The sequence below is a fragment of the Argentina silus genome, assembly GCF_951799395.1.
Source record: "Argentina silus genome assembly, chromosome: X".
Taxonomy (NCBI): Eukaryota; Metazoa; Chordata; class Actinopteri; order Argentiniformes; family Argentinidae; genus Argentina; species Argentina silus.
The window spans coordinates 37,078,636-37,134,169 of record NC_139653.1 but is presented as its reverse complement, the minus strand read 5'-3'; the positions used below and the strand labels follow the sequence as shown (position 1 = coordinate 37,134,169).

Here is a 55,534-nt window from a genome sequence, read left to right as displayed (position 1 = left end):
ACCCTCGACTACTCTCTTCGGATTCTCCACTCGTCCCCATTCCCCTTTTCATTATTATTATTATTATTATTATTATTCTTATTAAAGACGGGCAACATCGATTTTCTCCGCTCCCTGTGTTATTGGTTCCACGTGAACGTCCTCGCGTAACACCGTCATAGCTTTGTTAATACAGTTCAGGGCGCTGCACCAAGAGTGAGGCGAGATGCACTGCCACAAACGTTGATCTGATGACAAAATAGCCTATATCGACAAATAATTTCGGCTACACTTCATAACGGAAGGCTCTATTCTTGAAACCTCAACAACTAATCTGCAATTTAAAAAATAAATATATCTTCAAGCCTAAAATACGATACCAAACCTTTCAATGTGTACAGGGTGATTTGCAGGGTGCAAATCAGGTGACTAACCCTACTTAGATTTAAGATGATTGTGAATATTTGTGATTTTATATTCATAATATGTGCTTATGTCTCTGCATCTATGCCTCTGCAATGCTCTCGCTGCCGAGGAAAATAGACTTGAAATGTAAAACTACGCTGCTTCAAGCGAGTATTGTTTCGCAGACATGCTGCTTTCACGTGTAGTCTAGCATGTCTCATAGATCACCATCAGTTGATAAACTGCGGCTCACGGTACGGAGATGTCGTTAGTACAGTTTGGCCGTAAGAATCTGTCTAGACACACCACACCATATGTCAGTGCGCTCTTTCATGATGAAGATAAATCCCTTGATGTCCTGTTTGTTGCACACTTCTACAAAAATGTCATAATTTTCAATGAAGTTACTTGCGCTCCATATTTGTGTGATTTGCTGGCTTTGATTCCCCCACTGTACTCAACAACAATGAAGTCTACATTTATAGGAGCATGAGAAGATGTTGATGCAATTATTTGTAACTACTACTGTATGATTTCCCACTGTTTTACCGCTGTCCCTATGGAAGAACCCATTTGGAACCCTTTTAAGGTCCATATATGATATAATAGATAAGTGAATGTCGCCAATTCACTGATTTGATTTAGTCATTCTGTTACTGATTTGGTAACATAATGACCAGTTTAATCACTTATTAATTAATAAACTAAATTGAAATAAGTAAAAAAAAACTACAAGTATTTGTTAGTACTTCTATACTTCTTACATTTGTTAACTTTCACTATCCTCGCTTCTCATGAGGCAGAGAAATTAGAAAATATCTTACACTTATGTGGGTTTTTGGTAACAGAGTGATCCGGAGACTGGGCAATGATTCTCAATCTTGCCAAACCATTTCCTATAAACAAAATATAAGTGTTGATATTAGTTGACCGGGGTCTATACTAACATTTATGAGGTTTGCTGTTTTTCTAAACACCATTAAAGACTTTTTCTAGTAGATATTTTCTTCAATGCTTTTCCATATGTTTGACCAGAAGTGAAAGCCTTTGCTTATCCCTATTTTTAGGATGAAAATGGTTGATAAATGTTATGTATTTCTGACTTAATTTCCCCAAAATATAGAGTCTTAGCTTTCATTTGATACCCAATTTGATATGCTCTGATGAATTTCACCTTTTGTCCCCATGGGTCCTTTTACACAAAACTGCCTGTAATTTCTTCCTTTATCTTTATTATCTTCCTTGTCACACACTCACACGCACATTCATACGCACACACAAGAACAAGAACACGCACACAGACACAGACACACACACACACACACACACACACACACAGACACACACTCACACTCACACACACACACACACACGCACACGCACAATGCAAAGAAGCACATCAACACAAAATGCTGGGAGTAGGCTATAGCGCATAGAAAACACAAACAGCACCATTCATCCATCCAACGCTAGCAGACACCCACCACCACTCACCATTACTTTGTGCCCTCCCTCCCTCTCCTCCTTGCCTACAATGGTCCCATCACATCTCATGCTGTGGAAGTCTGTCTGCCTCCAACTCACTCCTTTGGTTCTTTCTCCATCAATCTAGCCATGTGTCATTCATTCTGTATTTCTGTCTACCTATGTCCACTCTTTGCCCTTGTTTTCTCTACCTCCCTCCTTCTATGTCAATCTGTATTCCTGTCTGTCTGACTCCTTATTTCCTCTCCCTGTCTCCCTTCCTCATACACCCTCTATTCCCTGTCTATCTACCTCTATCTATCAGCTCTGTCCTCCTGTTTTACTCTGGATCTATCCACCTGTGAGTTTATGTTTATTATGGTTTATAGTGCATCTCGACAAAATACTACTACTACTACTACTACTACTACTACTACTACTACTAATAATAATAATAATAATAAATACTCATAACTTATATTTTGAAAAAGGAAAATAATAGTTATGAGTAGGACAGGTAAAAAAGTGAGTCTTTAATCGTGTTTTAAAAATGCACACAGTATGAGATTCCCTAACATGGGTTGGCAGGTCATTCCAAAATGACGGTGCTCTGTACGAAAAAGACCATCCACCTGCTGTCCTTTTAGTGATCTCTAGGGATGACTAAATCTCCTACTCCAGTGGATTTTACTCTCTGCCTCTTTGTCACTCCCTATGTTACTGTCTGTCTGTCTGGTTGGCTGGCTGTCTCTTTGTCTCATTGAGCAAACACAAGACATTACATGGATAACCATCACAATGGCAAGATATGTAATGTGTATTCCTGTCATGATTCAGCAGATGACAAAGAAGCTTGTACAAAGTCAAGTTCCCAAACAATACAGAGGATTATATTGTTCACACAAAACTTTGAGGTGGTTTCCCAGACAGTAATCAAGCAAAGTCCTGGACTAAATCACACAATCAATAGACTTTCCATTGAGTATGCTTGCTTGTTTATCTTTGATCAGGAAACTATCCAATACAGGTTAAATGTCACCGTAAGCATAAGTGCCAAGTAAAACATATCAAAACTTCTGCTTGAATAGGTGGACATAAACCTTTTTACAGTAGGTGAACAAAGGTCATCTGGGTATTCAGGTACAGAGGTCACTGCAGTTCTGATAGTATATGTATATGAGGGGAGGCTGGTGGAGGTGGAAATTGGAGGAGAGGCTCATTGTAATGCATGGACTGGCAGATGGTATACCATGGTATACCATGGAATACCGTTCCTTATTCCATGAATTACAATGAGCAATTTCTACCTCCAGTTTCTACCTCCACTGATCTGTATAGTAGTATGTGTTCACTAACGCTCCCCGGGGTCAAGTTCAGTGTGACATCGTTTATTTGAAGAGGACCATCACAATAAAATAGCAATGCAACCCCTACCCCTCGATAATCTCAATCTCCGACCCCAGCCTATCCTGTTTCAGTGCCACTGCCTGCATAGATGTGCAGTGTAAATTACCTGAAATATGAAGGCTGGCTACAGTCTGTTATGTTGGCTACTAATTACTATAAGCAAGGCATTATTAGAACAAAAGTTGTGTAACTAGAGCGCGCGCGCGAGCGCACACACACACACACACACACACACACACACACACACACACACACAACGCAAAGACGCACACGCAGACACAGAAGATGCTGGGATTAGCGCCTTATCTCGTTGACGGGCAAACAGCGCTGATTGCATTCGACTTCTTATCATCGGTCAGAGGAAGCAAATTAGAACATATTCTCTTGAGGCACTTTCTCCACATTAAATTGCTATTATGTAACTTCTCATCAGGCAAAGACCAAAGCAACTGTATTCGATCGACCCGTAGTGTCTAGTCTATAGCCGCACATTTTCGATGTGGTACAATTGGTACTTTTCGATTTGCAACATTGAAGTCTAAGATGCTTATCAGACCACTTTAATTAACTGTATTTAAACAATTTTAAGCCTCTAAAGTAGACTAGGCAACTTGTAACTTACCGTCCGCAGCTTTCTAAGTCCTGACATTGTGCCCTGAAGTAACCTCTATGGACTGTGCAACCTGGGCAAAAGATCCGGCTAATATGTGGCTGCAGAGAGCTATTTGCCAACTTCAATCATAGTCAGGGCTTTTAAAAGCCTTCCAAGACACGTAGCATTCCGCTGGCCCAACCTCCAGTCTTCTCCTCCGGGATCCAGAAATCTGCATATTGCTGTATGGCCAGCCAATGCATTGACATCACGACACCGCGGGGCTGAGCTTCAGTACCGATGATCTTACATAGCAGTGAATGAGGGAATAGTAGGGGGCCAACAGACTATCAACCAGATTTATGCAATGTGTGCAGGCAACGAAGAGCATTAGACCTTAAAGTGGTGTTATTGAATAGAGTATTGATAAATCTGTAAACGTCATTACTTTTTACAAATCAAGCGCCAAATATTTACTACTCCTTCATCCACAAACCAATACTGCACTGACAAAAATTGTCAAAAGAAACCCACATATGAACCTATACATTTATGAGCAGCTGGTGACAACCTAGACTATATAAAACCAGTCAGTGTATTTCAAATAAGACTTTAATAAGCAAAAGTTATAGAGCAAATTCAATACAATGAATCAATTACATGTCAGTTGTCTGCCATCTTTGGTAATAATATAACAACTTCTTTGGATCTAAAGCATAATTATTTATTTATTTTAAATCGGAGAGGAAACTATGATTTGGTCTCTGTCCGGCTTTTCTTCCAACACCACCGGGACAATTTTGATGAAACTTGGGTGATTGATGAGTCTTGCCATACAGACGGGACATTTACAGTTTGTCAACCTGAAGCTACTTTGAAAAATAAATTTGTGTTACAAATGTAAACTGATGTGTGTAAATACTCTGCGGTTGTATGCTAAGACAATTTTATCATAACTTCCGTTCTTATGTAAATACTGTAGTATTTACTTTGAGCTGTGCCAAATATTATCTTACAAGTGTTTATCAACTTGGTTGTCAACCTGAAGCTACTTTGAAAAATAAATTTGTGTTACAAATGTAAACTGATGTGTGTAAATACTCTGTGGTTGTATGCTAAGACAATTTTATCATAACTTCCGTTCTTATGTAAATACTGTAGTATTTACTTTGAGCTGTGCCGAATATTATCTTACAAGTGTTGAGTGGGGGTGGGGGGGGGCCCTTGGTGTTTAAAATGTGAGCTCACCACTAGGGCCCCCCAGACCCCTCAGCGCTTACAATGTGAGGACACCCAGGTGTTTAAAACATGAGCTGACCACTACTGCCCCCCAGACCCCTCGGCGCTTACAATGTGAAGGCCCCCAGACCCCTTCTTGTTTAAAACGTAAGCTGACCACTAGGGCCCCAGGGCCCCTCTGCGCTTACAGTGTGAGGGTCCCTGGGCCCCTCGGTGCTTAAAGCGTGAGCTAACCACTAGGGCCCCCAGGCCCCTCGGTGCATACATCAAGCATAACACCTGGGCCCCTTGGTACATAAAGTGCATGCTTAAAACAAGAGCCTCTTGGAGAGTATAGTGCTTCAGTACAACTGAGCCACTGGTTGGCATGCTAAAAATATGCTGTGACATGATATAATATTCACCAACAAGTCAGTTCATTCTGCATAACAGGACAGTTTAAAGGGTGTCATATTATGGCAAGCCGTTCATTATTTGACTTACCGTAACTAGCTATCCCTTTATTTTATAGAGCTCCCCATTTCCCCTAGCTAGCTGCCCATATGATTCAGCTTGTTAACAGAAATTAGTTAGCTAGCTGCCCTTACAACTAAATTAGCTGCACTAAAAAGCCAGCTAGTTAACTAGCTTTCTGCCTAAAACTCAGCTGTCTAACTAGTTAGGTGGCACACAACGGTGGCATTTGTTCGCGGGTCGTCTGTGTAAAAGGGGTATAAGATAAAAGGGTAGCGAGCTACAGTGGGTTGAATAAATGTTAACATGCCATAGTCATGATGCTTAAATCAAAGCTACTAACTAGCTAACTATTAGTGCTATTAGTTCAAAACTACTATTAGTTCAAAACATGGGATGCTGTGGCCGTGGGAATAAAAATGTCATTGAGAGCTTATTACCTAGCGGTTTTGTTAAACATTAAAAAAATATGCCAAAAGCTATATTTTTTTATAGATGCATATACTGTATAAGAGACCCAATCCATATTTAAAGATTAAGGAAAACCCCATTATTTTTTTCCAGAGACTGTCTGTTTTTAGATCCACAGAAGTAGATAATGCTAACGTTGACATGCATATTGTCGACAGCTCTTACAAGGTCTTTTTTCCCCCTCCCCATCGATGGGGTGTGGCCTATGTGCATAGTCTCCACCAAGTCATTTCACTGACTTATCAGAAACCTTTGTTGGTTGTTCAGCCAATGAAAAAAAAGTTATCTTTTGAATTTCAAGCAACATAATTCTGTCTGTGTCAGGCAGGTATATAAGACTTATATTGGTAGGAAAAGCCACAGCCACATAGTTCTGAAATATGGACCACAAATGCTGGAATAGTGGTGCTTCCAAAAGGAAAGCCAAAAAAGTAAAGGTGGCAAGAGAGGCAGTTTTGCTTTAAAGTGTTCCACTCATTGCCAACTTCTATCAAAAACCCTCTGATAGTAATAATGATGACAGCAGCACTATTGTCAGCTGTGAGGAAGAAACTAGCACTAGTTCAGTTTCCAGTAATGTTGTCACTCCCTCAGAGCCATCCTTTGAAGGCGAACCCTCAACAGCTAATGGTATACAAGACCCATCATTTCCACTTCAGGAGCAGTTGGGCAGTTCACAAGAATCAAATCAGCAACCAAGCCATTCCTGGTGCTATGAGGTCACTGACCCTGCATTATGGCAAAGCACTTCCAGTGACATTGTTAAGTCAGTGCTTATTGAAAGAGGAGCAGTCACCTTCTAAAACTGCAGTGAAAAATACCCAGCTTCAGTCCGAGAGAGCGCTTGGTTTCAACAATGAACTTCTGAACTGTATATTGACAAATGGGCAGAAGGTTTCAAGACAATGGTTACTGTATCAAATCAAATCAAATCAGACTTTATTTATATAGTGCCTTTCGTGCAATATTGCAATACAAGGTGGTTAACAATAAATGAAAATACAACAATACAATGAAAATACAACAATACAGTGAAAATACAACAATACAGTGAAAATAAATGGTAATAAAAGGAAATGATAGTATAGAAAATATAAGACATAGTAGAACAGGGACTACCTAAAATTATTTTACCTAAAATAAGATGGATTAAGAGAATGCTAAGCTAAAAAGGTATGTTTTAAGATTTCTTTTAACAGTGTTTACAGATTGTGACGCCCTCAGCTCCTCTGGCAGGCTATTCCAGAGGCAAGGACCATAGACACTAAATGCCGCCTCCCTATAGTTCTTTGTCCTCACCCAGGGAACAATTGAGTGATCTAGAGGGGGCATACAGTGCCTTCGGAAAGTATTCAGATGCCTCACTTTTCCACATTTTGTTGTGTTATAGACCCAATTTAACATGGATTAAATTAAAATAATTTGCCATCAATCCACACACAATACCCCAGAATGACAAAGCGAACACAGGTTTTTAGAAATGTCAGTACATTTATAAAAATTGAAATACAGAAATACCTCATGTAAATAAGTATTCAGACCCTTTGCTATGACACTTTTAAAATTAGCTAAAATGCAAAAATGTCATTAACAAATCACTCAATAAGTTGAATTGAGTCCATCTTAATGCTAGGATAATAGTAATGTAATTTTGGAATTGATATCTTTGTTTTTATAGGGTCTCTGATTTGCATAGGAATCAATTACACACTGTATGGATCAGGTTGTCATTACAAAGTGAGCAAATGGAAAGGAACAAAACTACTCAGGAATGTGATCCTGAGGCCTGGGGAGACTTACACAAATCTACAAAATTGAATGGTGGAGAGGAAAAAGCACAGTCGATGGGACATCATGTCAGTCACTCTACAAAATTGGTCTATAACCAAGTGGCCAAAAAGAATCCCTTAATAGAAAATAATCTCATATTCATAATTGTGTTTGCAACAATGAATTCAAGTGATACAGCAAAGAAAGTTGCTGGAAATGTGTTTATTTGGTTTTACTACAAAGCATTAAGTTTGGTGCAAATCCAGCACATGCAATGCAGTTTCCACACCATCTCTCGTGTGAAGAATAGTGGTAGCTGCATTAAGTTATGGGTATGTTTGTCACTGGCAGGGACTGGGGAGTTTGTTAGGATCAAGAGAAAATTATAAGATTTTCTGAGTTGGTAGTGACATCCTAATCTACACAGTGTGTAATTGATTCCTATGCAAATCAGAGACCCTATAAAAACTAAGATATTAATTCCAAAATTACATGAACTATTATCCTTGCATTAAGATGGACTCAATTCAACTTATTGAGTGATTTGTCGATGACATTTTTGCATTTTAGCTAATTTTAAGTGTCATAGAAAAGAGTCTGAATACTTATGCACAAGGTATTTCTGTATTTCAATTTTAATATATTTAATGAAATTTCAAAAAACATGTTTTGCACTTTGTCATTCTGAGGTATTGTGTGTGGATTGACACAGGTCCGCGAATATGTCTGATAGCTAAGGATATGAAAATAAGAATTTCCATATTCTGTTATTTAATTGGATATTCTTTTACTTTGCCTGTTTTTTTGGCTGCCGTGGTATCGTTTAAGAATCTAAATTGTGATACGTCAGCTGGTATCGGTATAGAAGTCAAAATGTTGGTATCATAACAACACTGGACAGTAGCTCACTACACTGCTGCATGGAAAAATGGTAGTTACCTACTGAAAACATTACTAAGATTTGAATTTAGTTTAATTACCACCAAGCTACAGCAAAATGTAGTTAAACTAATAGTTGAACTACTTCTAGTGGAACTACTCCCCAACACTGCAAACTGACCTGTCAATCAAATCAAGCCCCAAATGGAAGCAAACTACTGTAGATCAACACATCTTTCAATCATACAGAGATAATGAATTACACCTCTAGATAGGTAACTACCTGCCCTAGCTTGCTCCCTCAGTTGGATGGGAACAGCTGGCATTCCCTCTCAAAGTCGCATCCTTGGAGCAGGTCCCCGTAGTGCTCTCTGACCTCCTGGTAGAGCGGGGCCCAGGCCTCCTGGTGTTGGTTGTCTGTGGCCAGGCCAGCAAATGTCAGGGGCCTCTCATTGAGCAGGGCCTGCAGCCGGAGGCCCTCTTTGCAGTCGTACAGGACCAGGACCAGATTGGCGGCGTAGGGCAGAAAGCGGCTGGTACGGAAGACACGCTGGCTCTGCGTGGCATAATTGGTGGAGGTCAGGGGCTCGCTGTCCTTGAAGAAGCCTAGGAGGGTCAGCAATGGCAGGAGAGTCTCGGCATGGCCAATCTGGATGGTCACGGCCTCAGTCACGTTGTTGCCAGACCTGAGGGCAGAATGGGACATGTTTCAAGGGTGTTACACACACCAGAATTGGAGATTCTGAACTATTGGTTTTGTTGAAATGAAAATATCACTTTTTGGTCCCATTTTGGACATCACCAAAGGAAGAAGGCAAATATCTTGATAAATATTAAAAACCTTTGGTGGATTATTTCTTTACATCAAAAACATGCCATTTCATAATTCAATTATTATGTGCAATTTACAGCACAGCATTGCTTCATGTATTGCACAGGTGTACAGTACATATATACAGTGGGGGAAATAATTATTTGATCCCCTGCTGATTTTGTTAGTTTGCCCGATTACAAAAAAATGAGCGGTCTATCATTTTTATGGTACTTTTATTTTAACAAATAGACACAGAATATCAAAAAAAAAAGTCCAGAAAACCATATTATATAAAGTTATAAATTAATTTGCATTTGATCGAATGAAATAAGTATTTGATCCCCAAGCAAAACATGACTTAGTACTTGGTGGAGAAACCCTTGTTGGCAAGCACAGAAGTCAGACATTTCTTGTAGTTGGTCACCAGGTTTGCACACATCTCAGGAGGGATTTTGGTCCACTCCTCTTTACAGATCCTCTCCAAATCCTGAAGGTTTCAAGGCTTTTGCTTGGCAACTCGAAGCTTCAGCTCCCTCCACAAATTTTCTATAGGATTAAGGTCTGGAGACTAGCTAGGCCTCTCCATGACCTTCGTGTGCTTCTTCTTGAGCCACTCCTTTCTTGTCTTGGCCGTATGTTTTGGGTCATTGTCATGCTGGAAGACCCATCCACGACCCATCCTCAGTGCTCTGGCTGAGGGAAGGAGGTTCTCGTCCAAGATCTTACGGTACATGGCCCCGTCCATTGGCCCCTCAATGCAGTGAAGTCGTCCTGTACCCTTAGCAGAGAAACAACCCCAAAGCATAATGTTTCCACCTCCGTGTTTGACGGTGGGGATGGTGTTCTTGGGATTGTAGCATTCAGCATTTCTCTCCCTCCAAACACGACGAGTCGAATTTATGCCAAAGAGCTCAATTTTGGTCTCATCTGACCACATCACCTTCTCCCAAGCCTTCTCTGAATCATTTAAGTGTTCATTGGCAAACTTCAGATGGGCCTGTACATGTGCCTTCTTGAGCAGGGGGACCTTGCGGGCACTGCAGGATTTCAATCCGTTATGGTGTAGTGTGTTACCAATGGTTTTCTTGGTGACTGTGGTCCCAGCTGCCTTGAGATCATTACCAAGCTCCTCCCGTGTAGTTCTGGGCTGATCCCTCACCCTTCTCATGATCATCCTTACCCCACGAGGCGAGAACTTGCATGGAGCTCCAGGCCGAGGGTGATTGATGGTTATTTCTTCCATTTTCTAATAATTGCACCAACAGTTGTCTCCTTCTCACCAAGCTTCTTGCTGATGGTCTTGTAGCCCATTCCAGCCTTGTGCAGGTCTACAACTCTTACCCTGACGTCATTTGAATGTTCTTTGGTCTTGCCCATGGTGGTGGAGAGGTTGGAATGGAAGAGATTGATTCTATTGACAGGTGTCTTTTATACCCATAACAAGCAGAGATTAGGAGTACTTTCTTAAAGTGACAGGAGTAATCTGTGTGCCTCATGGGCATATAACCGGTCTGTATGAGCCAGAATTCTTGCTGGTTTGTAGGGGATCAAATACTTATTTCCTTCGATCAAATGCAAATGAATTTATAACTTTATATAATAAGTATTTCCCCCACTGTAAGTGTGGCTTGGCTGTTAGAACACTATTTCAACACTTCCCCTGAAATCCACAGGAGATGGAACAGGAATACAGATGAGAACGGGAATACAGAAATATTGGTTAATTATCTATAAGTTCTATAGTTCTTCTTTCATAATAAAACAAACAAACCATGAAGTAAACACTAAACATGAAGTAGGTTATCAAGAAGCTGTGAGTTGAAAACAGCATTGCATATATTTAGATTTGTTTAGATTAGATTCAACTTTATTGTCATTGTGCAGAGTACAAGTACAGAGACAACGAAATGCAGTTAGCGTCTAACCAGAAGTGCAAAAAAGCAGAAAAGTGCAGTGTGAACAATATATACAGGTAGTGCAGTTTATGAGCAGTATAAGTAGTGCAGTATAAGTAGTGCAGTGTTAGCAGTATATGTATTAGCAGTAACATTATAAGCAGAATAAATAGAATGCAGTATGAACAGTATAAGCAGCATATGAGCTGTATAGGCAGTGCAGTATAAACAGTATATATGTATTACAGTAACATTAAAGCAGAGTAAATAAGCAGAATAAATATGGAATGCAGTATGAACAGTATAAACAGATATGTACAGTATGTACAGATATGTGCAGTGTATTAACAGTAGCATTAAAAAAATAAGGATATGTGCATTATGAACAGTATAGACAGATATGTACAGAAGAGCAGTAGTATGTATTTATCTGTTATATTCATTGTATGAAGTATAAAAGTGATTTTGAGAGCAAGGCTTTAGATAGCATGGTATTTGTTTTATCAACTGTACTAGGAGTAGGCTACATTTTTCCACCTTCACCTAAATGTTTAGTGTAGCAAAGGCCATTATGAGGTGTTGCAAATCACTGTGACTTGCAAATTGACATTACTTAAGCATTTCAGTGAGCATGGTTATTAATCAAACATACAGTAAAAGGGTGCGCTCCTCCTTTTGTACACAGTTTATGACTGACTGATAACCTGTGTCGCTTTATTTGACACGTGACATTTAAATTTTTGACATTTAGCAGACGCCTTTATCCAAAGCGACTTACACGTACAGTAAGTGAATCATTTATACATCAGTCATCATAAGAAAACAAATCTATGCTAGGACCAGGGGACATTGGCAGTCACAATGCTAGAAGAAGGAAGGATTATTTATTTTTCATTATTTACAGTAAAACAACTGTACAGGGGGGGTAGTGGGGACACAGTCACAATCATCATATTGAGAGCGATGACAACACCATCATCGTTACATAAGCTACAGTGATGCAAGGGTGTTAACTTACTCAAGAAATGTGGTCATAATTCAGGGCAAAGACAAACGCATACAATTCTCTATTTTATAATAGTTGCAATAGATGAACTGTACCTTTGTGTGTGTGTGTGTGTGTGTGTATTAGAATTAACACTGATGCCAATAAGCTTTCTGTCCTTGTCCAGCTTTTGATTCTGTGGACCATAATATCTTTATTGATTGTGAAGTGGGTTGGCCTCTCTGGTCCTGCTCTTAACTGGTTTAGGACCTATCTAACTGGCTGGGAATATTTTGTTAACACCTCAATTCAACTTTCAAATGTGTCAACTGAGTCCACTTAAAGAACTTACATTCAGATTTTTGATACTATTTAGATTTCTTAAACTATAAGCCTTTTTAAGTTGCATGAATTAACATGGGTTTCTATGAGGACCATTGGGTTCCTATGATGCATTTTAAAATGCATCTCCTCTTTCATCAACTTTAAAATGTGTACTGACCCTACTTAAATAACTTCTATACAGATTTTTTTATAGTATTTAGAATTAATTATTGTGTCTAAATGTGTTTAATTAAACATTAAGCACATTTACACACTCTCTCTCTCTTCTATCTATCTATTCATCTGTCTATCTATTGGACTACAGTATCTATCGTCCAAACCGTCCTTTAACGTTATCAACTACCAAAATAAGACTTTGCAAGCCCACAATGTTTCTTCAGGAAGTTCCTTTTCTAGTTTAGTTTGGAAATGTACATGAAAACTAGCATAGATTAGCCAGTCAGATGAGCCAGTCACATTTCCAATGACATAAAACGGGTGCTTACCCGCAGCTGTGCAAACTTAATAGTGCATATACATTCTTATAAACGTGACTCTAAACCAAAGTAACTAACAGTTTATATCATGTTTTCATACTTTTGTAACATAACAAGTAGCATTTGCATAGACTAGCCTAGCCAAACAATGGGAGGGCTCAGTACACATTGCATGTCTACTCACAAACCCTGCCAATGTCCCAAAATCCCCCAAATCTCCCCAATGACCCAGGTCAGGGTAGGACCTTGGGGCCTTTTGGGCTGTTCGTGGAGATGGAAACCGAAAAGTCAAGACAAGGGTCTTTGGGCCAAGCACCGGTGCCAAAAGTGACAGTGGAAAAGCGCCATTTAATGCATGCTTTTACTACTAGCAGGCTTGATTAGTGTAACGCTCTCCTGTCTGGTCTACAGAAGAAATTGGTATTGGTCGACTGCAAATTATACAGAATGTAGCAGTATGAGTCCTGACCAAGACCAGACGGAGGGCACACATCATACCAGTTTTCAATTCTCTGCACTGGTTCCCTGTTAAACTATTGTAAAACTATTGTCTACTGTAAAACTATTTTAAGATTATTTTATTAGTTTAGAAGGGGGGCTGAAATTGAGTTTTTTTTTTTAAGAGACATATGTTATGGAAAATACATTCATAGAACTATTTTCAGGTTATACACTTTCATATGACTGATACAACTTGTGTAACTACTGTGATTACATTTTATCTTGCCACACCTCTAAAGTTCTATAGCCATTGTTCTGAGAAGCACTGTATGACTTACCATATGAACAGCGGTGATGTCGGAGGGAGTGGTGAGAGAGCGCAGTAATGGGGGAACAGACATATCTTGCCGCTAGGTGTGAAATGTTGAACGCTGATTAATCAGTAAGAAAGCGCTGATTGATCAGTGAGAGAGTCTTCCCATTGTTCATTCTCTCCCACCCTTTCTCACGTAAGCACAAGCCCATCAGCCGATAGCCTTGGCGGCGACTTCCATTATGTTCAAACTGTATAAAAGACAAACCTGATCATTGTCTCTTTCGACTTGCGCTGAACGGAACCCCGGATCTACGCTGGGCTGCTGTTACGCTGTTGTCTCTTGTTTGCAAGCAATAAATACCGGACTCAGATATTGTGGCTACTCAGGACTTGTTTCTTGATTCTTACCTCCGAAGAGCTGAAGTACAGAGTGGTAAATCCTAGACTTCCACCACACATACCTTTTTAACCTTGCTTTTATTTAGGGTGTTTTATAGTCCTTTTTAGTCTTATATTTTATCCTGTTTTTTGTCTTCCTGGTGTTTTAGTCATTTTTTCACTTAGTTATTGGCTCATTCCCTTTATTACATTTGAGGCTTTTGTTTACCATGCATTAGTCTCTACAGTCCTGACATGTTTTTACTGTTTGAACCTCAAACAGGGTGGTGATGGGGTGGTGGTGGGCCAAAGGCCAGACCAGATTACTAAAGGGAATGGGAGGCACTACAAAGTAATTTTAATATTCTCATGTTTCCAGCCCATTGTCTATTAGTTAACATGGTGAAATGACATGTTTCCTGATAATGACCAATCACTGTTATTGATCTCTGTACTGCCTTTGTAATCGGTCCCTTACCTGGCCTCACTGGCTGCCTTGTCCAGACGGCTGAAAACATCATGGAAGAGAATGCAGCTTGACTTGCTGTTAATGTCATGACCATAACCCCTTTTCCAGAACTGCTTCAGGTCGTTTGCATACTCCAAGACCTATTGGTGGGGATAAACACAGTTTCAGAACAATATCATGAGAATGCTGCATGTGGGGTAGGCTTTGTGAGTAAATACTACAGTGAGACGCCCTCAGATGGTTATCTCTCATTGTGTGTGGTTGTTGTAGTGTTACAGGTGGGCCACCTAAGAGCTTGGTCAGATCATAGCACAGGATAGCATACACCCTCTACATGGCCTGAATACTGCCAAGCAGCGCCCCATTGAATTAATCCAAGCCACACTATTCACAGGTTAAGTAGATTGTAAATGAACATATTCATTACCATTGTCAGGTATTTTGTGGTTCTGGCTGAACAATTGCACCATGGTTATTCAATAGACAGTCAAAGCTTTATTTTTGTTGAGGAATGCTTCAGCAAGTCCAACTATTGTTATTGCTCATACTTATTCTTATTAATGGGCTTGCTTCAGAAAGTCCAATTATTGTTTTTGCTCATACTTATGACTGGACGTTTCACCCCAAGGTTAATAACATTTCCAAGCTAAATAGTTAAAGGCAATATTTAGTGTTGACAGAATCAACTGCTGCCTGTCAGCAAACATCATGTGTCAGTGTCTCCAGTTATGTTTACCTCGGCCTACATTCTGTAGTCGCCGTATGGACTTTCATTGCGTATATATGAGCAATGATATAATTGGTGAGCTTGCTTCAGCCAGTCCAACTATTGTTATTGCTCATACCTATTCTTATTAGTGGGCTTGCTTCAGAAAGTCCAATTATTGTTTTTGCTCATATTTATTCTTATTATTAGGTGGGCTTGCTTAAGTAAGTCCAACTATTGTTTTCGACATACTTAATAATAATAATAATAATAATAATAATAATATTATTATTATTCCAATTCTTCCACCTGCTACTCCGACAACTTTTAAGCTATTCACACCAATAAAACTTTAAAACGTTGTTACGTTCCCACTCCTACGTGCGTGTATCCTTGTCGTGTTTTGTGTTTCCTTCTGTTTTTCCCTTACCCTGTCACTCTACATTCAGGTGTCCGTCAGCAATTGGCCATTCGTCCCCATCACTCATCACTGTTCCTGACCAATCAGAGGGCTGTCCGTGTCCTTTAAAAGCTCCGCTGGACTTCCCCTCGGGAGTCGACCCATTTTCACAGTAGTCCTGCGTTTGCTGTCGACTCGAATCTCCGACGTATTAGTTTTGCGATTGCTGTGTTCGAATCTCCGACGTACTAGTTTACATCTAGTTTTCTTTTGTTATATTTACGTCATTGTTTACTTATTGTTTTTCTCATAATTTGTCTGTCTGTTAATTGTACGCCATAGGGGTAAGGTGAATAGGTAAGAGACCCATGGGTTTACATTTCCACCACGTAGGCTCACCTGTTCACCAGGTTCGGAGTGGGTGCCGCCCCATGTATGTTCTAGTCTAGTGTAGCATAGCACTTTAGCATAGCCCTGATAGTATAGACTATTGCACTAGTTTAGGACATCACTTTTGTTTATGATTTCTTTGCTTTGGCACCGCTCGTAGTTACCTTTTCTCCTTGGCGCGTGTCTTGTGTTGTGTTTGCCCCGAGGAAATAAATAACTGTATATAGTTGAAATGCGGCTTGTGGCTGTTTATTTCCTACAATAAGTCCGATGTACTACCTTTTTGTTGCGACTCCTCTACAGCCCCTAGACGTAGACGAGTTTTCATCTGGAGTCGTAACAAACGTGCAGAGCACTATAACTCGCGTTGCTAAGACTTCTGGTTTTGATACCAATACAACCCTAACCCTAACCTTACAAACTTGAAAGTGCACTTTATAAAACATTTTCAATCTTACACCTTTGAAGCTATTAACACCATTCCAACTGTAAAATGTGCCAAAAACTCAGAATGATCATCTCCGATAACAGCTTTTTGATACCTATTAAACTTTTCAAACTATTACGCTTTCAAAATCTCTCATCCGGTTAACATGGTTAAATGTTGATTTAGGGCAACATTCTGTGGGCTCAATTGTTACTGCAACTACTATGGAACTTTCACAACTCTTGAATAAAAACTGTCTTGAGGAGACCTGCAGAACACATTCATAGAATGATTACACAACAATGCACTCTCTTGGCTACCAGTTCTACCCCACTGACACCACTCTCAGCCAACCAACACCACTCTGGATCAGACAGAGGTCATTCTAGAATTATGTGACCTAACTATTAACTATTAAGCATGTAGCACAGCACCATGCAATCTGCCCTTCTCACTGTATCACAGGGAAGGGAGTTTTACCCTTTAGAACTGCTGTCATACATCCCAAGTGTTGACCGGTGTATGTCCACTGGACACATAGTCTGTTATTTCACATAATGCTAGAATGACCTCTGTTTGATCCAGAGTGAAGTTAATTTGTCTCTGCATGGGAACATTGGGAGGTAAATCCCCATGAGGAACAGAGCTCCGTTCTTCCAGCTCAGCTGGCCGCCTGGCACCGCCGCCTCTACAAAGATGTTGCGCTATTCGGTCACAGCTTTCACTGTCCTGGCGCCCTGGTGGTGGAACGAGCTTCCCACTGCTGTCAGGACTGCAGAGTCAATACCTATCTTCCACCGTAGACTGAAGACCCATCTCTTCAGGCTACGTCTTGACAGTCCCTCCTAAAGACCTCTTCACCCCCCACTACAGTTTCTCTACTGTAAATAATAATAATAAAAAAAAAAAAAAAAAAAAAAAGTAATCCTTCCTTCTTCTAGCATTGTGCCTGCCAATGGCCCCTGGTCCTAGCATAGATTTGTTTTCTGATGATGACTGATGTATGGATGATTCACTTACTTTAGACAAATGTACTTTGGATAAAGGTGTCTGATAAATGTCAAAAATCCAAATGTGTCAAATGAAACAACACAGGGATCCTAAGGCTATTAAGCAGTGAATACGTATATACCCTCTTTTGTAAAGGAATTATTGCAAGGTTATGACAGTTTCTTCACTTCAGTGTACTGTAGCTGCAGCATACTGTAATTTAAATGTTATTCATTGGTCATCAGTCAGTCACAAACTGTGTACAAAGGGATGAGGGCACCCTTTTACTGTATGTTTGATTAATAACCATGCCCACTGAAATGCTTAAGTAATCTCAATTTACAAGTCACAGTGACTTACAACACCTCATAATGGCCTTTAAGCTACACTAAACCTTTTTCAATGACTGATGTATAGATGATTCACTTACTTTAGACAAATGTATTTGCTGTAAGTCACTCTGGATAAAGGTGTCTGCTGAATATAAAAAAAAAACTATCTATCTATCTATCTATCTATCTATCTATCTATCTATCTATCTATGACCTTCTAACATACTACATAACTGTATCCTCAACTAAAATAAGACTTTCTTTCAACTACCCAGCAAATCTATCGTCCAAACCATCTTAAAAAAAATGTCTATGACCAAAATAAGACTTTGCAAGCCCACAAAGTTTCCTCTGGAATTTATTTTTCTAGTTGTTTAATGACATCTGATTGAAATGACATCTGTCATGTCTATAATGCACCTCGTCAAATATCAAATAACTAAACATTCACTGAATTCATATTTGTCAAGTTCTAAAAACTCCAATTCACTGATGTTGATGAACTTACAATGGATCACTGCATCATCAATATATACAATCAAGATAGCATTATTGCTGGTCCCCCAAGCAATATGAAGTTATTATTACTCCTGTAAGCCTGCAGCAGTATACAGTAACAGCTCAAGTACCTGTGCATCCACCTCATCAATGAGCTGACACCAGGGGGAGGTGATAGTCTTGATGGCAAACTCATAGGCACACAGGTAGAATGCAGCCTCAGCCATATCTGAAGGGGAAAATCACGGCATTGTGATTACAGGAGAGATAATGGTTCCATCTCAAAATACCTGTGATGACATTTGGACAAAACCATTCAGTTTATGGTGGAATTCAGCGCTGTTGAACAAAAATGAGAAAATAGCTCCATCTAGAGTCCAAATGTTTCAACTGTAAGATATGTTTTGGCCATTTACCAGTTCTAAGGCCTACCACAAAATATGAGTGATATAATGAACTACACACAGCACAAAACAACAGTATAGCTGAAACACATCAGGTTTTACACACTACAGGGCCGACTCGAACCGTACTGTGCTGACTGTATTTTCTTTTCACATTATCCTTTCCTGCACTGTTACAGCCACTATGGTGAATGTGTAACCAGACCAGCACCGTACAGCTCAGATGGGCTTGGCTCAGCTCAGTTCAAGTCTGTAATGTAATTAGGTTAATTGACCTGCTGTAATGTTATTGTAGGGGACACTGAGACGGCCTGCAATCTTCTCCTGAACCCTCATCATCTCTGGACTGGACTTGAACCTGTCCAGCTCAGCCAAAGACTGGTTCTTCTCAACGCCTTCCACAAGCCTGGGGCACTGGTCAAAAAACCGCATTAGAGTGTCGTTCACTTCATGGTCAAACTCTTCATCTTTAGATATGAAAAAGAAAGGAAAACGATTAGATATACAGTATCATCAAAGCTTTTAACTAAATTCTAACAGTAGGCTACTATGTAAGTTCAATTTTGCCCTATACTAGTACTGTAAGTACTGTAATACCATTCTAAAATTGTCAGTAACATGATACTGTGTCCATCATAGGTATTCATTATCCATTAAAAAAATACTTTATTAAATCATATTACATATACAGTACTTAAATTCCAATTTCACTATGTTGAATATTTAAAATTGGCCCCTGGTGAAGATGAGGATAGAGGGCTACAGTGCCACGCCAATCTAACTGTGTTATAACTGCGTTATAGATATTTAAATCTAAATATTGTAACAACTGACAAGCAAACAGTTATCTGCTAAATATGTGCTTGCAACATTGACTCATTGCATCAACTCTACCTTCAATATTCAAACGCTTTGTGAGTCCTCCTTTGAAGGCAATGGTGCTGTTAACACATCTGTGCTTTGAACTGGTCATGAACTTTATGCGCCCATCTCTAAGGTTTTCTTCAGATAACAATGAAGGCAATAGTTTCGACAACCTGACAGCCAAATGTCTAAGATCATCAACTCCCTTTTGGACAAGTCGACCATCCATGTCGTCCGTGTACCACATCTTCCACTGCGTTTTAATTTCACGCAGCCAATTGTCTTTGTCCGAGGCCATTTGTACGACGAAGTTGTAGAGTTGTCTCATCTTCTTGACATTCTTTGTCGTCGGGTATCTAGTGCCGTGCCTTATGATAGCGGTCAGATGAATTTCGCGACATTCTGCAGATGGAGGCTTTAAGAACGACTTGTTCACAGCAAGTATGTCATCTATCAGGTATGGATTCACCTCCTCATATCTACCTTTTGTGGTGAAATATTTGGCAATCAGTGGTATTTTTGGACCATCAATGGTACTATGGATATTCCCCAGTGAAGAACACGAAAGGTAACCAAAAAAGAAATGCGCAATAATTAATCTAAACGGAATGGTAATTAGAATAGTCATTTCAAAACTTGTCAGATTCCTGTTTGCCTGTTCCTTTTTGCCCGTTTGTTGTTTTTTGAGCTACGTCATACCAAACGTTAAGTATTAATCAGCAGGCCTACCGGTATCTTTCCCTGTGTTTGCAAGTCCATTTATGGGCCGTGTCTCATATGCAGTCACAGTGTTCTGCCTACGTAATGGGACAGTGAAGCATTTTTCTTATTTTGGCTCTATACTCCAAAAGGTTGGATTTGAAATCAAACAATTTCTATGAGGTTAAAGTATAGATTGTCAGCTTGTATTTAAGGATATCTTTGTACATGTTGGTTTCACCATTCAGAAACACTTTGCATACATAGTCCCCCTATTTCAGCGCAATAAATGGGACTGATTCATATCAGGTCCAAATTAAGCACTCATGTTTAGTATTTGGTCAACAATCCTGCATGCAATAACTGCCTGAATTGTGTGACCCATTGACCCCACCAGATGCTGGATCTTCTCTGGTGATGCTCTACTCGGCATGTACTGCAGCCATCTTCAGCTGTTCTTTATTTTGAGGTATTTTTGCCTAAAATCTTATCATCAGGAAATTAAATGCATGCTCAATTGGATTTAAATCCGAAAATTGACTTCGCCAGTCAATAACTTTCCACTGTTTGGCCCTGGAAAACCACCTAGTTGCTATGCTCAAGCAGACAAGATGTTTCTGTACACTTCAGAATACATTGCCGTCAGCAGTTACATCATCATTTAAGACAAGTTACCCAGTTCTAGTGGCAGCTATACATGCACAAACCATAAAACCCCCTCTACCACTTTTCACATATGAAGTGGCATGCTATAAATCTTGGGCAGATCCTTTTTTCTCCAAATTTTCCTCTTGCAATCACTCTGGTGCATGATAACATTCATCTTATCTGTCCACAAGATATTTTTTCAGACCTCTGCAGGTTTTTTAAGTGTTTTTTTTTGCAAACTGTAACCTGATCATCCTTTTTCAGGATAACTAGTGGTTTGCATCTTGCAGTGAAGCCTCTGTAGTTCGGCCATCCACGGAGGGCGCTGTTCGCTGGGTTGTGCACCGGCGGTGCCACTGGTGGAATGTGTTGCGTGCCTCTGAGCTGAGCACACAAGCGGCCTGTTCCACCTCATTGTTCCTGATCAGGGACTTGGTTCCATACGCACTGGTCAGGTAGTAACCACCTTCTGCAGATGGTAGTCTCTGACACATTTACGCCTACCTCCTGGAGAGTGTTCTTGATCCTTGAGACAGTTGTTTTTAGGGTTTTCTCAATTATGGTGAGCAACCACTGTAGAATCCCTTGGCCTAACAGGCTGTTTGCGATTTCTGAGCTCACCAGTGTTTTCTTTCTTTTTAATGATGTTCCAAACTGTTGTTTTTGTTAAGTCTAAGGTTTTGGCTATGTTAGACATTGACAGCTCTCTTATGCCTGCACAAATGATTTGACGGAACACACCTGACTAACTAGAAACTCCTGTCAAGCCAATTGTCCCATTACTTGTGGTACACTGAATTAGGGGGACTATGTATAAGTGTTGTTATTTCTAAAAGGTGACATCAATATGTAAAAAATAAAATAAAATAAAAATAAAATAAAAAAACCCATCAAATACAAGCTGATAATCTCTACTTTAACCTCATAGTAATTGTTTGTTATAAAAAAAAACACGAACTTTTGGAGTCATAAGAAGAGAAGTGGAATCATGATGAGGTAGCCCAGCATGCCTGAGACTTAATCCCAATGTAGCACAATTTGTTTGAATGGCATCTACAGTATTCAGCCATGCCATTCAGTGACCCAGTCAATCTCAAACACAGTTGCCTATGAGATGCTGACAGATATGAGGGTACCACTCACTCTAATCTCATAATTAGATTCGTAAGTAAACCTTCAGCATTAAGTGCAAGTGAAGTAATGGGACTGTTATAACTCTAGCCAAAATTTAAAATGGTGTTGTTTTATTTATTTATTTTACAGATTTTTACTTCGTTTAAATTAGGCCTAATTAAAACGAACTAACTATAAATCTCTAGCATAAACGCTGGCCCTGTCCAGAAACATCTCCTGGCATTGATAGCTCATATACCTCTATGCCCAGATATGTGTAGATCTAAAATGATAAGGATAGGTATAAGCAAGATGTACTATAGCCCCACTTTGCCCTCTGATAAGATTGGTGGAACTTTCACCATCTTGGTTATACCGATCTAATCTTTTCAGATCTACAGGTCACCTAGTGTTCAACATTGGTTGGACTTCCAACATGGCGCGTATTGCGTAATAACGCTGTGAATGCTGGGGAAAGAAGGGAACCCCCCCTTACGCAGATAAGTGAAGCCACATAAAACCGCCTACCCAGGAAAACAACATCTCACGGACACTACGCGCCAACGGTGTTTCGGTTATTGTGCAATATAGGCTATTCACTGGAATTAAGCAACCTAAAAAAATTCATCAATTTTGAAAGACAAAATAGTGACATATTTCTCTCGAATAGGCTATTGTACCCGCCACCGCTACATTCCATTCCTCTGTGATAGCTACAAGTCGCCGATGTGATGTTCTGTTATGCGGTAAGTATCAACTGGATACAAAGTAGCAAGTCCAAGAAACGAAATGGCAATCTTACTGGCCAGCAACGTTATATCAGTTGACAGAATATGCTTCCACAGTAATTGTTGCTAGCGCACAGGTTTCGATACATTGTAACGTTTTATTAATTAGTGAGTTTCCTAATCCCAATTTAACATGAGAACGTCAGACAGCTACTCAGACTGTTCTGTGTAGAATATATGTGTTTCTTAGTTTTCCCGACCTAGTGTTTTTGCGCTATTAGCCTATGTATAGAATCATCTACGTGAATGACCGTAATAGCCCAGTTCTGGACTTCACAACGATAGCCTGTAATGAATTTGAATATCTCTATTTCTGTTATACAGTAGCAATCTGCTGGAGACGCCAGCTTGCCATATCTATTTTTAGCTGGTTAAGCTATAGCTCGGCCTGTAAGCCACACCATAGATGTGAATGGAAGCCAAATACCTGGATTTAATCAAAGGACTCGTCTCCAGATACAGTCATTGTTTTATTGCTTTATTGCCTTATGTCCATGTCATCAGTTGCAAGCCTTGCTGATAACGCTTATTATTTAGCCCATTTCTATCCAGTGTAAATCATGGCAGTGCATTGTAAAAGAGGCTCATAGTTTCACTATGCATTTGACCGTTTTTGCTATTAAGATACACTCTCTCTCCCTTATAGTTGAACATTACTTGACTTGCTAGTTTCCTACAGTGTAATAGCCTACTTTGCTCATCACTCAATGGCTCAGTGTTCCACACATACATGACGTTTCTAGTTGGGGTCTGAATGGGAGAGAGAGGAGGACAAACATGAGGCAATATAAGTTCAGGCAGAGAGAGCGTGACCTGATTCACTATTAGTTGCCATGGAGCTGTAAATGGTCCTCCACCTTGGGGAGAGAGGAAGCAAACCTCAACACAGATATTTTTACACACATGCCTTTGAAGAAGATAAGCCACACAGCCATCCAACAGACAGCCCCAGAAATAGGGACATAATAACAACAACAGAAATTAAACACTTTATTTTTACATGCTGCAATGTGTGTGTGCAGATGCACGAAAAGGGAAGAGGTAGAAAGAAAATAGATAGAAGTTTGGTCACACTCTAAACTTACCCATGTAACTTTTTAGTAACTATGTAATAACATACATAGTACAGTAGTAATTGCTTTGAAATTGCATGGTGATGGAGATTACTGGTTTTGTGTTATTACACAAGTATAAGGGCAGCTTAATGTAAAGAGTTACCAAAAGGTTAAATTTCATTGTCAAGAGAGTTGGTCATGATGCAGTTCTTGTTAGGCATTAAAGCTAGTGACTTAGACAGGGATTGTAAGTGTTGGGGGGCAGAGGCAGTAAGTAATGTCAATGAACACAGAAATAATGAATTGGTTTTATTGTTGTCAGCGTTTTGAGTAGCGAGTTCAGTTTGCCTAGCAAGCCTCATTGCCAAGCATGTCAGACTATGGACAAGCAGAGGCTGATCTGACAAGACAGTAAGTCAGTGTTTGTGTGCTTGCAGAAACAATGAGATTGCTGTAGGTCTAGTTTGGGTTCAGCCTGTGCCAACTGCTCCAGCTGTCAACCAACCGACGTTGACACACACACACACACACACACACACACACACACACACACACACACACACGCACACACACACACACACACACACACACACACACACAGCTCATTGACAGGGTTTATATATCAACTTCCCTTTAACCCAGTCAGAAAGGGGTATGCAGTTAGGTTATTAGTGTCAGAAATGTGACAACTAGCTTGTTTTGATGATCAGCTTTGAGGTAAATGGATACATTCTACTTCGCTAATTCTATTTACTTAGCTTCAGTCCACTCCATTCCCACCATAATTAGAAACGCATGAAGTTTTGCTAATATTCACATGATATGCCGCAGTTTCCTGTGGCATAGCCCAATTAATGTTTACATAGCCTTTTTATATGTGGCATGTCTTCCTTTTGCTTCTTGAATGAAGTAGCCTAGTTCATCACAGATTTTTGGTTGACTACTTGTTCTGTTTTTGTCAAACTCACAACAACAGCAGCAAAAAGCTGCATTCAAAGAACCAAGCACAATTAAGCTATTCTTCTGTAATCCATTTAGAGCTGTAATTGCTAAGACACAGTGAGTGTTTATCACCTGGACAATGCTCAAGGCAGTCCAACAGATCTGATGAAATAAGCCTACTCCCCCTCTTCATGGGGCCTCTTCCTCTGCTTCTCTCTTCTGCTCCTTCTCTCTTGTCATTCTCTACTTCCCTCTATTTTCGAGTGGGAAAACTCCTTCCCCTGACTTGTTTGGAAACGGTATGGCTCTGGCCAGCATTCCTTTATAGTTTCCTGGGTCAGTTTGCAACAAATGGAAGGGAGAATATTTTCAAGTGAAGATGGAGCATTTTCAGCAACCTTATCATTAGGGGACATTCAGTAGGGCCAGAACATTTACACATTTTGGCCTACATATTGTAACAGTGAAATGCAACATGCCTCTATCCTGTGGTTGACATCTCATTTGATGATTGATATTCTGACTTTTCATTGCAAGTAAGAAAGCTCTGCATTTGCTGATGATGACACTGTTTTTACAAAGTGCAAATGCTACTGTACCAGAGTGTGAAATCCAGTTGTTTGTATTCACTCACTCTGAACTTTGAGTCCTGTATCAGGACGTGGAGTTGCTTTTATCTGAGGTTAAGAGGCACAGTGTGTTTAGTAGTTAGCTGAGGAAATAAAAAGTTAACACATTAGAATGTTTAGGCCCTTACAGGGTTTCCATGTTATGTAGAATAGCAACGCTGCTGCAAGAATGAATGAGTTGATCCTTGTTCCCAAAAAAACAAAAGGACCACCATGTGAACCAAGAATACATTTAATTGTCTTTCAAATTCTATGCAGTTGCTTGGGAGGTATGTTGACTTTTCCCTGCTTTCCTGATATTGATTAAGTAGAGGCATACAGAATGTAGTGATACAGAAAATATTTCCACACTGTAATTTCCTCCCAATTGATACCTTCATACTTCTTTCTCTTGCCACCAAGGATAGCATATATAATGGCTTTGGATTGTCAGTCCAGCTCAGTTGTCCATACTGTAAATCTGGGCTATTATTCTGTCCAGAGTTCTCCCTTCGCGCCCAAGCATTTCTATGAATCACCACATGGAAATACCCAATATTGCAGAAACTCTGATAATGATGTCATCATACAGCCCCCAGACCACTTGCTCCTAGCCGCCACACCTTCCATTTACTTACATTCCGTAGTCTACTCTCTAAAGCGCATAATGGTATCCTGTGGGTCTGTGACGACCTGACATGGTATTAATTAAATTATTATTACTGAAAACATAGATTACAAGACAATAATTTGACATAGACTTAAGGTCTTAACACATAACACACAACACAACATACCAAGACTAACAATAGATTTAAAGCACATCAAGAGAGAACATAAATAGAACAATAAAACAATCAAAAGACAGCATCGTCTGTAGCGTAGGGTTTATATGTTTAACATATCTTTGGTTTCTCTTTAGTGCCAACTCATATTTTCCTTAAGCGACTGTACTGCTTTGTTCCATTCAGTTAGTGTGTTGCGTTACTCCTTTTAGCTGCAGCGTATTCTAGCTCAACAATATCTAGAAAATATGTTCTTCATACATCATCCATTGATAACTGAGGCTCTATCCGACTTCTTAATATAATGTTTTTTTTTTAAGAAATTAATCCAGAGGTACGTCTGTTACATATTGGTTTGGTCATACTAGAGTCATCTCCAAGCAACAGAAAAGTTGGGGATAATGATATAATCAAAATCTGAAAATCTTCAAATTCAAAATCTGAGAACATAAAGAAACTACTTCTTGCCAGAAGTTGTGGACAGTTGACCAAAACATATGCAACTATGAAAAGAAAAATTGACTCCTGAAACCACAGCTGGTTACCTCATTAACGGATGGCACCTGCCAGCATGGAGGTTGTTGTGCTGTTAAACTCTGCTCTCCAGAGAATTCATCATCACCAACAACACTCTATAGAGCCTATCATCCAGCTGTATGACTTGCCTTAATGACATTTTCCTTCCCTCAGTTTTAAGTACAATTATGGGAGTAGTTATAAAGGATAATACCAGGCACATTTCTGTGTTGCTGATCCTCTTTTGATTGTAATCTTCTATAACCTGTTTGTATTTGGCCTATCTATAGTTTGTTTAAAGGTTTTGGTAGCCTCCATCTTGATGAATGGTTGATAAACTATCATAGTTATCAGCATCATTTACATTTCTCACAGTTAAATTCATATGAACTGACGCCTGAGGGATAGATGTAGACTTGTTCCATGTTAGTGCCAGAAAGGGCAGCTACAGTATGTCGTGACCAACTATCTGCTATAACCTCTAGGCCAATGTAGTATTGAAAGTAAAACATAAAGGTTGGATAGTCTTTTGGAGTGGACTTCTCATCAACCAAAATAATAAGTATTGTAGCCCTTCTAGGAAAGGAAGTCAAGTTGTAGACTATTGTGCAAAGCCCAATGCACTTACTGTTTCATATTATTTCCAACTTACTCATTCTGATTGATTTACTCACAGACATTAAAGATATGTTCATCTCTCCTGCACAGTTTGCCTCAATATTTTTATTTGCATGCTTCCTTGTTCCCATATCTTTTAGTTTGCCCAGAACCTGAGAAAGGTAGTAGACAATTTGGTTATTTGCACCTGTATCACTAAGTTATTACATTGTAGATTCATTAATATCACTTACATCAGAAAGAGTTGGAAATCTGCATTAGAATGTGTTGGTTTTGCATAAAAACAAACTGACAGCGGGGACTAAGGAACATCTCCTCTTGCGCTCTTCCTCTCTAATGTTATCTAGTCTAAAGGTGAATGAATACTGGTGTTTATCTGCCAAGATTAAAAGTGCGATGTTCCTCTTTGTGACATCAACACATAATCTCCAGCCCCCATCCCTGAGGCGACCAGCTAGACTACCTCTGCTATCTGTAATCAGACGCCGTTACGCAACAACCTGCAGATTCATGCCATGCTCTCCCGGACTTCACTGTCGTCAGCGGTTAAGATTGACTGATTCATTGGAACACTGACAGTTCCTTCTCCAACAATGCTGTCGTCACCACTGCTTTCTCAAGGCAGAGAGAGGGCTGGAAGCTGCATCAGTCGCATGTGGCTGCAGCTTTCTGACTCTGTCAAAGCCAGGATCGTGACAGGAAACCATGAACTTTTATTTACAAGAGCTCAGCAAGGATTTGATGTAGCATGACTATGAAAATGCCCAGCATTCTTTTCTAACCTATTTGGGCCTACTGTGTGTGTCATTTTAGGCAAAATGGCAAACCGAATTGATACTGTGTGTTCATCCAATGTAAACTTTGTTTATGTGGTTGGAAGGGATACCGGCAGAAATGTGCTGATTTACAGGCCTCTGAAAATAAGCCCATTTCATTGCAAGGTATTACTTATGAAGATGATAGGTTTCTGTTCTGTTACAGGACCAAAAAGCTACTCTTGGAAGCCAACACTGAACACCAAGATACTCTGGGCTTCATACAGTATGTTTGTCAGCTCTGTAATGGGTGTTAGGAAATGACACTTGTGTAGGAGGAGGAAGGTTGACGATCACATTGACTCATGTCAAAGTGACCAGAGGAGACGACCTGACCTATTAGCTAATAAGGAATGGAGGAGGAATGAACTGCAATACAGTCATGTGGAAGAAGATACCTGTTGATAGTGTTGGAGTGGGTAAGCAAGGTAATTGTGTTTCTTTTAGGAATGTTTTGCTACCAAAACCATTCTTCTGTAGTAGACTAAAATCTTGAAATTCCATACAGGCAAACCCATTGAGGAGAAAACTTGTACCTAACGAGAATAGCAGCATGTAAAGCTTGACATTGAACTGGCAATGTAAAAGGTCACCTTGTACTTTCAGAGTTATCTGTGTAGATGTATCACTTCTGACATGGTGCCACAGAAGGCCCCAACACACAGACATTGTTTTTCAGGATCTCATAATTGACCTCAATTGCCAATTTCCTCTCAGTGAAATGGCATAAACGCAGTCATACAGAAGATCAATAACTCTATAGTAGTGGATGTAGATTTGATTGTATTGCTTGTTGTCATCAGTAATTCTCTGTTAAAAACCACAGCAGACAGAGACAAACAAATCACATTTTCACATCTTGTTTGTGTTGGTGTAGACAGATTTTGGTGGCGCCAGCCTTGATTTCAAGTTAAATGAGCACCTCACCATTTGTCAATTCCTTTACGATTGTAATGTCTCTGAAGAAATCACACCCTCGCCATTCCTTTGCAATTGTAATGTATCTCACACCTTGTCCTTTGTTGTGAATGATATTTAAGAAGAGGGACAGCGAGATATTCTTTGAGTTTTGGGTTAGGCCTGTTACAGGCACCATTCTCCCATGTTGTACTTGACGCACATAATCCATTCTTCAGCGTTTTATTTTCACTCATTCAGTTTCATCTATATTGGAAAGATAGTATGATTGAACTAGTTCCGTATCACAAAAGTAGGACGCTTAGGCTATTTATCTAAGCAACATGACTATCTTCTATATTTTTGAGTAACCTTCATGCTAGCAGAAACAATCATTATCTCTCGTCTCTTAATCTCTTTCTTGAAATAGTTATTTAAAGCTACACCCCTCTCTGGACCCCATAGTATAAACTGTACCAAGCTTTCATATCCTCCTCTTTGAGGGCTGTGTGTTTTCATGAGGTCCATTGTGAGATGTTGACAATTGAGAGGTAGGTCAAAGACCGAAGAGAACCTTTATCGCACATCACTGTTCCTATGTCAGATAGATTGCGTGACCAGGCTGTCCCAGCTGTATTATCCTGTGGAAAAACCTGCTATGGAAACATACAATACAATCTAGGCTATGAGGCCATTGAAAATGTTAGTCTAACACACACATGATGGATATATCTACTCTATTTAACCTCAAATAAGGGGAAGTTGCATTCTACATCAGTAGTTGATGTTGGAGAGGCTTATTTTGTGTGTCTCAAAGTCACCTATCGAAGATAATCTTGTGTGGTTGATCTGCTGTGTTCATGAATTGGGTCCGTATCATTTATGTCAGGTAATTTCATATGTGTTAAATTTCGGTTTTGAGAGTGGTCCGTCTGCATAGCTGGAAAATAATCTGAAAGTATGCCTACTTCAGTCCTAAGTCTAACCAGAAGTGCTATCGAAGCTAGCCTGCAGTGCTGATGCATGTTGCCAATACAGCTGGTCCTCTTTCAGAACACAAGGATTTTAATCTCTAAAATGCCACACATTCCAAACATTTTAAGCATCTCATTTTAAGCTTGTCCATTATTAAGATGACCCAAAATGTAATCAAGATTCCAAACATTCAGTGACACTTTTCAGTGTTAAGGCTTAGTTTAAGACTTATCTTTTCTGGCTGCTGCAATAAGACTGTACAACTCCTCCTCCGGCTGGCTTGATTGTGGTGATCAGAGTCAGGCTGGGGGATGGGGGATCATACTGGACTGTTCTTACTGTATATAATGTTTCAGATGTCTATTTTATTCTATTATTCTATTCTTTATTCTAGTCACTTTATTTTGTTGTTGTTGTTTGTGTTGTGAGCTGCTGTAACGCCTTAATTTCCCCTTGGGGATCAATAAAGTACCTGTCTATCTATCTATCTTTAAGGATTAGTTCATTATAGATAGTTAAGGGCAGTTCTGTGTAAAAGGACCCATGAGGACCAAATTGTGTAATTTATCAGAATATATACAATTGTGTATCAAATGAAAGCTAAGTCTATATTTTTGGGAAATTAAGTCAGAAAGATTTTCCATCATAAAAATAGGGATAAACAAAGACTTCGACTTCTGGTCAAACATAGAAAAGGGTCTCAGAAGAAATCTACCAGAAAAAGTCTTTAGAAAAACATCAAACCACATTAATGTTCAAATTATAGACCCCAGTCAACTAATATCAACACGTATATTTTGTTTTTAGGAAATGGTTGGGCTTCTGTAAGATTAAGAATCATTGGCCAGTCTCTGGGTCATTCTGTTACCAAAAACCCACATAAATGTAAGATATTTTCAAATTTCCCTCCCTCATGAGGAGCGAGAATAATGAAAGTATAGGTATACCTATACATGTACTGTTTTTACTGATTTCGTTTATTAATTAATAAGTGATTAATACTGTTCATTCAGTTACCAAATCGGTAACAGAATGACCAAATCAAATCAATAACGGAATTACTGAAATTGAATTGGCTACATTCACTAATTGTACAGGTTGTACAGAACCTAAAAGGGTTCTGTGGCTATCCCTGTGGGAGAACCCTTTAAGGAACCAAAAAGGGTTCCATATAGAACGCTTTTGGGTTCCATGTAGAACCCTTTTCACAGCATTCTACATGGAACCCAAGAGGGTTCTACATGGAACGTAAAAGGGTTCCAGAAGGGTTCTTCCTCAGGGACAGCCGAAAAACTGTGTGAAATCATACAATAGCAGTTACAAACCACTGCATGAACATCCTCACCAAGCACTGCATCAACATCCTCATCTCATGCTCCATAAAATTTAGTTTGTTGTTGAGTACAGTGGTGAAAGCAAATCCAGCAAATCACACATACAGTATATAGTGCTGTATTTGTGTTACTTACAAATACAGTAAGTAACTTGATGATGAGAAACATGGTGCACACTTCTACAAAAAGGATATCAAGGGATTTATCTTAATCATGAAAGAGCACACTGACACTTATGGTGTGGTTTCCCTAAGACAGATTCTTAGGATCCTACCCTCACTGGTTACAGACAATAAAGAACGTTTTCATTTTGCAGAGGCTATCTCTGAGGCAAACTAGGAGGAGATTGGGTGTCTCTGTGTGTGTCTACACATGACATAGGCCTACTTGTATTGTATTGTATCAAATCAGTTTTTTTCTGCCAAAAGTGTAGGCTATTTTCTTTTGGTATAATGAAGAAAAACACACTGAACCACAAATGTAATTTATTTAATTTACATTAAATGAAGAGTTTGAAATGCAGAATTATGTTTCTTGTGTTTTGTGAGTTTTGATCAATTTCCCTTGTTAATGTTATATAAAAGTTGGTAAAAAAAACAATTATTACCTTAATGAAAGTGTCTATTGTATATGTCTACCTTTGTTTCTCTATTTTAGCTACATCATCATGTACAGAATGGCATTTAAATTCAGAAATTACGCATTTCTGTAAGAGACCCATTTAGTCATTTTGTTACCATCATTACTGGATGTAAATCGACTTCACTTACTGAACCAAAAGAGATTTTCAAACTCAAGGTATCATATGATAGCTAAAACCCGCTCTGACATTGGAATCTTTATTTGGAGCAGATAATTAACAGAGTTTTGTGGTTACATAGAAAACCCAGGGAGATTTTAGGGTCATTCTATTCTTAAAGTACATTTTATTATCTTTATTTTCAGTTGGAATTGTTAGAAGTAATCCTTGTGCATAGTGTTGTATGGTTTGTTAAACTTTGCTGTCAATGCTTGGCATACATTTGAAAGTGAGTCCCAGGGTCATTCTGTTACCGAGGAATTGCCCTTAACTATTACTTTATTAATAGGCTTTGTATCAGTTATAAACACTTATAGGCCTAACATTTATTAGAAGTGTGTGATCATCACCTTAGCATTGGCACCTAAAGATGGCTTGATTTAACCCTCTGTGCACGACATCTAGCCACCCTTTGGTAGGTTATTATAACTGTTTAACAGATTGTGTGTGTGAGTGTGTGCGTGTGTCTAAGAGTGACTGTGTGTGTGTGTGTGTGTGTGTGTGTGTGTGTGTGTGTGTGTGTGTGTGTGTGTGTGTGTGTGTGTGAACTTGATCCATGGCTCTAAACTGCAGCTGATCTGCTAATCATTTTTCACCAGGGCAGACTTGTTGGGTAAATATTTGCGTAGCTTCGCAGGCCTCTGTGTGGGTTTGTAGGCCAGGTGGAAAACGATACAAGTGAGAGTGAGGTGTTCACACATTGTTTTATTTACTGTTGGCCTCTCTTCCAAGATAAAGTTCTGTAACGGGAGACATCTATTTCAAATAGCGTAAAGCCTCATCCAAAGAAAAGGAAAACACGAGTCAGGGTGGGGTGGGGGAGAGGCAAACAAAGGGTGTCTTGAATAGGTCTCCATGAGAGGAATTTCATCTTTGTGATGTCGTTTTTATTCATGCACTTATTTTATTCATACATTGGTTATAATGACTACCAGCCATGTTGATTTACACAGTTTAAACTGTGACAACTCTAGGTACCTGTAGAACAAGAAAACAAGATGTGCCGTCTTTGCAAATCATACCTGAGGTGCTGTCTCTGTCAGTGTGTAATCATAGAGCATATGTGGCAGGAGTAAGCCCACTTTCCCTCACTGTGTGTTTAGTATTGGTGAATAAAGCTGCATGTAATTTCCTCTTAGATGTGGTTCAAGATGTTCTCTTACCTGAGGTCCTATTTTGACATATCCCTCAAAGTGCCATATTGAGTCATGGTGTTTAGAGTTTGAAGGTGAGTTCTTTAGACACTGTCAAGATCCTCAGAAACCTGTCTGTGTTTTCTATGTCTGAAACCTGTCTGTGTTTTCTATGTCAGAAACCTGTCTGTGTTTTCTATGTCTGTGTCCAGTTTTTTGCAATCTGTTGTTTACTTTGTAGCTTTGTTTCTCCCACTTGACCAATGAAAATGGGCGATTTTCCAAAATAAATGATGAAGAAGAAATGGAGGTCAGGGTGTTTGTGTTCAACAGGCAGGCAGGCACGCACACAACACACACACACACACACACACACACACACACACACACACACACACACACACACACACACACAATGGAGGTGATAGCTCAGAATGGGTGGGGCTGTTTTTATTTATGTAATCTTCAGAGAAAAAGAGAGCGAAAGTGAGGGAGAGACTAAGAGAGAGGGAGCGAGGGAGGAGGAGGGACTGAGAAAGAAAAAGAGGTGACAGGTTTTGATCAGAGAAGCGTGTTCAGAGCTCTTCGTCTTCTCTCCGAGCCACATGATTCTGATAACAGCAGGTGAAGGGTGAAGAGTATGCGTAGCGGAGAGAGAGAGGTAAGTACTGTACTGTAACACAGGTGTCCTGTCTTATGTAACTCCTTACTTAATAACCAGACCAGGGACTTCTGGGGGAATGACTTTGACGCTCAACAACCTTCAACCAGCATGTTTATAAACTAGGCTACAGTAGGCTTCTGTACAGTAGTTCATGTATGTTAGCAAGGCTATGGTACTGTAGTTCATTCGGTTCTCTTGAAGAAGGGCTTCTATTCAAAACAAACAATGATTATTTCTAGCTGTGTCTACAGTTTATAATGTCCACTGTCCCAAGCTTTTTTTTTAGCATGGCTGCTTTAAGTCTGTTTAAGTTGTTTTTTCTCATCCCTGAAAGATACGCTTAACATTTTTAATGAGTCCCCTCTGTTGCTTAAGGGCTGTGGACTGATGAGCGTGTGTGTGTGTGTGTGTGTGTGTGTGTGTGTGTGGGGCGCGAGGGCGGCGCTCGAGGGGAAAAGGTTCAACTCTCTTGTGGTGTTAAACAAGCAGGTAGCCTTGTGCTTTTCTCCCTCTCAGAGTCTCCATCCACACCACAGCTCACCCTAATAGGGAAGAAAGAACTTACAGCATAGAGGAGGAGTAGTATTGGACCATGTGTCATTGACTGAGATCTTTTCCAGTGAGCCCTACTTGCAATTTTAGATCCATGTCATTTTTTCCAGCTACAGAAATCAACATAGCATGGTGTTATGTACAGAAGTCTAGTTTATTGACTTCTAGGCTAGTTTTCCCTCCATTGTTTTTCTTTATTAAGAAACTAAAGACATTAACCTCGATCTTTTAGATAAAGGCAGGGTCTATATTCTCTGTATGATGTCTGTGAGTGACTTGTCATTGTCTGTGAGACCACACTGAGTGTGACACGTTGACAGAAGATTGAGGGAGTTGCAGTGCTTTTACTGGTATACAGTACTGGCATCTAAAAATGTCTACTGCTTGAGTACGGGCACCTCTTATAGAATATTCCTCTGCTGTATATAGTACTGGAACCTAATTAAAATGAGTACCGACACCGTTTAAATTCCCCTTCAAGCACTGTGTTTTTGTATTTGACATTCAGGTTGAGTGAGTTAACTCATACAGTGCAGTCTCTGTTCCCACAGTGTTAATGTATTCAACAGTCAGTCAGGCAGCAGTTGTTGTTGGTCGGGAGCAGTTCTGTGTAAAAGGACCCATGAGGATCAAAATGTGAAATTCATCAGAGCATATCAAATTGGGTGTCAAATCAAAGCTAAGAGTATATATATATATGATTTTTTCCCATCATAAACATAAACATAAGCAAAGGCTTTGACTTCTGTGGAATAGTGTCTAAGAAAACTACCAAAACAATTATTTAAAGGTGTTTAGAAAAACATCAAACCTTGTTAATTTTCAAGTATAGACCCTGGTCAACTAATATCAACACTTATATTTAGTTTTGCAAAAAATGGTTTGGCTTCTGTAAGTTTAAGAATCATTGCCCAGTGTCCGGGTCATTCCGTTACCAGAAACCCACAGAAGTGTAAGATATTTTTACATTTCTATGCCTCATTAGGAAGGATAATGAAAGTTCACACAAGTAAGAAGTACACTTTTTTTTTGTGATATCGATTTAGTTTATGAATTAATAAGTGATTAAAACTGGTCACTTGTTACCATATCGGTAACAAAATGACCGCAGATCAAATTGATAACGGAATTACTGAAATTTAATTGACTACATTCACTTTTTGTCCAGGTTGCACAGAACCTATAAGGTTTCTTTGGCTGTCCCCGTGGGAGAACCCTTTAAGGAACCCTTTTGGGTTTCATGTAGAACCATTTTCACAGAGGGTTCTACATGGAACCCAAAAGGGTTCTACATGGAACTCAAAAAGCCGTTTCACAGTAACGGCTGAAAAACAGTGGTGTACTGTAATTAGTTACAAACTACTGCATCAACATCCTCACCAAGCACCGCATCAACATCGTCATCTCATGCTCCAAAAAGTGGAGACTTTTACATTGGGGAAAGCAAAGCCAGCTAATCACACAAATACAGTACAGTATGTTTCACAAGTAACTGACATTGAGAATGCACACTAAGGACAGCAAGGGATTTGTCTTCATCTTTAAAGAGTGCTTTGACACATGCAGTATGGTTTTGTGTCCCTAAGACAGATTCTTAGGGTCCATTCAACACTGGTTGCAGAGAATAGTAGAGGGATGCAGAGGGAATCTCTGAGGTTGGGTGTGTCTGCATCTGTGTCTTTTGGGTGTAGTGTAGGCTATTTTTTTTTTTGTTATAATGAAGAAAAATACATTGATAAACCACAAATGCCATTGATTTAGATATATAATTAGATTTAGACATAAATGTTTCAAAGGCAGATGTATGTTTCTTGTATTTTGTGAGTTTTATCAATTACCCTTTTCAATGTTATATACTCTAAGTTGGTAAAAAAAAAAAATGTCTGTTGTGTATTTCTACCTTTGTGTCCCTATTTTGGCTACATCATCATGTACAGATACATTTAAAAGTGAAAAATCTGATTCTGACATTTTTTTTCATTTGGAATTGCCCTCAGGCAGTTTTATCAGGTGAACGCTGAGCAATGCCTAATGTTATTCTGTTTACACTATCCTATACAGTATAAGCATTATATTGGATACCAAGTGTATTTCGTGATGTTTTGCACAATGTTTGGGACTTACAATTACCTAAGTTGCATAAGTGCCCTACAGTATGTGAGTGATATTTATTTACAAGGCAAAGCTATGCATCAGTCGTCATTAGGGCAGGATATTTATTGGCAAGGACCTCACAATATAGTACATGGTCCCGAAACGACTATTACGATACATCGCAAAATACATATGGTGATACATTGCGATACTCTACATGTTTATTCAGAAATTTGAAACATTTAAATGAAAATTCAGCCTACTGCATTGTGTGTACCACCTTAGCATGTACAGTATATAACACAGGGAACAATTTGGCACCTCCCCCCTCCAAAAAATAAACAAAACAAAATATCAAAAATGAAACTGAATGGATGCTAGTGCTGGATTATCTATACAGTATTGTGACAAATAATATTGTGATAATCAACTGTACCGATTTTTATTGCACAGCCCTATTCGTCATTGGGATGTAAGTGGTGTGAAATATCCCCATATCCTCAGAGACAATAGCTGGTTGTTTACTGTACAAACTCTTGGTGTTGTTGTCATGGTTTCCATAGACTGGAGAGAGTAACAAAGGGGCCATCCTCACCACAACCAATGGTTAAAAGGGAACTGAGGCAATTATGGAGGGTTGGTGTGTTTCTTTTCTACTGCAGAAATACTCTTGAAGAAGTGCTTTAGTGTGGTTCCAGCAGGTCCCCTGAGAAATCCAGAATTATTGCAAAATTGCTGCTTTTCTGAAATACCAAGTTCTTATGAAATTGTAAAACAAAATGAAAGCACTGACTTCACTTTATACAGTTATTCTATATTTTTTCTGTATAATCCATGATCATATCCCACACCCATATATCCATCCCCTGGGACCGTTATCTTATATCTGCATACTGTGCATGACTCAAGGCAGGAGTTGATCAAAGCTTGCTACGGTATCATCCAGGTTGTGATGACCTTACCGTGTTCAGAGATCTCCAGTAGGCTGCCCCTTTTACAGTTCTTCATGTGCTGTACTGCGTGTAGGCTTATAGGCCTACTATACAGTATTCAGTATGGTATATAGTGCTGAGCATGACAATAAATGTTGTCAGAGTGTATATGATTGATAGGTGCAGCTAAAACATTCTCTCCTCTCTCTCCCTCCTCTCACTCTCTCCCTCTCTCCTCATCCCCCCTTTCCCTGCCTCCCTCGCACCTGAGTCTCTTGTGACTTACCTGGGTAAATAACAGTTGAATAAATAAACAGTTTGTTTTTACCCGTGCTGGCGAGGTTCAGTCAGGCAGGATTATAATCACACTGTCTGCTCAGTAAGCTGTTTCAAGGAGCAAAGGTCCTCTGCATATAGCTGACTCAGTGACAGCTAATCTCTAATCTTTCTCAGTTATGCGCACACACACACACACACACACACACACACACACACACACCCCTGAACTGTCTTTCACAAGTCTAGCTGTTACAATCAACTCCCTATTTCAGAACGGAAGGGCTAAATCTACTTTTCTGCTTTGTTTCCATTTCTTTCTTTGGAAAAGGAAATTGTGAATCCTGACTCATTAATTCTGACATGAAGTCTCAACAGTGAGGCCCTTTTTAGCTTGACTGGTTGTTTGAATGAGATCAGGTAAGCCTAGGGCAGGTGGCTCAGGCGGTGTTGTTGAGCGGTTGGCGGGGGTTAGATATGATGTTGTCTTGGATGGACTGTTAGCTGGGCTGTTGGGTCCTTGTCGGATGGGGACGGGACGGGACGTGACGGGGGGGTGGGCGGACAGGCGGGAGGAATACAAAGTAGATTCACCCTGTGTTTTTCCCTGTCAACACAGTTTAGAAACAAACCCAAGAGAACACATGTAGATTATTTAAATTTACAGTACAGTTTATAGTGAGCCGTTGCTGTTGTTTGTTTAGTTGGGCTATAGACAGTTGTACTGTGTGGGTCATTAAGCTTGCAGTTGATAGTGAGTGGTTACTGTTGTATATTTAGTTGTGCAATAGAGGGCTGTACAACTAAGATCACTGCAGCTGGAAAAATTAAACAAATGAAGCAATAGAGAAATATCCATCCACTTTCCCAGTATCATGTTTATTTTCACAGCCCATTGAATTTAGTTTGGATGGTGAAAAGTTAATAGGTAAGTTATGATGTACTCTAACCGAGTTCATTTTGTATCTTGGCTTTGTAACCCACCAATTTCACTCAGGAAAGAAAATTGATTTATCTCTATTTCTGGGTACTGTAAAGCTGGCCTTGTCTCCTGTCTCTTCTGTTTACCAATGTCAATGATTAATCACTATGTCTTAACTGTAGGGAGTTCCATATCAGTCTACACCACCATCTATCAGTTAAGCATGGATCTGTTTACATACCCATAATTGAAGATGTTGTTGGTCTTTTTTTTTTTAGGCCTGTGATATTTAGACCAATTGATAGATCATAATGGGGGGTGAAAGTGCACCATGACATTTCTTTGAGTTTGGCCTATGTGGTTTTATATGGCTAGGAATGTGGTTTTGAATCAAAGCAGATTGTATCACATTACAGCAATGTTTCTCACAGTGGTTTTCGGAATAAAAGGAAGAAGCCACAGGATGTGCTGCTCTCAACTCTGAAAGGGTTGTCTAATGTTGGGGATCAAAATGGGAAGTGTGCTGGGCTGATTTATGGTGTTCCTATCGTTGTTGTGATTGTAAAAGCTTTTGAATGGTGTAAATAATTTATAGGATGTTGTCATGTCTGGGAAAATGGTGCTTTAGCAGTTCAATTGTGATTATTTCATGGAGCAAGATAGCAAGCCATCTGTGGTTAAAGGCCACTTTACAAACCGATTTACCTTTTCTATAATTCAATTACTGTTAGAATGTTATAACTGATCCCTGTACGGAGTGTACAGTATAGTTGTTGCTGAGGTTTAGCAATCAAAAACATGATAATTATATAATTGACTACAACATATGACTATACCATACTATAGGTGTGAATAGACTGTTATGTTTTCTCCCTCTTCCTAGGCTAGCTTGACATTTGAATCTTAACTCTTCTTTTCCTCTTTTTGCAGGAGAGAAGCGTACAGGGTAGATGTTGAAGTAATATGTTGATGGAGCACAAAGGAGTCTAAAACAGCTGACAACCACCTACCATACATTACCATACCATACCTGCTGTATCAGAGCCTCACCCCCCAGGAGGAGACGGGGGGTCCTCTTAGTGTCTCATCCAATGTTCCAGAAACGCCATGTACCACACCTGGGGAGGATTTGCTACGCCATAGACTGCCAAACCTGCTGCTCCCTCTGCATCCCCGCACCCCCCTGACCCCCCTCCCTGCTCTCCATTGGTCAAGATGAAGAAGGTGGTGCAGTGGACAGCAGATGAGGTCTCCCATTGGCTGAGTGAGGAGGGGATGCAGGAGTACGGTGAAGCCCTCTGCCATACGGATGGCCCCGCCCTCCTCCGGCTCACTGAGGCGGACTTCCTGGCCCCGCCCCTCTCGCTAGTGTCCTCAGACAATGGGGGGCAGCTGCTGGAGCGTCTGGAGACGATGCGGATCGAGCACCACATACAGGCACACAAGAACGGACACTCCAATGGGCACATTGTGGGGATGGGCAATGGCACCTCCAAACTGCAGAGGTACAACTCTTGGGCTGGTTTCACAAATGCAGATTAAGCCTAATTCTAAACTAAACTGCATATTCAATAGAGATTTTCTTTTGAAAATGTTTTTGTCCAGGACTAGGCTAAATCTATGTCCAGTCCTTTGTGTATTGTTTTGCTGCCATTGATAAGATGTAATGGACTGAGTAATTAATAAAACCATTCTTCTTAGGAACGGCACACCACCATCACTTAACGGTTTCCGCAAGGAGATGACGTCATCCCCCTCCATCCTAATCCCCATGCCTGGGTCGGAGACGGAGCGCTCTGCTTACCCTGTGGAGTGGGCGAAGACGGGCGTGGCGTTTCTGTACGCTGTGGTCTGCTTTGTTACCACCAGCATAGTCATCTCAGTGGTCCATGAGAGGGTGCCCGCCAAGGAGCACACGCCACCGCTGCCCGACAAGTTCTTTGACATGTTTGACAGGGTGGAGTGGGCCTTCTCCATCTGTGAGATCAACGGCATGCTTCTGGTGGGCCTCTGGTTGCTGCAGTGGATGCTGCTCAAGTACAGGTGAGACCAACAGGCCTAGTGTGTGTGAGGTAGTACATTTGGGTTTCATAGATGGCGGGTTAGAACACACCAGCGAGTCATGGCTATAGCTTGAGTGTGTCTTAAATTTACGACTTGTCATTTTCTAGGGTGAAAAGAAGATTAAATGCTTTGAATGTTTATTTAAAAACTGTCACAAATAAGGTTCCCACTAAACTGTAGTGGATTGCAAAATGGCCTTAGGTTTCCTTACTCACTTCTCAACTTGTGTTTCTGTGATATCCAGCGATAAGCTAACTATACCATTAATCAATACCTTGTTATCTATTACCCTGTATCTCTGTGTACAGATCAATAATCGGCCGTCGGTTCTTCTTCATTGTGGGGACGCTCTACCTTTACCGTTGCATCACTATGTACATCACCACTCTGCCTGTTCCAGGGATGCACTTCAAATGCTCCCCAAAGGTACAGTACTGTACACACGTACACATTTTCCACTTATCATGTTTGTCTTATTTTTCTCACTCACCATTTTTTAAATAAATCGATACAACTAAAACTACACTAAAGGTGCACACATTTTTTCCTATCCAATCCAAGCCACTATGAAGCTGATCACTCAGAAAAGGTTGTCTTTTCTATCAGCTCCTCCATGGCCTAACAGTGCTGATAAAACTAAGAATGAATACCAAATAAGAAGATACAGTAAAACCAAATAAAGAGTCCAAAAACCCTGAGAGAAGTTACAATTGTTTAATTCCATGATCAGATGAATACACAAAGAATGAGAGTCACAGCTGTCCTAATTACTCCCATGAAAACACCACCCCGACCCAAGTGATAAGACTCTTGAGGACAGGTACAATATAATGACAACAACAGCTGCCAATGTCCACCGGTGAAGCTGTATTCCCCAATGTTATCTAGTGGGAGAATTTTTCGCAGAACCTTGAGAAAACTTGAAACTAGGCCTATGGCTGCTCAATACATGTTACACAGTTCACACACAGTTTCTATGCAATCTATCAGTGCCCACTTCTTTTTTCCATCAATGAGGTGTCCTTGCTAGTCAAGCACTTTGAGACTAGACTTTTACTGTCTGTCTTTAACTTTGGCTACCGTATAAGATGTAGGCCTATAAGATATGCATACTGTTACGAAACCAACTAGTCAGCCTACAGGTAGCTCTACTTTCATCTAGTGTCGAGGTGCTAGGCTGTTCCTGGGGAGATACAAGAGAAATGGCTTATTCAGGTCCAGGAACTGCTTAAGCAAAGAATGAGTTCCGGCCAGCCCAAGCGGAGGGTCGATGTTCAGATGTTGATGCGCCCCATCCCCCTGAATTTCCTGGGGGATTGCATCACATGTGTGGCTGTGACTGGGTCAACAAAAAATCTTACTTCCCTGTTGTGTCACACTGACCTCTTAACCACATCGCTGTCACCACTCCCGCCCAGGGTCCCTGCTACACTGCCCCCCCCCCCCCATGTGTGGAGTATGAAATGTAATAGTGTACTGTCTAAACACACACACACACACACACACACACACACACACACACACTCATTAAACACTTTATTAGGAACACTATACTAGGGCCTCCCTTTGCTCTCAAAATAGCCTCAATTCTTCATGGCATTGATTCCACAAGATGTTGGAAACATTCCTTTGAGATTCTGGTCCATGATGACATGATTGCATCACGCAATTCCTGCAGATTTTTCAGGTGCACTTTCAAGCTGTGAATCTCCTGTTCAACCACATCCCAAAGGTGTTCTGTTGGATTCAGATCCGGTGACTGGGAAGGCCACTGAAGAACACTGAACTCATTGTCATGTTCATGAAACCAGTTTGAGACGACTTTTGCTTTGTGACATGGTGCGTTATCCTGCTGGAAGTAACCATAGTAGTAGATGGGTAAATTGTGGCCATGAAGGGATGCACATGGTCAGCAACAATACTCAAATAGGCTGTGGCATTCAAGCAATGATTGATGGTATTAAAGGGCCCAAAGTGTGCCTTGAGAGCCTACATGCGGGACCCAGCAAATTGTAACAATAACCTGAGGAATTATGGTTGAGCTGGCAAGGGTTCAACAATTCCAAATAATTGTGAGATTACAGGCTAGCTACAGACCTTCTCATGTTATAACAGCCACCTGTCCTTTCCTGAATAGGATGTGCTATATAAAACAAGGAGTGAGAACCATGCAGCATATAGCTTGAACCCTAGACATTTTCGTAATGTCTAGATAGAATAAATATGCACACTCACAACCTGGTAAATACCCCTTTTAACTCGTCATGATAACTCATTGATTGTTAATGTTAAAGCATTGATAAAGCATCATCAGAAAATACATAACAAACTCAAAATAGTATGCAATAAGGTTTTTTTATTGGATAGATAAAGCCCTCAAATCAAATCAGTCCCAAATTAGTCCCAAAAGTTCAAATGTTCAAAGCCATTCATGAAATTCAGTTCAACTCAGAAAAGCATCCAAATGTCCTTTTGAATCCAGAATCCCAAAGAATAGTTCAATTCAAAATGTAGTTCACAAAAAAAAGATAAATCCCAAAAATAGAAAGCATAATCCAATCTGAGGTACGGAGAGTCAATAAATCCAATAGGAGAGTCAATCAGCAATTCACAAACTTAATCTGATACGCTCACCAGTATTTGAAGACCAGAGGAAGTCCTTATGTGTGAAATTCAGTAATTCCCTAGAACCAGGCAAATAATCCAATGGAAAGTGAACACAATACAACTACTGAACTAATTACTTTGAAAGAAACAAACACGCATTCTTCCTTTGTTCTCCCACCATGGCCATTTTGCTCTCCTCCATTACCGTCCCTTTATATTTAAAGATACAGGTACCATTTTGAACCTTCTACAGAATACCACTAGATGGGGTACAAATCACTATACCGATCAATACATGTTCACATTCCATTTCTTTTTCTCACAGTAATACATGCATGTCTTTTTTATACCCTTTTACGTCACATCACCTTTAATAGCCTGCTAGCTCAGAGAGATAACAGGTGCTCAAAAGGTGAAAATCTGCTTAGATCCTCCTTGAATGTTCCACAGTATTCCAGTAGAGACAACCTAACACCCCATGATAATCATAGGATTCTTGGTAGAATAGTATGCTTCGGACAGTCAGCGAGTGAAGAGTGGAAAGGATGAAATGGCGCGCTTGCCACATCCCTTTATTGGGATGGGTAATAGGCAAGGTTATCACTTGCGAGCGTCACTGGTCTTTACCAGGCGTGATTGAATAGGGGTTTTCAGCGAAAGGTACACAAGAGTGTGTATCCCGTAGTGAAGGGTCGAACTGAGTTGACTGAAAGAGAACACAAAAAATGTGACATTTCTCTATTTTTTTACCCTTATTTTCTCTATATATATTTTATTTACAAATAAAGTTATTTATACTCCAGTCTTCAGCTACCTACTGTCCACTACCTGTGTCCCTGACTCACATAACATCATAAACCGTGCTCCACCTCATGGCCGCTCCACCGCCTGCCTATTGATCACTCCCCACTCATGACAAGGTGTCGGCCATGATGTTATCCGTGCCTGACAAGTGACGAACGACTAGATTGTTTGGCTGCAAAACCAGGCTCCAACGGAACAACCACTGAATCATCATTCTGAACTTTTCCCAGAATGTGAGCTGATTCTGAACTGTGTACACCTCAAGATCCCCACACTCACTGGACATATACATGTCCAACTACTGCAAGGCCAGTGCCAGAGCCAACACCTCCTTTTCAATTGTTGAGTAAGCCTGTTGATGTTCACTCAACTTCCTCGACAATCGGTTTCTCGCCTCCTGAGCCGTCGTCCTGAAACAACCCTGCCCCTACCCCAACATCACAGGCTCCAGCTGCCAACTTGAAAAGAGGTGCACAGGTGGCCCCAACCTTAGCTCACACTGTAAAATGGCCTTGACCTGCTCCAGGGCCTGCTGAGTGGAGGATAACTGGCTGAGCTGCACTCCTAGGTTCTCCAGAGCCTCTGTATTCACCACACAAGCTCCTACTGGTATTGAGGGGGGGACCCTAGCCATGTCCTCCTCATCCTGCTCCACCTCAACTGATGACACACAACCCACTGCAGCCTCCAAGACACAACCATGATATGGCTTCATCAAATTCACGTGGCACAGCCTAGTGGCCTGCCTACGGCCTGGAGTGCCAACTACATCATTAACCTCCTCCTGCGTGTGTAACCCAAATGCAATCTCCTTTCCCTCTCCTGACTCTCTTCGACCAGCATCTGAGAGGGAGCAACCACCCTGGCTGGGAATATACAGTTGGCAGATGTTTAGAGCTAAGCCGCTGGTGTGACGATGTCGTGGCAGCTTCTGTCGGCACTGGTGAGTTTTTTTTTTTGGGGGTCACTCACCTCGTCAAAACAACCATCGTTGAGCATCGTTGAGCATGATGGATAAGTTTGAACACCACGCATTTGGAAAAGGACTGCCGAGATGAGTTATTTGCATTAACTCATAGTGAAATAATAGTGCAATGACGAGAATAAAACAAACTATATTTTCACTGTTTTATTGCCCGTACAGTATGAGTTATTTTGAACACCTCATATTCCCACAGTGGCTGCACCCCGTGGCACCGGGTATGTTTTTTTATTTTTTATTTTTTTATTTCTTTATGAATTAATGTGTGTGACCAATATATGGAAATATATGTGCGTCATCTAGGCTACTGGTCAAATTGTGTGACTGCTGTTGGCTTTTTACTTGCACTAACCACTATGTTATTCTCCCCTCAAAAGTTGGATGAGTTGGGAAAGATATACTGACAAATTTATGCAACGCTCTTGTGATCAAAGCTGTTTATCTGGTCCAGTCGGGTGCACTTGTGTCATTTACCTGTTTCCCGATCATTTCATGCTTTTCACTCACACAAACCAGTATGTTATTCTTCCATCAAAAGTCACCAGAATTGCTTGTTTAACAGGTGATATGCAACATTTTCACTGGGTAGAAAGGAGGGGCACAGCTCCCCCTTCAACCCCCTCACTACATTTTAAGCAGCAACCCCTCGTGAAATATACTTCCTACATCCCTGGATAGGCTACATTTTCACTGGGTACATAAAGGGGGACATATACCGACATATTTTGTCATTGTCAGAATCTGGACAAATAGCCAAAATACAAGGTGTTCACAAGGTGAATGGCAGTCATCCAATATACTGTAATAGAAATAACGCCATGCTCAAAATAATCCCTTATCTTGAACGGCACCTCCCAAATAGGCAATGGCATAAATAAATGTGTACACAAAACAAGATTACATTATTTTATTTGCTCCATGTTTTAATGAAAATCGAGATTTAGCCTACTGGTGATAGTTGTTCTCAACTGTATCAAACAGGCCTGTGTCATTACAACAGAGATCTGAGCGAAATAAATTTCACTTTTGGTGCGTCTATTCACAGACTTCAGTCAAAGTTAGGCTGATGTAATGTTGATGGGGGAGGGTCATCTTTTCCATTACGATGAGTGTGAGTCAACCGGAGGGGATGCAAGAGTGTGCAGGACATTATTGCATACATCACTGTCACCTTGATGACTTCAATGTTACTCTCCTCCTGTGCACTTGTGTTATAAACTGTAATTTGTTGGCTAGGTTGTAGCAACCTCATGATAGGTATAGGGTGGGTAAATTTGAGTATCATGCACGGGGTGGGGATGTAAATAGCCTAAACCTATCGATGTTACATTGAGCTGGTTAATGGACTATGAATGACAGTGATCCAATATGCTGTAATAGAACTAACACCATGCTTGTTGCCTGCGCACCTCCTTTCCCCTCTACATAATTTGGAGAAAACACATGGCTGCAATTGGATGGACCCTGTAGCCTATATTGATGATTTGTGTAAATCGCATTTGTATTGTCCGCTATGTCCACTATCTTAAAATGGCCATTCCAGTCGGCTATATGACAAAAAAGACACACCTCTGCTGTGGAGGACATTGAAGAGAGACGTGGCCAAATTAGTTAATAATTATTAGTCCATAATGGTTGTCATTTTTACCAACACGGTTTACCAACACGGAGGGTAATCTTTTTCTTGATTATCCTTGATTTAACAAAGTCGTGACAATTTATCCAGCATGCTCTCCCCCTTCAAACGATCCCTCAAAAAGCGCATTACAAAATAAATGCATCATTATAATTATTACATTGTGTGAACGAGAGATGGCTACCCTTGCTGAAAATGGGGACGTTCGCAGCCTATTGCTATAGGCTACTTTTTTCCCAGTCTCAATCCCACTGATTTATACTTACATACTTACTGCTGTCATGCATGAAAATTCCAAACGTCATTCTGTTACATTATTAAAGCCGTCTCGCGCTTATTCATGTTAGACTGAGCTAAAACATTTCCCCCTGTTTCTCTGCGCTGTGAGAGAATGTGTGATCTGCAATTCATGAGATGCTATAATAAACTTCATATTGCCAATCTACATGTAACTGATAAGGCAAACCATTCTCTTTTCAAACATCCTTCACAGCTCTTCTCACCACCTTGTGGTGGCTTTCGGCACCACGTCACATCGTGTATACGGTATGGCGGCAGCTTTGAAGTGCAGCGGCGGTGTGCAGGGATTAAACCCCTGCCAACTGTACCGGGATATTCCTTCCCCACGGCCTCCGATTCTCCAGGTACTGGATTCACCCTCGGAGTCACACAAACATGATGTCCAGCTAGGTCATTACCCAATAACAAACTCACCCCCCTAATTGGCAAGGTGGGCACCACACAGACGATGACATAACCCGTCACCACATTTAACCCAAGAAAAGCCCTATGCAGCGGGATGGAGACGCACTACCCGTCCCAACTTTTTTAACAGGGCCGATGTGCCTGGAGTGGTGGAGTCTACCAGTTTCATGGCCCCCTTCACCAGCAATGACTGGGCTGCACCTGTATCATCCCAAATAGCAACCAAGGACTCCTCTTCCCCCCTATGAGGCTGCCACCACCCCACAGGCTATGAAACATTTGTCCCCGCTGTAACATGTTACCTCCCTCTCCCCCCTGTCGCTTTACTCCAGGGGGGGAGGGTCTTTCCACTATGTCTCTTTGTGCACAAGCTCAAATGTATCCGCAGCCATAGCTGGCCCTCTCCCTATCGTTACTTCAAATTCGTTTAGGTAGACCTCAACCACACTACTCAAACGTCTTCGCCCCATCCAGATACATTTCCCGGTCGTCTTGCCCCAGACCAAAAATGTTGCCTGTAGACCTCCGGCACAAACTCATAGACTGCCAATACAGCTTTCTTCACTGTTTTGCAGTCCTCGATTGCTGAGGCTCCAGTGCTGCATAGGCCTCCTGAGGCTTCCATGCCAACAGAGTGCAGAAAGATTCAGGACATAAAAATGGTCTGGCTTTCTTCTCAAAAGATGCAAGGAAAACATCCGCCTCCTTCACATCGAACTTTGGCATCAGACACTGACAATTTGATAAATCAAAACACACACCATGTGTACACTGACCTGCACTCTCTCTTGTTGTTTCAAACGTGTATTCTCCACATTTAACTTCATCGTCTCCCAATCCAACAGCTGTACTTCTTGCAGGTTAGGATATTTGTCTGGTTTGTCATCCACTACAGGAAATGCTTTCGCCGCTAGCACTTCAATCATGTCAGTTGAACACCCCCCAGCCCAGCCCTTCTCACTGTACACCGATCATAGGATAAAGATAAGAAGGTTCTGTTGCATGTGTGTAAAACATAAAAGAGCTACGTTCAAGCCGGTTGAGTGTGCACCATGTTCAGCATGAGTTCCTGTTGCGATTTCTGATCCACGTTACCTAACCCTGTGACCATAAGACCTAGAGGAAGCAGGAATTACATGACACAAAACTTCCCTATGATCTCAATCTGACTCATCCCCACAGTGCTATCCTATGAAATATCGAAGAACAAAAAAAAGATGATGCCACAAACAGACCCAAAATATCTTCTAATCAACCCTGTTGAGGTTAATGAGAGTTGAACTTCACAATCTGGATAAACTAAATATTCTCATTGGCTCTGCTGCTCCAAGGCCAGTGGATGAGATGTGTACTGTACTGTTCCCTGCCCATCCACCCCACCACTCCCTGTTCCAGATACCAGATGAAGGACTTGCTCTCTCTCTAGTGTCATGGCCTGGGCCTTGTTTCCTGTTTCCCTGTTACCTTATCTGAATTAACACAAGCTGTCCTCCAACATTGAGACCTGCTGTGAAGTGACTTCCTGTGTGTGTGTGTGTGTGTTTGTGTGTGTGTGTGTGTGTGTGTGTGTGTATGTATATGTGTGTGCACTTCCTCCCCCCTCTGGCTTCCGTGTGTGTGTGTGTGTGTGTGTGTGTGTGTGTGTGTGTGTGTTCTCATCCTGCTCTTCCACCCTCCACAATGTCTGAGTATGTATACATCACCGTGTGTGTGAGTGTGTGAGTGTGTGAGTGTGTGAGTGTGTGAGTGTGTGAGTGTGTGTGTGTGTGTGTGTGTGTGTGTGTGTGTGTGTGTGTGTACTACCACGTGTCTGTGCCCTCTCTACCTCCACTGCGTGCGTGCGTGTGTGTGTGCGCGCGCGTGCATGCACACAGGTGTATATACACCATCTCTCTCTCTCTCCCTCCATTGTTGTGTCTGTGTCTGTGTCTGTGTCTGTGTCTGTGTCTGTGTCCATGTCCTTGTCCGTGTTGCTGTGGTTCAGTCAAACACTGTCTAATCCAGTATGCTTCATCTGACCTGTCCTCTAAATACATTTTGTGTGATAAAATCAATTATTTCCTATGACTAATACATGTCTTTTAGACTATGTGACTAGAGGGGGGTTAAATGATTGACACCTCAGATTGATTAACGCATGGCTGTGTATGTCGTTGCAGCTCTTTGGGAACTGGGAGGCTCAGATGCGGCGGATTATGAAGATGATCGCCGGCGGAGGCCTGTCAATCACAGGCTCTCACACCATGTGTGGAGACTACCTGTACAGCGGCCACACAGTCATGTTAACCCTAACCTATCTCTTTATAAAAGAATGTAAGTACTTCTTATACTGTCATGCTAACCACTAAACTATCTCTTCATCGAGTGTATGGCCTACAGCTTGTTTTGTCATGCCAAAGCCAACTTCTTTTAAAAATAAGTTTAAGTACAGCTTATGCTGTCATGCTAAAGCTAAACAGCTTACTGTGCTAACCCATTCACTGTTCCATAGCGTCTTGCTAGCACTAAACCAGAGATTGTGTACTAGATATATTCCACTCTCTTGATTTGCTATTGTTTTTGCGAGAGAAGGGGAAAATGGCGCCAGTCCCACATGGGGATAAGTTATAGATTAGCATTACTGACAGTTGTTGTTGCAAGGATCGCGTCTTTCTTGTGCCATTTCCCTTAACACCATGTGAGGCTAGGACAGAGCCAAATAAAGTCTATTTTTAAGCCATGACAACAACTTTTAACGATCAAATGCCTGCACAAAATATTTCTACACACTTCAGTGATGTGAAAAACCAAAAGGAAAGGTTGCTAATCCGTATCATTTTGGTGTGAGTGGAGTTTTTGTGGAGTTGTTGTCCTGTCCTCCCATAGGCAACCTGTCTAAAAAAACATTGTTTGAGCCCAAAGACGCATCGCCAAGATGGTAGCAGGCTTCCTTTGGAGAGGCTTTGACTAAACTATGGCCTGGTTTCATTTCAGTCCCTATCCACTTCCTAACCCCAAAAAATTATTAACTGGTTGTGTTTAGTCAGGACTTGAGAATCATTAGAATATCAAATGTTGTATTTTAAAGGGCTTACGTGTTGAATTGAGGGACATAATAGGTGTAACTGTACATAGCCTACTATGAAACTGAGGTCAAATGTGAAGTGCCAATGCTTGATAAAACAGAACACAAATCTTCAGCAATAATGACATGTAAGTGACATGAAATATAATTATACATATTTGCAAGAAGGTCCATTCATTCACCAGTCATTTGCTAATGTTAAAAAAAAGTAAGTGCACAGAAAATAGCTTCTTCTCTCAGTGGCTATGTGCTAATGCGTCGACATTCACATGACTTCATGGACTGGACGGACTGCGTTCCGACATGGGTGTCTCTTCTTCAGAGGCTGGGTGCTCATTGATTACGCAAATAACTCTTATTGTCTTACTTTCTGTGTGTGCGACCCATTATGGTTGAAATGGGTAAGCCATTCAGAACTGTAAGGTCAGTTTTGAATCACCATGATGAGGGTAAAAGCTAAGGTGCCTTTTTTAATCACGCCTCAGGATGTGACTTGGGAGATGCTGTGGTAGTCATGAAAATGCTTCTAGAAAATTGTAACAATGCTATTATGTTACAAACAGACATTTAGGAAAAGTCAGGGAAGGAGGAGGGCATGGGTTTCACAACAGGATCCCGCTCCAAGATATGCTCCCAGTAAGACATACTTATCTCCTCCCTTTCCTTCCTTTCACTTTTCCTAGGCCCTCTTTTCTTTACATACACAATCTTTTCCCAGTTAGCTGTTTTCCACTGCTCGGTACAAAGGTTTTAGACTTGCTCAGCTTGCTCAAGCAGTAGAGAGATTAGAATAGCATATTCTGTGCGCTGTCACTATCACATGATGTTGTTCAGCTGCTGTTGTGTTAGCCATGTGCACTGATAACTGGTTGTTGCAACAGTGGCACCTGGTGGATAGGTTTTGATCATTGTTTTTCAAAAATATTGAATCATGTGTGTTTAGGGACCCTTTAGTTTATTGTTATTCTATTTACCTGGTAAAACAGTTCACAGACTATTATACTGTCTCACTATCCAACAATAGTTTGTAATGGTTTCTAAGTGATTCATTCATTGACATTACCATTACACTGATTCCACAACTCCTAGACAACTACAGTATTTACTCCTAGACAACTACAGTATTTACTCCTAGACAACTACAGTATTTAGTGTGTCTCTGTGTGGTTGTCAGATTCTCCGAGACGGTTCTGGTGGTACCACTGGCTGTGCTGGACACTGAGTGCAGTGGGGATCTTCTGTATCCTGCTGGCCCATGACCACTACACTGTGGATGTAGTGGTGGCCTACTTCATCACAACGCGCCTCTTCTGGTGGTACCACACACTGGCCAACCAACAGGTGGGTACTACTCGATCAGTCTGACTGTACCAAACTCCAGAGCATTGCTTATGCATGGCTCCAGTACAATCGTGTTTTTGCTCATGTTTATTTATTTACTTATTTATTTATTTATTTATTTATTTGTCAGTGACCATACACACCATATATAATTAGACCAAAGCTACATAGAAAATTTCCATCTCCAGTAAAATTGAAGAATGTAATAATATCACTGGAGAATTTAAGATGTTGATGTTATCTTGTGTATTAGGCGCTGAAGGAGACATCGCAGAGCAACCCGTTCTCCAGAGTCTGGTGGTACCGACTCTTCCAGTACTTTGAAGAGAACGTCAAGGGCGTAGTCCCTCGGAACTATCAGCTGCCGTTTTCATGGCAAGCATCGCCATGGAGTCGGGGAGTGAAATACAGCAGACTGGACACCCTGTGACCCAGGTCACATGATGTGGGTGAGAGAGAGAGAGAGAGAGAGAGAGAGAGAGAGAGAGAACCAAGGGAAGATGGCATCGCATCTCTCACCCCAGAACTGTTCCCTACACCTGTAGTGCTCATATCAGACAGACCAACTGGCTAGCACTGTGACCTTCCTCTGCATTCGTTCCTCCTTTTTTTTTTTTTTTTTTATTCGTCGGAGAAGGTTTGTGGAAGTGTGCAGAGCACTATTTTGATTATGTTTTTGTTTTGTTTTTGCTTGTTTATTTCGGGCCATTTTGCAACTGTTGCATTTTTTTGCAGGTGGCATTTCCACATCATATTGACCCCATCACATGAGGACCCTTGAAATACTCTTTTATTGTTGTTGTTGATGTTGTTTTTGCAAATAATTCTATCTGTTCCTCCATGTTCCTATAAGGTCTACTAAAGTGCAAATCATGTCACTAAAATGTTTATTTAATAACCAAAATTCCATAAGCAGTCTAGGAGAGTTTAGAAGTAGTTGATTTTTTTCTTTCTCTTTTTTGTAACAAATTACTCTTTTTGTAAACTTTTTTCAAAACTGAATGATGTCCAAAAAAGATTTTTAGATTTTTACCTTTTTCAAGACGGAAAGCTGAGAGCAGAAGAATCTAATGTGGTATTGAGCATTTTTCCAGTGCCTTCCTTAGCTTGATTGTACAATGTGTCTTCTGCCTCGTGCATTTTTCTCTGGCTGTCCACAAGGCGGCATGATACCTAATAATCGTTAAAGTCTTGTTCGCATGAATGTAAGAATAATAATGCCAGCCTTATTTGAAAATTTGGTCTTCCCAAAAAAGAAAAAGAAAAAACAGTGAGACGAGTAAAATGTCCACTCTGTCTATTTATTAATGCTCTTTGATGTATGTTTATTTTTGCTTAGGTGGTCAGTTATAACAGTAACATGACTGCTGAGGTGTTATGTCCTAATCATTTCCTGATTGTTAACAGTCTTGACCTGATCCAACCATGTCTCTAGTCAATGTTGGTGCACTTATCTGGTCCCCAAGGACCACTGTGTCTACTGGTTTTCAGTCCTTATTTAAATGTAATTATTAGGCCATCAATGTCTCTGATTGGCTGGCCTGTACAGTAGGCGAACCAATCACCTGGCTGGTACACAGTTTAGTCCAATTAAGCCCTCTGACCTCCTGGAGTTGTGTACCACCTTCTACAAATCTTTATAAGATTAGAGATACTGAGCCCCTCTCATCAGAAATTGTTCTGCAAACCACAATGTATCTGTTGGCCTTTGCAGATGTAGCCAATAGAGTGGTGTGTTCATGAATGCAGCTGTCAGAGAGTGTTCAAGATCAGCTTCTTGTGATAACTTATCATCTCTGTAGTCTCTTGTTGGTGATGTTACAGTGAGCTAAAAAGTTGAATGATGGTATATAACTCTCTCTGAGATGTGGTATGTATACTGTAGGGCTTTTGAATGTTTTAGGCATTTGAAATCAAAAGCTTGAGGCAAAGTTTCTCAGAGTCATGTAAGTAGAGGTGAAAGGGTACGTAGGTAGTTCTGGTCATGTATCTGTGCTGCCCTGAATTACCAAATCCCAGAGAGTGTAAAGAACTTTTGTGAAAGTTTTAACATTGCCTGTTGAGTTAGTGCAATGCCAAAAAAAAAAATCTACAGTCTAGACTAGCAGTAGATGTCTCTGAGAGGTTCTGATGAGTGCAGAGCTAAAGTGGTGTAACAAGAAAGAGCGGGCCAAATACAAAATGTTGGCAATGTAATGTGCAGCCAAATATACACTACAGACAATAAACAAATTACCATGAATGTGAAGAATTGTTAATGGTCCTGGATACACTTGCATGTTAAAATGTTTTTGTTAGCATTCCCCCCCATTCTCTCTTGAAAAGGGCTTGGTAATCAGAATATGACCCCCATTTGAACTGGTTATCGCACTTTATGTTATGGTAACATGCTAAATGGCTAAGTTAAACTAAACTGAATGCTGAAACTAAACAGCTGATGTCACGTACCTCAGTTGTAGTTGTCTTCTCAAGTCATTGTTTTACATGTATATGTCATGATATTACTGAACCACAATTGTCCCAAAGAGTAGCATTACTAAAACTAAACAATTATGACACAATCTGAATGATAAATTGATATGATGTGCTATTTCTTATACTGCTGAATGTCTTAAAAAAAAAAAGATATTTCTTGCAGACATTTCATAGATATGTCTCTCTTTCAGAGGGGACCAGTGTATGGATGTTTGCATCAAAATGTTGAGAGATTCAAATATGGTTCACATTTAACACATTTTACATAGGGCCATATTCTGATTTGAAATATTCATGCCCAATTCAATTGACAAAACCTAGGGCACTGAAAGCAAATCTGATTAAGGGTTTGTGATGTTCATGTGAGGTATTGATAATGGATGTAGTTTACATATTTGTCTCCTGGCCGTGGTTTGGGAGAGAAGTTTGTCACATGGTTGCCAATCAAGCTTTGTTTGTCTGTTTGTTTTTGTCAAGAAATTAAAGTTTATGTTTGGTTATTTTATGTGAATCAACAATCCAATATATGTCATATTTGTCTGTTGTTTTGTCTATACCAGATGCTAGTAAGCTAAGATAAATGAATATGAGGATTATACTTGGGAAGTTTTCGAATAAAACATTTTATTATTTAGTATGTTAGCTGTAGTTTGTCTTTAATTTGTCATACAGATTTTATTATAAATCCATCATATCCATTGAGCATGTCATCAATGACCACTGTAGAACAGTAGGCCTATATGAGATAGCCACTAGGTGGAGATATAGTTTCTTGTTCTTGGCTTTGCCTACAATTACACATTTGTCATAGTGATTTGGCAGGGCTACAAAGCTGAAAAGAAAAAAATAATCTATTGGGAGCTCCATTCATTGATATAACTTCATTATAATTGAGATTCACA

General features: G+C 40.4%; 2 protein-coding genes across 3 annotated transcripts; one reads left to right on the top strand and one right to left on the bottom strand.

Moving 5' to 3' along the window:
- Positions 1–6,678: 6,678 nt before the first annotated feature.
- On the bottom strand, positions 6,679–20,459 carry LOC310822980 (multiple inositol polyphosphate phosphatase 1-like). Its single transcript, XM_083695601.1, has 5 exons — positions 19,820–20,459; positions 19,201–19,392; positions 18,653–18,750; positions 14,788–14,918; positions 6,679–9,345 (listed from the first exon to the last, which is right to left on the bottom strand). Exons 1-5 carry the CDS (start codon positions 20,415–20,417, stop codon positions 8,961–8,963), a joined length of 1,404 nt encoding a protein of 467 aa, XP_083551727.1. The 5' UTR covers positions 20,418–20,459; the 3' UTR covers positions 6,679–8,960.
- A 2,332-nt stretch (positions 20,460–22,791) lies between these two features.
- On the top strand, positions 22,792–55,269 carry LOC310823254 (phosphatidylcholine:ceramide cholinephosphotransferase 1-like). Of its 2 annotated transcripts, none has more exons than XM_083696057.1 (7): positions 22,792–22,995; positions 39,885–40,459; positions 40,656–40,997; positions 41,327–41,444; positions 49,912–50,065; positions 51,991–52,157; positions 52,411–55,269. In XM_083696057.1, the coding sequence occupies exons 2-7, from the start codon at positions 40,170–40,172 to the stop codon at positions 52,585–52,587; spliced, it is 1,248 nt and encodes a 415-aa protein (XP_083552183.1). In that variant the 5' UTR covers positions 22,792–22,995; positions 39,885–40,169; the 3' UTR covers positions 52,588–55,269. The 2 variants fall into 2 exon arrangements, with proteins under 2 accessions (XP_083552183.1, XP_083552184.1); XM_083696058.1 differs by lacking the exon at positions 22,792–22,995 and adding an exon at positions 34,035–34,175.
- The last annotated feature ends 265 nt before the right edge of the window (positions 55,270–55,534 follow it).

Coding starts and splice junctions, on each gene's coding strand:
- LOC310823254 (XM_083696057.1), top strand. CDS start 40,170: ATGAAGAAGGTGGTGCAGTGGACAGCAGATGAGGTCTCCCATTGGCTG. Junction 41,445..49,911: donor ACTTCAAATGCTCCCCAAAG/GTACAGTACTGT, acceptor ATGTCGTTGCAG/CTCTTTGGGAACTGGGAGGC. Junction 52,158..52,410: donor ACACACTGGCCAACCAACAG/GTGGGTACTACT, acceptor CTTGTGTATTAG/GCGCTGAAGGAGACATCGCA.
- LOC310822980 (XM_083695601.1), bottom strand. CDS start 20,417: ATGACTATTCTAATTACCATTCCGTTTAGATTAATTATTGCGCATTTC. Junction 18,751..19,200: donor CTACAATAACATTACAGCAG/GTCAATTAACCT, acceptor TTTCCCCTTCAG/ATATGGCTGAGGCTGCATTC. Junction 9,346..14,787: donor AAGGCAGCCAGTGAGGCCAG/GTAAGGGACCGA, acceptor TTCTGCCCTCAG/GTCTGGCAACAACGTGACTG.